Here is a 72,089-nt window from a genome sequence, read left to right as displayed (position 1 = left end):
AAAGAACTCCCCCTCTTGGACTGATTGAATGAACATGAATTGGGTAACATATCCCAGTTCCCTTCTTGCGCCTCTGTGATTGCTCTTATGCTCTGTACTTTATACCATGTGACCTGCCTTTATTATTTTTTCCACCATGGGTTATGTTGCCCTGAAGCAAGATGGAAGCCGTGAATTTAACTGTTAACTGTAATCTGGTTTGCTCAAGCACGCATTGATTGTGTACAGAAACCATGTGTCTTCAATACTAGGATATGGAGCTTAGGTTCTTCAGTCTGCACATGCGTGCACATCTACAGTGCCCTCCGGAGCTCTACACTGAATGGCATTGATTATGTCACTTCCTGACTTGCGCAGTTGCAATATTTACAAACCGCCCAGCATGGTGTGCATCTGGCAGCAGTGAACAGTGGCTCTCATCCATATGGACTGTCCTTTTTTGGATCTACCAGTTATATATGAAGAAAGAGAAATCGTTTTTTAAATGTATGCTTAGCACATCACTTTGCACAAAATGATGGAATATTTTGTGACGGGAGAAATAACGGAAGAAATAGTGCATGCACTATTTCTTCCGTTCATTCTCCCGTCACAAAATAACGTCTATTATTAATAGCGGGCTATGATGGGTTAAAACAGATAATGTAAAAATCCCAAAGACTATAATTGGATTTTGTAATGGCCGTATGGGATTTTGTAATTGTTACGCCGAGCGCTCCGGGTCCCTGCTCCTCCCCAGAGCGTTCGCGGCGTTCTCCTCTCTGCAGCGCCCCGGTCAGACCCGCTGACCAGGAGCGCTGCACTGTCACTGCCGGCGGGGATGCGATCCGCGTAGCGGGACGCGCCCGCCCGCGGGTCGCATCCCAATCCACTCACCTGTCCCGTTCCCCGACTGTCACGTCTCGGCGCACGCGGCCCCGCTCTCTAGGGCGCGCGCGCGCCGTCTCTCTGAGATTTAAAGGGCCAGTGCACCATTAATTGGTGCCTGGCCCAATCAGTGTCAATTAGCTTCCATCTGCTCCATGCATATAAAAACCCACTTCCCCTTCCTGTCCTTGCCGGATCTTGTTGCCTTAGTGCCCTGAGAAAGTGTTTAGTGTGTTCCCAAGCCTGTGTTCCCAGAACTCCTGCTGTTGCCCCTGACTACGACTCTTGCTGCCTGCCCTGACCTTCTGCTACGTCCGACCTTGCTCTTGCCTTGTTCCTGTGTATCGCGCCAGTTTCAGCTGTCAGTGGGGTTGAGTCACTATTGGGTGGAACGACCTGGGGGTTACCTGCCGCTGCAAGTCCATCCCGTTTTGCGGAGGGCTCTGGTGAAAACCAGTAACCCCTTAGATTCCGTTCCCCTGGTACGGCCCACGCCATCACCCCACTGACACAGAGGATCCACCTCCAGTGTCCTCGCTGCATACCAGTCCGGATCCTGACAGTTATGGCCATTTAACGGACAATTTTAAGGGTTTCCATAACAGAATATTAAATGGATCTTTAAAACAGGTGAATTTTATAGTGTGAAAGGGGCCTTACCTGTTTTGTGTGGGTGAATAAACCACCACTTGTTTTCAAAAAATATTCGGAGTGCTGTCTTCCACCATTTTTTTCATATATATATATATATATATATATATATATATATATATATATATGTTAGCTGAGTACCCGGCGATGCCCAGTTTTTCCTACCCAATCCTTGTGGGGTAGGAAAAGAAGCAACAAAGGATATGACCCTATGTCCCCTTCTCATATCCTGACCCCAAATGCACTCCTCATATTCCGACCTCATATCCCGACCTCATAACCCAACCCCATATCCCATCTTCATATCCCGTCCCCATATCCTGTCCACATGTCCCGACCTCATATCACAACCTCATATCCCATCCTTATATCCCCAGCTTATATCCCATCCTCATATCCCATACCTATATCCTGTACCCATATCACAACTTCATATCCTGTCCAAATATTTCATCCCCATATCCCATCCTCATATCCTATCCCCATATCCCATCCCCATATCCTGTCCCCATTTCCGACCTCATATCCTGACTTCATATGCAGTCCCCATATCCTGTCCCAAAATGATATCCTCATATCCTGTCCACATATCCCAACCTCATATCCCGACCTCATATCCCGACCTCATATCCTGACCTCATATCCCATCCTCATATCCCGTCCCAATATCCTGTCCTCACATCTAGAGATGGGTAAATTTTAAAAAAATGAGATTCGGACGATTTGCAGAATTTTCCCAAAAAATTTGGTTCGATCTGAATATATTTGCGGGGAATAGTGTTGCTCGCGAATATTCGCAATTCGAATTTTAATTGTGATTATCGCATATTCGTGTATTTGCGAATATTGCGAATATAGCACATACATTCGTAATTACGAATATACATTTTTTTTCTGCATATGCGAAAATTTATGCGCATGTGTGCATATTCGCAAATATTGAGCCCTCCCTTCTTTAATGGTATAGGGAACTATGACTAGTGCATTAACTCTGTGTGTCTTTGCCCATTGAAACCAATAGGCCCATTGTGGTCTTTGGGAATCTCACAGCATGTAAAACAGTAAGATAAGCAGGACTGTCTCAGCAGCACAGTGGAATGGGAGACCACTACTGGTTCAAGTCCCGGGGTGGGACACAGTGTTGTGGTTAAACTTTACTTTCCTGGAAAAGCTGCTGAGTTGCCCATAGCAATCAATCAGATTGCTTCTTTCATTTTTCAGAGGCCTTTTCAAAAATGAAAGAAGCATAGTTCCCTATACCATTAAAGAAGGGAGGACTCAATATTCGCCCATAAATATTATGCACATACATTTTCGCATATATGCAAAAGAAAAGAGCGAATATAACGAATATATTAATTTTGCGAATATATGACGAATATTCGTCCATATATTCACGAAATATCGCAAATTCAAATATGGCCTTTGCCGCTCATCACTAGCGGTGAATCGCTATTAAAACAGCTATTTCTGGGCTACAGAGAGCCTCAATAGGGGTGTAGAACACTTTGCCTTGCCGTAACACGCATAGGGAGTGTGCTGGGGTAGTGAAATAATAGTGTTATTTAGTATGATATGCAGATTACAGGCGTCACTATTAGGTTATGTTCACACTGAGGCATTCCGCAAGTAGAATTCCGCACTTTGAACATAACCATCAGTTTGAATAGGTCTTCCATGAGACCCGTTCACACAGAGGAATTCCACCACTGAAATTTTTCCATGCAAAGAAAGAACATGTTTTTTCTTTGCACAGAATGCTGCATGGTCCTACCGGCAAAGTATTTTCAGCGGCGGCCGCCAGACGGAATCTCCACTCGCGGAATTCCTCGAACGGAGATTCCGCAGTCTGAACATACCCTTAGAATCACTGCTGCAGAGCAGCAGAATTACAGAGTCTGGATGTGGCAGCAGAGTTGGGAGACCATATGGCGTCACAATTGAAGAGATTAAAGAGATTTTTGAGATGTCAATTGAAGAGTTTAAAGAGATTAACGAGTTTAATGTGCCACCAGCATGCATGAGATCATATGGCGGCAAAATAGCACAGGTGGCGGCAATCTATATAGGCCGCAGAGGGGCAAAATGACAGAGCAGTGTGCCAGTTTGTCCTCCCTCTCAATGGTGCAGGTCTGACCCGGGCTACTGGGTAGATCCAGCCAGTATCATATGCTTATCTAAAATATTAAGCCATACACGTGTATGTAAACACGGCTGGTACTGTGAAACTGCGTGTGAAACTGCGAATGTGTCATTTATTCAGTTGTGGCTTATTTTTTTCGCTCCAACCTGTTTCCTTGGATTCTTGTGGTATTTCCAGAGCTAATATATGATGACGAGCAGTTTAAAGGGGTACTCCGGTGCCAGAAAGTTAAACAGATTTGTAAATTACTTCTATTAAAAAAAGCTTAATCCTTCCAGTACTTATTAGCGGCTGAATACTACAGATAAAATTATTTCTTTTTGGAACACAGAGCTCTCTGCTGAATCACAAGCACAGTGCTCTCTGCTGACATCTCTGTCCATTTTAAGAACTGTCCAGAGTAGGAGAATATCCCCATAGCAAACAAATGCTGCTCTGGACAGTTCTTAAAATGGACAGATATGTCAGCAGAGAGCACTGTGTTCCAAAAAGAAAATAATTTCCTCTGTAGTATTCAGCAGCTAATAAGTACTGGTTGGATTGAGATTTTTTAATCAAAGTAATTTTTAAATCTGTTTAACTTTCTGGCACCAATGGATTTAAAAAAAAAAGTTTTCCACCGGAGTACCCCTTTAAGGAGGGTGTGATTTGCGGTGTACCAGTGGCTGAAGTGCATGCAAAGTTTCCTGGCCATTTTTAGGATGTCTTGCAGATGGGTGGAAGACTTAAGGAAGACTTGACAACCAGATTGAACATGTGTGCCATGTCATGGTTTATTTTTATCGCTCCAACCCATTTCCTTTGAGCCTGGATTTGGCAGCAGCCTAACGAGACGATAGGGCCTCACAATTAAAGAGATTAAAGAGATTTTTAAATTTCAATTGAAGATTTTATAGAGATCAACAAATTAATTGTGCCAGCAGCACAATATAGGCTGCAGAGCGTGACAATGAGCCTGGAGGTGGCAGCAGCATAACGAGACCATAGGGCGCCACAATGACAGAGCCTGGAGGTGGCAGCAGCATGATGAGACCATAGGGTGGCACAATTACAGAGCCTGGAGGTGGCAGCAGCATGAGGAAACCATCTGGTGGCACAATGACAGAGCGTGGAGGTGGCAGCAGCAGCATGAGGGGATCATATGGCGGCACAATGACAGAGCCTGGAGGTGGCAGCAGCAGCATCAAGAGTCCTGGAAGTGACCAGGTGACAGAGTGGGGTGGTGGGTGGCAATACCAGTACCAGCTGACAAAGGTTGGTGAAAGAAGGAGCACTTGGCATCAGATGTCTGGCATCAGGCGGGTGGCAGGATCAGAATAGTAGCTGTCAGGCAGGTAGGCAGAAGAAACCGGTCTCCTTTGTCAAAGTGTTGGTGTGGCACCATGGATAATCTAGTCTGATGCATAGGGCATTGGTGGATGGAAATCCTGGCTGATCCAAGCCTGATTCATCTTGACAAAGGTCAGTCTCTCCACATTTTTGGTGGGCAGGTGAGTTCTCCTTTGGGTTAATATGGCCCCCGCCACACTAAACACCCACTCTGATGCCACACTTCTGGCTGGGCAGGACAGCTTTTCCAGGGCAAAATCTGTTAGTTGTGGCCATAAATCCAGTTTGGCTGCCCAGAAGTCCAGCGGATCTTCAATGTGGGTTGGCAGGGTTATGTCCAAGTACGCCACAACCTGATGGTTCAGGTCCTGCTCAAGGTCTACCTGCTGCTGCTCATTAGTTGCTTCACTATGAGGGGGAAGAAAGCTACTCATCAGTGACTGTAGACTCAGGCTGCTGCTGATGGGGCTTGTACTGCTCCTGACACCCCACTCTTCCCCAACAGCCATGGCAGTGGAACGTGAGCACAGAGGGCCCCCCCAGTAAGACCTGCGAGAGGATGGACGATGACAATTGAACTTTCTTATATACGGACATTCACAATTTTTTTTCTATAAATTCGGACATTTTCAGGCCTTTTTTTATATACTCATCTTTTAGGTGGTTGTTGTATTCATATATTCTTACATTCATATGTTTTTATATGCTAACATCTGGTGCAAGGGCCCTGCCCAGATGTGAGCTGTGATATTTATTAATACTATTAAACATTTTTCATATTATTCCTAACCTTGATTCAGGTATTCTACTGTCTACATTTACTACATTATATTGAGTAAGCATATTTTTTCTATCTTTCCCCCTTTTTCCCTTCCTTTTTTCTTTTTCTTCTATTTCTCTCCATCTCGCCTCTTCTCTTTACTATCCTTTGAGGATTGGTCATATAATATCTATTATATATGTATTTTCCATGTTACAAGGTCTTTCTGGGATTTAGACCAATCCAGTTAACCTCAGGATAGCTTACCTGAGTGAGCTACACATACCCCCATAGATTTCTTCATACGTGACACCTGCCATTTGCTCAGGCCCTTTGAGGAAGCCACATTATTTGAGAGATGAACAACGTCATTCCACTGCTTCATTTCCTACAACACATGTTGGAAACGATGGCTGGTCAGGGCACTGGAGACATGGCGCCTACATCTCACGGCCACATGAGCCCCCTGGGGGCTGAACTGGAAGAGGAGAGGGAGGGGGCAGTGGAGAACAGGCAATGTGTAGCAAAATGGGCGGTTTTTGTACTCAGCTGACAGGAGAGGAGGAACAGGAGCAGCCAGATGAGCTACAGGGTGATGAGGAAGAGGAGACAGAGGACCTACACACACCGTGGCAGTATGCAGTGGAGATGGAGGCAGGGAGTTCCTCCGAGTCACTTGCACAAATGGCACAATGCATGCTCACATGCTTGCGAAGTGACTGACGAATTGTCACCATTCTATCAGCGGGATGACTTCTGGTTCTCCCCCTTGTTGGACCCTCGCTAACTGCACAAAATGGGGGCCTTTTTTACAACTACTGAGAGGGAGGACAGACTGACCTATTACAGAGACATCCCACTTGAGGTAGATGTAGCAAGGTGATAGGTAAACCGCAGTCCCTGGTGTCCTTGTGTTTTGGAGGAAAGAGGATCGCGCATGTGATCAGCAGTGGTCTGATAAATGGGGTACTGCAGCGCTGCCCAGAACACTGAAAAGAAAAACAAACAAAAGAAACGGCTGTTAAAGTCATATAATGTGTACACATTTTATGGCTACTGAGGAATCAGACAGCAGTCTTGAAACACGTATAGCCTTATATTTTAACCAACTATTTATAGCAACCACCTTTATATGACTTTTACAGCCCGTTTTTTTTTACTTTATTTTTATTTAATTAAAATTATTATTTTTTTGTGCTCTGGACAGCTGCAATACCCCATTTATTGGACTACTGCTGATCACATCTCTTTCCTCCAAAACACAAGGACACCAGGGACTTCGGTTTACCTATCACCTTGCTACATCTACCTCAATTGGCTTGACACTCTCCTTGCACATTGCCGGGATCATCTACCTCACCGAGACTGCTTACCTGTACGGAGGCCAGACGCCACTCTGTGCCAGCGTCGATACCTGCCCTCACTCTGAGACTGCCACTTTCGAGAATACCGGCCGCATATTGTCAGTTAGTGAACTATATCCCGGCTTACAGGTACTATTGAATACCATCGAATATACCAAGTATATTGTAAACTACCGCTCCCTGAACTTATCACACTGCAATTTACTGTGATATCATATCATTGAACTTTCTTATATACGGACATTTTCAGGCCATTTTTATATACTTATCTTTTAGGTGGTTGTTGTATTCATATATTCTTACATTCATATGTTTGATATGCTAACATCTGGTGAAAGGGCCCTGCCTAGATGTGAGGTGTGATATTTATTAATACTATTAAACATTGTTCATATTATTCCTAACCTTGATTCAGGTTTTCTATAATTCTACTGTCTACATTTACTACATTATATTGAGTAAGTTTATTCTTTCTATCTTTCCCCCCTTCCCTTTTTCTTTTTCTTCTATTTCTCTCCATCTCACCTCTTCTCTTTACCATCCTTTGAGGACTGGTCATATAATATCTATTATATACTTATTTTCCAGGTGTCACGTATGAGCTGCCAGTGGTTGACATCGAAGTTACACAGGGGAGTCCCCCTATCTGCTTGGATAATCAAGTAATCATTGATGGCTTTTCTCTGTTTATATAGTCGGTCCAACATATGGAGGGTGGAATTCCAACAGATGGAAACATTGCCTATCAGACTATGATGGGGGATGCAGTTCTGACGCTGCAGCTCAAGGAGGGTGTGCTTTGCAGTGTACGAGTGGCTGAAGTGCAAAGTTTCCTGGCCATTGTTAGGATGTCTTGCAGGTGGGTGGAACACTTTAGGAACCGCTTGACAACCAGATTGAACACATGTGCCATGCAGGGCCCATAGCTCAGGCTTCTTTGTCGGCCATTGTCGGTCAACATGGTTCCCATTTTCAGTTGTCATGGAGAAAACCATGATTTGATTTCTTGACGAATCACTTTCAGCAGATCCTCCCCTGTGTGACTCAGTTCGCCAAGGCAAACCATGTGAAGAACAGCGTGACACCGCTGTGCCCTGCACACTTGGTATGTTGGAGGGCCACTGTGACTTGTCTGCTCATTGAAGGCTGAGGACATGGATGAGGATAAGGAGGTAGAGTCAGATATTGTCGCAGGACCAACGGTGTGAGAGCGTGGAGGCGGAAGCAGCATGACCTGGCCAAGTTGCTGGTGTGGCTGTGCAAAAACCACATTCACCAAGTGGGCTGTAAAGGACATGTATTGTCCTTGACCGTAGTTAAAGCTCCACACGTTGGGACCAGTGGCGTTGTGACCGGGGTGCGGGGGGTGCGGACCGCACCGGGTGACACCAGGCTGATGGGGTGACACCACTCCGCCAGCACCGATCCGCCCCCCCCCCCCCCGGTCCTCAGGGCTGACAGCTCCCCAAGCCCCCCCGGTCCTCAGCGGTAACAGCTAACCCAACCCCCCCGTCCCCCGGTTCTCAGCGCTGACAGCTCCCCCACCCCCCCCGGTCCTCAGCGCTTACAGCTCCGACTGCCATCCCCACCCCCCGGTCCTCAGCGCTGACAGCTCCGACTGCCATCCCCCCCCGGTCCTCAGCGCTGACAGCACCCACGTCTGACAGCACCAAACTCCTCCCCCATCCTAGCTCCGGCACACGTCCCGGCTTGTGACGGGACGTCAGCGGGCGGAGCTAGATGGACGGCGCTAACATGACGCGCCGCCGCCCACACTAGTGAGCCCGGGAACAGTTGGAGCAGCCGAGCCAGCAACCAGTCAGCCAGGTACAGAGAAAAAGGGGTGCTGTGGGAGTTCTGGGGAGGGGGGGGTTGTTGCTAGTGAATTATGAGGCTGCACCCCATCATCCACCAGCACCCCCCAGCAGTAGCACTACCATCATCCAGCTGGGTGGGGGGGGTGCTGGTGGATGATGGGGGTGCTATTTCTGGGGGGGGGAGGTGTTGCTGGTGGATGATGAGGCTGCACCCCATCATACACCAGCACCCTCCCCCCAGCAGTAGCACCACCATCATCCAGAAGGGGGGGTGCTGGTGGATGATGGGGGTGCTATTGCTGGTGGATGATGAGGCTGCACCCCATCATCCACCAGCACCCCCCAGCAGTAGCACCACCATCATCCAGCAGGGGGGGGTGCTGGTGGATGATGGGGGTGCTATTTCTGGGGGGAGGTGTTGCTGGTCACGGTGGATGATGGGGGTGCTATTTCTGGGGGGAGGTGTTGCTGGTGGATGATGAGGCTGCACCCCATCATCCACCAGCACCCCCCCCATCAGTAGCACCACCATCATGCACCAGCACCCGCCCCCCCCAGCAGTAGCACTCCTATCATCAACCAGCACTCCCCAGCAGTAACACCCCCATCATCCACCAGCACCCTCCCCCAGCAGTAGTGCCCCCATAATCCAGCAGCTGACTCTATTACCATAGGGGGAATGGGGGGGTGTTGGTGGATGATGGGGTGCTACTGCTGGGGGGTGTTGCCAGGGCACCCCCCATTCCCCGTACCCCCCTGTTCTGTGGTAATAGCATCAGCTGGTGGATGATGGGGGTGCTACTGCTGGGGGCACAGTGTGTGAGGTTTATTTTCATAGAGTGTAGTGTATACTAGGGCTGCACAAGATGGGAAAAATGTGCGATTATGGGCCTAAATAATGTGATTTCGATATGTGATGCAATGTAATAAATAAATAGTGGAACCCCCTTATTTCATGTCCAATCTCCTCAATATTACAACTATTCACCCATTTTATGCCCACCGCCCATTTCACATCTCACATCTCCCCCCCCTCTTGTCACATTCTGCCCCTCCCCCTCTTGTCATATTCCCCCCACTTGTCACATTCTGCTCCCCCTTGTTACATATTCCCCCTCCCCCCCTTGTCACCTATTCCCACTCCCCCCTTGTCACATATTCCCCCTCCCCCTTTTCACATATTCCCCCTCCCCCTTGACACATATTCCCCCTCCCCCCCTTGTCACATATTCCTCCTCCCCCCCTTGTCACATATTCCCCCTCCCCCTTGTCACATTCTGCCCCCCCTTGTCACATTCTGCCCCCCCTTGTCACATATTCCCCCCTTGTTACATATTCCCTCCCCCTTGTCACATTCTTCTCCCCCGTCACATATTCCCCCCTCTTGTCACATTCTGCCCCCCCCCCGTCACAATCTGCCCCCTTGTCACATTCCCCCTTTCCCCCCCTTTAACATTCTGCCCCCTCCACCCCTTGTCACATATTCCCATCACATTCCTCCTCCCGGCAGCACACACTCTAGGTTTGTGTGTGTTTGCAGACCTTTGAGGACTTTTACCTTTCAGCCAATCACTGGCTTGACATGTGACACCGCTGCGGCCAGTGATTGGCTGAAGGTAAAGGTCCTACAGCTTGTATAGAGACACCGGGACCACACGGAGGTGTACAGATGCAGGGGCCGGTAAGAGGTGAGCATAATGTTTTTATTATTTTTTATCCCTGCGCCCTTTACTTAGATCAGTGTTTCTCTACCAGGGTGCCTCCAGCTGTTGTGAAACTACAACTCCCAGCATGCCCGGACAGCTTTTGGCTGTCCGGGCATGCTGGGAGTTGTAGTTTCATAACAGCTGGAGGCACCCTGGTTGGGAAACACAGACTTTTAATATTTAAATTTGTTTTTATCTGCCCTGGCCGGCCCGCGCTGCAGCCTCACACGGGATCCGCCCGGGCAGATAATCGCAAATTTTCACGGAGGCCATATCGATATATGGCAAAAAAGCAAAAATTGCGATTCGATTGTTTTTGCGATATATCGTGCAGCCCTAGTGTATACTAGTTTATTATATTTAGAGGATACAGTGTCTGTCAGGTTTATAATAATACTTGTTTTCATATAGAGGATCAGAATGCACAGACATAGTGAGGAGCCATCTGGGCATCACGTTCTGCAGAGAGAACATTTAGATGGACCCGGTGGTATGTTCCATCTGAATTATATAAGGAAAGACTATAGAAAAGACGTCACCTGTAGTCACTTATATCATTGTACATTCTCCTCACTATAGAGAAGATGTCACCTGTAGTCACTGATATCATTGTGTATTCTCCTCACTATAGAGAAGACGTCACCTGTAATCACTGATATCATTGTGTATTCTCCTCACTATAGAGAAGACGTCACCTGTAGTCACTGATCTCATTCTGTATTCTCCTCACTATAGAGAAGAAGTCACCTGTAATCACTGATATCATCGTGTATTCTCCTCACTATAGAGAAGACGTCACCTGTAGTCACCGATATTATTGTGTATTGTCCTCATTATGTCCTGTCAGAGCTATAGTCACTTGTAAGTTCTGCAGTTAAGATGAGTGAAACTTAACTCCCAGCATAACCTTACCACTGCTTAAAGGGGTACTAAGCTGCAAAACATTTTCTTTTGAATCAACTGGTGCCAGAAAGTTAAACAGGTTTGTAAATTACTTACTTGAAGGATTCAGATTTTAATCTCCTGGCACCAGTTGATTCAAAAGAAAATAATTTCCAGTGGAGTACCCATTTAAGTAATTCTGGGAGTTGTAGTTTTAAATGGTGAAAACCTCTTTAGCGCTTTTCCATTCTGTGGCAATTGGTATATTTAATTATTATACTGGAATTTTTCACAATGCGCTACACCAGTGGTATCCGTCACAACAGGCTAAAAACTTTATTATGTGGAAGGGGGGTAAGTATGGGGTGACACCATTTTCTACCGCACCGGGTGACACCAACCCTAGCAACACCACTGGTTGGGACTGCTGTGCACTTTGGTAAACACTGACAGACTCAAGGACTGGCCCACCTTCTGTTCTACATATTTGTGCAGGGCTGATACTTTTTTCAAAAATAAATTACGACTTGGGACTCTCTACCTCAGCTCGGCACAATCCATCAGTTCTCTGAATGGTGCAGAGTTCACCACTTGAAAAGGGAGGGACTGCAGCACCAGCAACTTGGACAGGAGCACATTCTTGGAAATTGCTTTGGGGAAGGATTGCTACCAGAATGACTGATGAGAAGTAGTAGGAGCAAGAGCATCTGGACCAACAGAAGATGGGAATGAAAGACAGCTCCCTTCGGCTGAGGTGGTGGAGCCTTGGCTGGCTGAAACAGGGAGCAGCATGCCACTGGGTGATGCAGCGGTTGCTGCAGCAGGCTGGACCACCATATCAGAGTCACAGTTCTCCCAGGCCGCTTTATGGTGATGCTGCATATGTTGACGCAGGACTGTGGTGCCAACATTGGGACCCTGGCCAGGCTTTACCTTATGCCAACATATCTTACAAGTGGCCAGGTTAACCTCCTCCAGATGCTTGACAAAAAAACTCCCACACCGCCGAGTAGCTGATTTTCCTGCCAACAGTCCACACTGACTGACTGCTACTGCCGCGGACTCTGGGAATCCCTGCTCCACTACGTACCGGGCAGGTAGGCTGCCGTAAAGCAGGTGGTCTACCCCGGGCACGTTTGGCTCCAAACTTCCCAATGCTGCCACCCTGCTGACTACCAACTATGCTACCACCTTGTGGCTTAGCTGCTCCCTCATGGGCAACCTGCCACCCTCTTCTCCTGATGATGATGAAGCCCCTTCTACACCCGGCTCCCCAGTGCGATCAGCTTCATCATCATCATCGAGTTGTGTCTGCACGTCACTGAGGTCATCCTCAAGTTCCTCAACGGAGTCTGTTTCAGGAGCCTGAACACTTGCAATACTACCTCCCACGCCACTCTTTTCATCACTACTTGCCCACCTAGTGGAGGAAGCAGCGGATGGGCAGTAGCTGATAACCGTCCTCTAGTTGATCACCCTCGCTGTATAGTGGAGCTAAGTCCACAGCATACAATACTTCTCTGCATGAGGCATAGGACAGAGGCAGTTGGAGGACAGGGACTGCTCCTGGGCCATGTCAACTAAGTGTTAAGTCTGAAGAACCCACTGACTTGGCATGAAGTAGATGGCCAAGTTAGCCAATCATTGACAACTGCTGGTTTGCTGTCAAGACACAATTGCTAGCTGATACTGGGAGCTCAGACCTCTTACTGTGACTCCTGCTGCCATGCGTCCCTACTCTGCTGCGACCTCTGCCCCTATTACCTTTAACCAGAAAGAAACATAGAACTGCAGAGTGTGTACATTTTACACTTTTTTTTACAGTAATACACCAAAGTTGCAACAGAAAGCATACTCTCTCTCTCTTTCTGAACTGTCCTTGCCTGCACTATGGTTGCTTGCAGTCTTTGAATAGGGATTGCTACCAGTTTTGAACTCAATTGGAAGATTCTGAAACAACTTCTAAACTGTTCCTGCCTGCACCACTTTGAATGGGGAGTGCTTCCTGTGATGATCTCAATTGGCAGACTATGAAACAACTTCTAAACTCTCCCTGCTTGCAGTGATGCAGGCTTGAGGTCAATGGATTTCCCCTGTGCTGATCTGTATTGTAAGTAACGCTGATTAGTGAGCACACAGTGTCTGACCTCTCTCTAGCCAGAATGAATGCGTCCTTGAGGTGAGTGGATTCGCTGCTTTAAAGATCTGTATTTTCAGTAACAGTGATTAATGCGCACACACAGTCTCTGCTCTCTCAGCAAAATGTCCGGGAAATGCCCGTCTTCGGCAATGGCTGCGGAATATATAGGGCTGTGACATCACAGGGCTGGCTGGCTGCTGATAGGCTGCATGCTGCCATAGATTCAAGGTGATCCCACCTTCCCAGACTTCCTTGCCCCATGTCCTCTGACGTGTAGCTGCCATTTTAGCAAGGAAATTTGGATTCGTTATTTTTCATGAAATTCAGAATTAATTTGACTTCATCAACTTTGATTTGCCCATCTTTAATCCCCATTTCTAATAATTTCCTGTCCTCAGGTGGGGCTGAGTTGTGAGGAAGACATTGCAAGCTGAAAATAAAAGGGTTGGGGCTTAAAGGGTGGGCGTGTAATTGCAAGATGGGGCATGGAATGTGGGGAGGGTGGATTGCCAGTCGGACTGATGCACTCACCAGGAGATGCGGAGCTTGTGGAGTATGGTAACAGAAGTCCCATATACTTACATGGGTCCTGAAACAAAAACCTCACCCTTCACATACAGTGTAGGTTAGGGTTAATTTAACTATCAAATATTTTTATTTTACATATAAGTAATTTGACCAAATGTTAGCGAAATATTTCCAGCAGTATGGAAGTTATGCTGGAACATACATTTCCCATAGATTTGAATTGGATGTTAAACAACAACCCCAACCCTCGCAAATGGGGGTAGGTTAGTGTTTAATTAACTATTCTATATTTTTTGTGGACTACATGTGACCAAGTATTATCGAAATATCTCCAGCTGTTTGGAAGCTATGCCGTAACATATATTTCCCATAGACTTGTGTGGGACTTTAAACAAAAATCCAGACCCTTGCAAATAGGGGTGGGTAAGGGTTAAATTTCCTATCCTATATTTGTAGTTGACATATTAGTAACACGTGTGCCAAGTTTCATGTTAATATCTAATTTATTTATTGATGTATAAACACTTCTATATTGATGAATAATCACTTGAGGTGAGAAAACTTTAAAAAGTTTGCTTTGGCAGGTCGGCCGCATTTCAGCAAAAAGTTTGATTTGGACTGATCCAGTTCACCAATAAACCTAAACATTGTCATCTTGAACTATAATTAGGTACTTTTGAAGTGTTTTTAAAGGCAAAGTGTTGATCGAGGCTGGAAAAAGCACCTACCAGTGTGAAAAAGCCATCACCTCACTTTACTGCACCCCCGAATTAATCATCACCCTCTTCCATGCTTCCCTAACCCAAACATGATCTAAGATAATAAAGAAGTAACAAAGGAATGGATCTGGTGAGTGCCAATGTTTTATCTTTATTATTGTTGTATTACAGATGGACTTTGCCTCTATGTGTTGCACTGTGAGTGTTACAGAGCTGATTGATGGCTGGTTTTGTTTGTTAGTGGAAATGGTACAAATCAGTAAAGAACTGTGGGCAGATTCCTTCCGTCTGAAAATGTTAAAAATAACATAGAATAAAAGCAACTTGAACACTTTATGATGTACTCTATGGAATGTAGCAAAGGGATTACCTTTAGTCTAGGTTTTTTTCTGGTGTTTTTTTTTTTTTTTTTTTTTATGCCACTGTAACTTTTCAGCCAAAGAAAGAAGTGTATTCAAAAGGAACAGGGAACATAGTGAAATTATATAGTGAAATTCCTACTGACTTTGGCTCAAAAACTGCAGTGGCAGGACTCCAAAAAACCCCAGAAAAAAACTGTGTTAATGTTACCTAAAAAAGAAACAACTATTAAATATAAATGTAATGGAGTGCTGTAATCCTAAACTTATGGAACTGCATTTTATGCAATAGCATGTCATCTCCTGGGATATTAGAAAAGTGTATTTCTGTGCGCTGGATAATTAATTATCATGAAACTGTGTGAACAGTATTACAGCTAGAAATATTTCCTACTCCTCAAGTAGAACAATTACAGCAACTTCTGGTGTAATGAAGCAGATAGAAGCATGAGGCAGAATATACTGTATAAGAATTTCAATCACTGTACTTGCAATGCCATCTAAAATGTTTAATGTTAGAATATACATGTTTGCACAGTTTTTTGTATAATTTGCTCATTTAATAATTGTTCTTATAAAAGTACTAGCTGAGTACCCGGCGTTGCCCGGTTTTTCCTTCTTAATCCTTGTTGGGGCGGAAAATCAAAAAAGCAGGAAGCTTTTCACTTCATACCCCTTCTTCATACATTGTTGTCATATCCCAACCCCATATCCTGACCTCCTATCCCAACCTCCTATCCTGACCTCTTATCCCATCCTCCTATCCGGTCCTATCCCAACCTCCTATGCCGTCCTCATATCCCGTCCTCATATCCCGTCCTCCTATCTCGACCTCCTATCCCAAACTCCTATCCCAACCTCCTATCCCGACCTCCTATCCCAACCTCCTATCCCGACCTCCTATCCCGTCCTCCTATCCTGACCTCCTATCCCGTCCTCCTATGCCGTCCTCCTATCTCGACCTCCTATCTCGACCTTCTATCTCGACCTCCTATCTCGACCTCCTATCCCATCCTCCTATCCCATCCTCCTTTCCCGTTCTCCTCTTTTGACCTTCAGTCCTGTCCTCCTATCCCGTCCTCCTATCTCGACCTCCTATCCTGACCTCCTATCCCGTCCTCCTATCCCGTCCTCCTATCTTGACCTCCTATCCCGTCCTCCTATCTTGACCTCCTATCCCGTCCTCCTATCTCAACCTCCTATGCCATCATCCTATCCCGTCCTCCTATCTTGACCTCCTATCTCGACCTCCTATCTCGACCTCCAATCCCGTCCTCATATCTGACCTCCTATCTCGCCCTCCTATCTCGACCTCCTATCCCGACCACGTATCCTGACCTCCTATCCCGTCCTGATATCCCGTTTTCCTATCCCGTCCTCCTATCTTGACCTTCTAACTTAACCTCCTATCACTAGCACTTTACATCCATTAATGGGGTATTTCCATACTGAGAAGAAATGGGGTTACAAATTTGTGGGGGCTTTTTCTCCTTTTACCCCTTGTGAAAATGAAAAATTTGGGGTAACACCAGCCTTTTATTGAAAAAAAAATTATTTTCATTTTTATGTTCCATTTTAATGAAAGTTTGTCAATCACCTGTGGGGTGTTAAGGCTCACTTTACCCCTTGTTACCTTATTTGAGGGGTGTAGTTTCCATAATAGTGTGCCATGTGTTTTTTTTTTTTTTTTTTTTTGCTGTTCATGCACCATAGGGGCTTCCTAAATGCAACATACCCCCAAAAACCATTTCAGCTAAATTTGCTCTTCAAAAGCCAAATGTTGCTCCTTCCCTTCTGAGCACTCTAGTGCACCCACAGAGCACTTTACATCCACATATGAAGTATTTCCTTACTCAAGAGAAATGGGGTTACAAATTTTGGGGGGCATTTTCTCCTATCACTCCTTGTGAACATGAAAAGTTTGGGGTAACACCAGCAATTTAGTGTTAAAAATTTACATTTTCATTTTCATGTTCCACTTTAACAAAAGTTTGTCAATCACCTGTGGGGTATAATGACTCAATTTACCACTTGTTACATTCCTTGAGGGGTTTAGTTTCCAAAATAGTAGGACATTTGGTTGTTATTTTACTGTTCCGGCATCATGGGGGCTTCCTAAATGCAACATGCCCCCCAAAAACCATTAAAGCAAAATTCGCTCTCCAAGATCCCATTGTCGCTCTTTCCCTTCTGAGCCCTCTATTTCACCCACAGAGCACTTTACATCCAAATATGAGGTATTTCCTTACTCAACAGAAAATTAATTACAAGTTTTGGTGGCCTTTTTACCTTTTACCCCTTGTAAAAATGAAAAGAATGGGCCTACAATAACATGTTAGTGTAAAAAATGGAGATTTAGATTTTTCTTCTCCATTTTGCTGCTATTCCTGTGAAACACCTAAAGGGTAAACAGACTTTTTGTATGTCATTTTGAATACTTTGAGGGGTGCAGTTTTCATAATGGTGTCCATCATAGGGGATTTCCAACATTAAGATCCTCAAATTCACTTCTAAACTTAACTGGTCCCTGAAAAATTCTTATTTTGAAATTTTTGTGGAAAATTGCTGCTATACTTTGAAGACCTCTGAAGTCTTCAAAAAGTACAAAACATGTCAACTTTATGATGCAAACATAAAGTTAACATATTGTATATGTGAATCAATATGTAATTTATTTGGCATGCTCCTTTTCCTTTCAAGCAGAGAGCTTCAAAGTTAGAAAAATGCTAAATTTTAAATTTTTTCCTGAAATTTGGGAATTTTTCACCAAGAAATGATGCAAGTATCGACGAAAATTTACTACTAACATAAAGTAGAATATGTCACGAAAAAACAATCTCTGAATCAAATTTATAAGTAAAAGCACCCCAGAGTTACTAATGCATAAAGTGATAGAGGTCAGATTTGAAAAAAAAATGCTCCTGTCCTTAGGGTCATAATGGGCTCTGTCCCCAAGGGGTTAACAACACTTATCTCCAAGTGTGGGAGCTGGAGCACTCCGAGAAGGGGTGAGTTGCTGGGCCCCATATAGAAGATCGCAGGGGGTCTGAGTGATCTTCCCCCCGACGATCAGACACATATCCCTGTGCTGTGGATAGGGTCTTAGTTGACTTCCCTGTACTACCCCTAAGGATATGAAAATTTGGGGGGGGTTGCCTCTGTATTTCAGCTGTATTTCAATATTCAACATTTTTGTACATAATTGTATGTATTAATGGTCCAAAGCTGGAAAAACCCTGGTTGGGCAACATGTATTCATGCAATCAGCATGATGTATAAGCAGTATCTAGCTATGAGGTATATGAGGTATACATTCCTTCTAGCTTTTAAGATTTTTTTTTCTTTTGTTGCTATTAAAAAATGGGAATTTTAATTTTCATCCAGCTGATAAAAAAAACAGTCCTGGTCATTTGATGACTACTCAGGCGCTTGGCCTTATTAATAAAAGAGCATGAATAAACTGTAATAAGAGAAGCGTCATGGTTTCACTCATATCACCAGGAAAGATTATCCTCTTTTTACCATATGCTATAATTGCACATATAGTGCAATATAGTAAAGGGGTATGCCGCCCCTAGACATCTTATCCCCTATGCAAAGGATAGGAGATAACATGTCTGATCAAGGGGGTATCTGATCAAGGAGGTCCAGCCGATAGGATCCCCCAATGAGCCGGCCGAAGTGAAACGCTGACTCCGATCAGCAAATTTTTGCCCCGTTTGCGGTTTTGCTACCTGACCTGAAATCGTAGCCCCACTCGGCCGTATGCAGTCGCGTATTGCCCAAAACGTGATGTGAACCCAGCCTTAGTAACTTTATAAATGGTTCAATAAACATAAAAAAAAAGTTTCCTATAAATTTTCAACTATTATCATTGTGAAATGTTAATCCCAAAAGATATGAAATGATCCCATAAAGTTTTTATTTTGTGTGATTATGAATCTCTCCATACAAACATTATATTATTACAAACACGACTGAGAGAGACTGGAACCATTACTGCAAATGTCTCTGATCTTTAAACGATTTGTTTGATGATTCACGTATCAAGTTATTATTCTAGTCCTAGGCGGCAAATGAGGTCAATAAATAACACGGATCCTGCTCTGCTTTTCTTTTCTACAGATTTGCTCAGTGAAAAATTAACACCTCTCATAAAAAAGGTGGAGAAAATCATATTCTAGAAGGTCCAATATATTATTAGTCAGTTATATTAATTATAGATTGCATGAAATGTAGCAAATTAAATGATATTCCCCATTTTACCAAAGAAATCTATACCGCAGAAAGCCCAAGTTGCCTGCAGCATTTCTGTGCATTTTCCACATGCTGCTTTGTTTGCATAGTTCTGTCTTAAAAAATGTCACTTTTAATTGCTTCTGTTACATTAATGTGTTTCTGGCAGAAAAACAATTAATCTTGTGGCATGGATTTTTTTTTTCTACATTTTTCTTTTTGAAAGTTAGCGAGAGCAGTTCATGACATTTCACAAAGGCTTTAGGAACTTGGTGGAACTGAAATTGTTAGAAAATGTTTGTGATTAACTCCTTTAGGACCAGGCAAATTTTCATTTTTGCACTTTTTAACTCTCCTTGCCTTTTAATTGCCGGAACTCTTTGAGTTTTCTTTCCATTAACACTTATGAGTGCTTGTTATTTGCAGGACAAATTGTAATTTGCAATGACTTCCTTCAAATTTAAATAACACATACTCCAAAACTGAAAATAAATATTTGTAAGGTGAAACTGAAAAAAAAAAAAAAGAATTTAGTGAATTGGGAGGGGGTCTTTTTTTGCAAAGCCAGTAACCATGCGGTCAAACTGAAATGTTATCTAGATTCTTTAGGTCAGTGCAATTACAACAATACCTAATTTGTATAATTTTCATTATTTGTTTTTACTACTTTAAAGGAGTACTCTTTTAGCATTTTGTTCACAACGCTTGGAGCGGGCTGTCATGATCGTGATATCAAGACCACGCCCCCTCATGACATCACACCACACCCCCTCCATTCAGGTCAATGGAAGGGGGCGTGTCAGCTATCACAAGAGGCATGAGGGGGCGAAGCTGTGAAATCACGACCACTGCTGAAGGAACCCGACATTTGTTTAGAATGCAGGGTGCTGCGGAAGATCATGGGGGTCCCGCCGTTGGATAGGGGATAAGATGTCTAGCAGCAGAGTACCCCTTTAACATTTTTTTATTTGTTCTTTTTTTTTTCATTTGAAATTGGCATTTTCTGACCCCTATAACATTTTTATGTTTTCATATAACAGGCATTTGAAGTATTTATTTATTTATTTTTTTTTTTCTCACTGTGATCTCTATTCCTTACAGGTACCATTTTGCTATTGATACTTACTTTTTGATTGTTTTTTTATTCTATTTTTTTCTGTGATAAAAAAAATCGCAATTCTAGTGTTTGGTATTTTTTATTTAGGATGACTCGTCAAAGTTTATACCATTAACATTTCATTAAAAAACATATTTAACCCCTTAACCCCTTAAGGACTCAGCCCATTTTGGCCTTAAGGACTCAGACAATTTAATTTTTACGTTTTCATTTTTTCCTCCTCGCCTTCTAAAAATCATAACTCTTTTATATTTTCATCCACAGACGAGTGTGAGGGCTTATTTTTTGCGTGACCAGTTGTCCTTTGTAATGACATCACTCATTATATCATAAAATGTATGGCGCAACCAAAAAACACTATTTTTGTGGGGAAATTAAAACGAAAAACGCAATTTTGCCAATTTTGGAAGGTTTTGTTTTCACGCCGTACAATTTATGGTAAAAATGACATGTGTTCTTTATTCTTAGGGTCAATACGATTAAAATGATACCAATTATTATATACTTTTATATTATTGTTGCGCTTAAAAAAAAATCACAAACTTTTTAACCAAATTAGTACGTTTATAATCCCTTTATTTTGATGACCTCTAACTTTTTTATTTTTCCTTATAAGCGGTAATATGGGGGCTCATTTTTTGCGCCATGATCTGTACTTTTTTTTGATACCACATTTGCATATAAAAAACTTTTAATACACTTTTTATAATATTTTTTTTTAATAAAATGTATAAAAAAAGTAGGAATTTTGGACTTTTTATTTTTTTTCGTTCACGCCGTTCACCGTACGGGATCATTAACATTTTATTTTAATTGTTCGGACATTTACGCACGCGGCGATACCAAATATGTCTATAAAAAATGTTTTTTACGCTTTTTGGGGGTAAAATAGGAAAAAACGGACGTTTTACTTTTTTATTGGGGGAGGGGATTTTTCACTTTTTTTTTTACTTTTACTTTTACATTTTTTTACATTTTTTTTTACACTTGAATAGCCCCCATAGGGGACTATTCATAGCAATACCATGATTGCTAATACTGATCTGTTCTATGTATAGGACATAGAACAGATCAGTATTATCGGTCATCTCCTGCTCTGGTCTGCTCGATCACAGACCAGAGCAGGAGATGCCGGGAGCCGCACGGAGGAAGGAGAGGGGACCTCCGTGCGGCGTTATGAATGATCGGATCCCCGCTGCAGCGCTGCGGGCGATCCGATCGTTCATTTAAATCGCGAACTCCCGCAGATGCCGGGATCTGTATTGATCCCGGCACCTGAGGGGTTAATGGCGGACGCCCGCGAGATCGCGGGCGTCGGCCATTGCCGGCGGGTCCCTGGCTGCGATCAGCAGCCGGGATCAGCCGCGCATGACACGGGCATCGCTCCAATGCCCGCGGTTATGCTTAGGACGTAAATGTACGTCCTGATGCGTTAAGTACCACCTCACCAGGACGTACATTTACGTCCTGCGTCCTTAAGGGGTTAAGGACAGAGCCCATTTTAACCTTAAGGACCAGGCCAATTTTATTTTTGTGTTTTCGGTTTTTCTTCCTCGCCTTCTAAAATCCATAACTCTTTTATGTTTCCATCTACAGACCCATATAAGGGCTTGTTTTTTGCGTGACCAATTGTACTTTGTAATGACACCTCTCATTTTTTTTAGGGAGGAAATTTAAATGAAAACCACAATTTTGCACATTTTGGAGGGTTTTATTCTCACACTGTACACTTTACGGTAAAAAAGACATGTGTTCTTTATTCTGTAGGTCAATATTATTAAAATTATACCCATGGCTAGATACTTTTATATTTTTGTACTGCTTAAAACAAATCTAATACTTTTTGAACAAAATCAGTAATCTAACATCGCCCTATTTTGACCACTTATAACTTTTTCTACTCATTTTCTGCACTGTCATCTGTACTTTTTATTGATACCACATTTGCATATATAAAACTTTTAGATCATTTTTTATATATTTTTTTAAATATTTTTTTAAAATAAAATGTGCAGCATTTTTTACTTTTTTTTATTTTTTACGTTTACGCCATTCACCGTACGGCCAGGCTGTCACTGAAAAAAATAACTGAAAAAGTCAAATTCAGTGAACCCAGCCGTGTCAATCCAGATTCCGGAGTCGCCAACAAACTCCGGAACCCGTGGCTGATAACCCTCTGGGGGTCTCCAGACAGGTTCACCGGAAGGGGGCTCCGGTAAAATTGCCTGGGGGTCTGACTCCTAGTATGAGCGGCATTGTTGCTCGTACTAGTGCCGGCCACTGGGCCACTTTCATGGGGGGTGCGTGGCCTCGCCTGGCGGCGTCTCTGCCGCCGTGCAGGGGCTCATCATCACTACTAGACGATGAGGAGGACAATGAACAACACATGAATGTTGGATCTTCATTGTCCTCACTGACAGATTCAGAGTCGGAGGCAAGAAAAGCGTATGCCTCCGCTGCCGAAAATGCCTGGCGAGCCATCGCCTTTTTCTACGGTGGCGGGGGGGGGGGGCTCGGTGGCGGGGGGGGGGAGGGAGTGTGTGGGGGGCGGGGATGTATGTAGTGAGTGCTTGGTGTAACTATTAGATATAACGGTGCGTGATTAGAAATCACACACCGTTATATAAGGGAGGAAAAAAATTGATTACAAAAAAAAGGGGGGGCAAATGCAGCGCCCTGAACCCCTAATAGGGCCTGGGTCACACTGAAAAATTTGTGTTGGACCCTTGGGGACCTATTAGGGGTTCAGGGGGGGGATTTTTTTTTTTTTTTTTACTTTTTTACACTCACTCCTACCTTCCCTGGAGTGTATTCTTTCCCTGCTCTGTCTCTGCAGATCTTCTTCCCTGAGGGGGCTCTGATCGCACAGAGGGGGGGTCCCGGCACCTTTGAGCAGCTTTGCCCGCTGACTGAACTCAGTTAACGGGCAGAGCTGCAAGAAGATGCAGTTAACCCCTCCCCTGCCAGCTGCTATTGGCTGGACGATCGTCCAGCCAATAGCAGCGCTCCTGGGGGAGTGAAGAAATTGCCACCTCCCCATAGATACAGTGGGTGATAGGGGGTGTATTGTACACCCCCAATCACCTTGTATCTCCAGGTCATCGGGTCACACGTGACCCGTATGACCCGAATCCCGGCAGATCGTTAGTGTGAATTCACTAACGATCTGCCGCGATCGCCGACACGGGGGGGTCTGATGACCCCCCTCGGCATTTGCACAGGATGCCTGCTGAACGATGTCAGCAGGCATCCCGGTCCGGTCCCCGCCCGGCACGCGGCAGGGACCAAAATTCCCACGGGTGTATGGATACGTCCTGGGTCCTTAAGTACTAGAAAGCCGGAGCGTATCCATACGCCCTAGGTCCTTAAGGGGTTAAAGGGGTATTCTGGGAATTTTTTTTATTTGACTATGCTACAGGGGCTGCAAAGTGTAGTTCATAATATAGTGTCTTTACCAGTGTGTGACAGTTTTCTCACAATTCTTATGTGATTTTCACCCCACTATTTATTTTTAACAGCATACAAAATGACTGCTGTCTAAGATTTTTCCCAGCTTGCAATGCGGTCAAGACCTGTCTCACTAGTCAGCTGATGACAGGGAACCTTTCTGCTTCAATGGGTGGATGGATCAATCTGCAACTAATGCAACAGCTGGAGGCACCCTGATTTAAAACCACGGGTCTGCAGCTCATTTATGTTCCAATGGGTGGGGTAGCTGATGTGTGGGAAGGAGGAAAATGGTATCATGGGATTTGTAGGCAAACAAGAAAACTGAAAACAGGAAATACAAGTTCACAGAAAGCTAGCCACAGTGTTAAGGTAATCTCACAGCATAGCCATTTAGCCCAAGACAAGCACAGATCCTTCCTAAGCATGTCCATTACTGTCTGCAAGGTATGTACTAAAATCACCTTATGCTGGATAACCCCTTTAAATCCAGCACTATTAGCCCTGAGAGAGACACAGAATATACTGCATAGGACATTGTTTACATTGAAAATACAGGAAAAACATGTCACCCTTTGCAGTATATGCTGTGTCTCTTAGTGTTGTGTATAAGACATTGTTCACATTGGGCCATGTGAGTTTATATTGGAATTTTTTTCCTAGCTGTCTATTTATATTTATTTATCCTCTTAGTTCTTTTTATGAACAGTTGTGGATTTGTGGATATATACACGTTGTGAAAGACTTATTTTATTAACCCCTTAACGACCACTGACGTAAATGTACGTCCTGGTTTGGCGGGACTTCGCGCACCAGGACGCACATTTACGTCCTGTGTATGACCGCGAGCATCGGAACGGTGCTCGCGTCATACACGGCAGGTTCCGCCGGTAATAGCCGACATCCGCTATCGCACGGATGTCTGCCATTAACCCCTCAGATGCCATGATCAATACAGATCACGGCATCTGCGGCAGTGCGGCACTTTGAATGAGCAGCGCTGCGAGCGATCCGATCATCCAGCATGGCGGCCGGAGGTCCCCTCACCTCGCTCCAGCCATCTCCCGGGGTCTTCTGCTCTGGTCTGAGATCGAGCAGACCAGAGCAGAAGATCACCGATAATACTGATCAGTGCTATGTCCTATGCATAGCACTGAACAGTATTAGCAATCAAATGATTGCTATAGATAGTCCCCTATGGGGACATAAAAAGTGTAAAAAAAAAAGTTGAAAATGTAAAAATAAAAAGTAAAAAGAAGTGAAAAATCCCCTTCCTCAATAAAAATTAAAATTGTCAGTTTTTCCCATTTTATCCCCAGAAAGCGTAATAATTTTTTTAATAAACATATTTGGTATCGACACATGTGTAAATGTCCGAAATATCAAAATATAATGTTAATGATTCCGTACGGTGAATGGCGTAAACGTAAAAAATAAAAAAAGTAAAAAATGCTGCACATTTTATTTAAAAAAAATATTTAAAAAAAACTATAAAAAAAGATCTAAAAGTTTTAGATATGCAAATGTGGTATCAATAAAAAGTACAGATGACAATTCATAAAATGAGTAGAAAAAGTTATAGTACCGATTGTAGTCCAGAATACAATCAGGCTTGAGGACCATTGTTGTGGTACCTCGCACAGGGACAGGTGAGCTGCTGTTGCCATGAATAGTGGTCAGCATAAGGACTTCCCTCTTATCCTTAACCTGACCAGCAACAGGTTTTCATGGGCAAGGGCACGGGACTCACCCTTGGGCATAGGTGTCTGCAGAAAATTTAGAGAAAGGCCTCTCTGATTCTTCCGCACGGTCCCACAAGCGGACGTGGATCTGGCGGCAAGGGATGTGAAGAGAGGGATGATGGTATAAAAGTTGTCCACGTACACATGGAAACCCTTATCCAGCAATGGGTACATAAGGTCCCAAACGATTTTCTTGCTAACACCCAGAGTGGGGGAACAATCTGGGGGTTCAATACGGGAATCTTGTCCCTCATACACCCTAAACTTGTAAGTGTACCGGAGGTACTCTCACAAAGTTTATAAAGCTTCACGCCATATCGCGCCCGCTTCGAGGGAATATACTGGCGGAAAATGAGTCTCTCCTTAAAACTGAGGAGAGACTCATCTAGAGAGAGGTCCCTGAGCGGTACGTAGGCCTCCAAAAATTTGGCCCCAAAGTGATCGATGACCGGCCTCAATTTGTAAAGCCGGTCATAGGCAGGATCACCTCCGGGTGGACATGCCTCATTATCTGCATAATGAAGACATTTCCGAATGACCTCGAACTGCTTCCGTGCCATGGCCATACTGTACAGCGGGGTCTGGTATAGGATGTCCCCACTCCAGTACTGCCTGACACTTGGCTTTTTGACCAGGCCCATGTGCAGCACGAGGCCCCAAAATGTCCTCATTTCGGCTGCACTGACGGCGTACCATTCATTGGACCTAGCATAAGGTGATTTTAGTACATACCTGGCAGACAGTAATGGACATGCTTAGGAAGGATCTGTGCTTGTCTTGGGCTAAATGGCTATGCTGTGAGATTACCTTAACACTGTGGCTAGCTTTCTGTGAACTTGTATTTCCTGTTTTCAGTTTTCTTGTTTGCCTACAAATCCCATGATACCATTTTCCTCCTTCCCACACATCAGCTACCCCACCCATTGGAACATAAATGAGCTGCAGACCCGTGGTTTTAAATCAGGGTGCCTCCAGCTGTTGCATTAGTTGCAGATTGATCCCTCCACCCATTGAAGCAGAAAGGTTCCCTGTCATCAGCTGACTAGTGAGTCAGGTCTTGACCGCATTGCAAGCTGGGAAAAATCTGAGACAGCAGTCATTTTGTATGCTGTTAAAAATAAATAGTGGGGTGAAAATCACATAAGAATTGTGAGAAAACTGTCACACACAGGTAAAGACACTATATTATGAACTACACTTTGCAGCCCCTGTAGCATAGTCAAATAAAAAAAATTCCCAGAATACCCCTTTAACCCCTTAAGGACCTAGGGCATATGGATACGCTCCGGCTTTCTGGTACTTAAGGACCCAGGACGTATCCATACGCCCGTGGGAATTTTGGTCCCTGCCGCGTGCCGGGCGGGGACCGGACCGGGATGCCTGATGATATCGTTCAGCAGGCATCCTGTGCAAATGCCGAGGGGGGTCATCAGACCCCCCCGTGTCGGCGATCGCGGCAGATCGTTAGATAATTCACACTAACGATCTGCCGGGATTCAGGTCATACGGGTCACGTGTGACCCGATGACCTGGAGATACAAGGTGATCGGGGGTGTACAATACACCCCCTATCACCCACTGTATCTATGGGGAGGTGGCGATTTCTTCACTACCCCCAGGAGCGCTGCTATTGGCTGGACGATCGTCCAGCCAATAGCAGCTGGCAGGGGAGGGGTTAACTGCATCTTCTTGCAGCTCTGCCCGTTAACTGAGTTCAGTCAGCGGGCAAAGCTGCTCAAAGGTGCCGATCTGTGCGATCAGAGCCCCCTCAGGGAAGAAGATCTGCAGGGACAGAGCAGGGAAAGAATACACTCCAGGGAAGGTAGGAGTGAGTGTAAAAAAGTAAAAAATAAAAAATAAAATCCCCCCCCCTGAACCCCTAATAGGTCCCCAAGGGTCCAATACAAATTTTTCAGTGTGACCCAGGCCCTATTAGGGGTTCAGGGCGCTGCATTTGCCCCCCCTTTTTTTTTGTAATCAATTTTTTTCCTCCCTTATATAACAGTGTGTGATTTCTAATCACACACCGTTATATCTAATAGTTACACCAAGCACTCACTACATACATCCCCGCCCCCCACACGACTCCGAATCTGTCAGTGAGGACAATGAAGATTCAACATTCCTGTGTTCTTCATTGTCCTCCTCATCATCTAGTAGTGATGATGAGCCCCTGCACGGCGGCAGAGACGCCGCCAGGCGAGGCCACGCACCCCCCATGAAAGTGGCCCAGTGGCCGGCACTAGTACGAGCAACAATGCCGCTCATACTAGGAGTCAGACCACCCAGGCAATTTTACCGGAGCCCCCTTCCGGTGAACCTGTCTGGAGACCCCCAGAGGTTTATCAGCCACGGGTTCCGGAGTTTGTTGGCGACTCCGGAATCTGGATTGACACGGCTGGGTTCACTGAATTTGACTTTTTCAGTTATTTTTTTCAGTGACAGCCTGGTCGCCCACCACCCTAATTCTTTTTTGGCTAGGTCCAATGAATGGTACGCCGTCAGTGCAGCCGAAATGAGGACATTTTGGGGCCTCGTGCTGCACATGGGCCTGGTCAAAAAGCCAAGTGTCAGGCAGTACTGGAGTGGGGATATCCTATACCAGACCCCGCTGTACAGTATGGCCATGGCACGGAAGCAGTTCGAGGTCATTCGGAAATGTCTTCATTATGCAGATAATGAGGCATGTCCACCCGGAGGTGATCCTGCCTATGACCGGCTTTACAAATTGAGGCCGGTCATCGATCACTTTGGGGCCAAATTTTTGGAGGCCTACGCACCGCTCAGGGACCTCTCTCTAGATGAGTCTCTCCTCAGTTTTAAGGGGAGACTCATTTTCCGCCAGTATATTCCCTCGAAGCGGGCGCGATATGGCGTGAAGATTTATAAACTTTGTGAGAGTACCTCCTGGTACACTTACAAGTTTAGGTGTATGAGGGACAAAATTCCCGTATTGAACCCCCAGATTGTTCCCCCACTCTGGGTGTTAGCAGGAAAATCGTTTGGGACCTTAGGTACCCATTGCTGGATAAGGGTTTCCATGTGTACGTGGACAACTTTTATACCATCATCCCTCTCTTCACATCCCTTGCCGCCAGATCCACGTCTGCTTGTGGGACCGTGCGGAAGAATCAGAGAGGCCTTTCTCTAAATTTTCTGCAGACACCTATGCCCAAGGGTGAGTCCCGTGCCCTTGCCCATGAAAACCTGTTGCTGGTCAGGTTAAGGATAAGAGGGAAGTCCATATGCTGACCACTATTCATGGCAACAGCAGCTCACCTGTCCCTGTGCGAGGTACCACAACAATGGTCATCAAGCCTGATTGTATTCTGGACTACAATCGGTATATGGGGGGAGTTGATCTTTCTGATCAAATGCTGAAGCCATATAACGCCATGCGGAAAACACGTGTATGGTATAAGAAAGTTGCGGTCTACTTGGTACAGGTTGCCATGTACAACTCTTTTGTACTGTACCAGAACGCTGGCAGCACAGGGACATTCCTCCAGTTCCAAGAAGAAGTCCTAAAGGCCCTGATCTTTGCTGACAGGGAAAGAGCAGGCCGGAGTTCAGAAGGAACTGAAGTAATAGGTGCCAGGATCGTCTCAGGCCAACACTTTCCAGGTGAGATCCCCCACACCGGAAAGAAGGGACAAACCCAGAAAAAATGCAGAGTGTGTCACAGGAGGGGGGATACGGAAAGATACCACCTATCAATGTGACACTTGCCCCGATCATCCGGGCCTCTGCATTAAAAACTGCTTCAGGGAGTATCACACTTCCATGCGGTACTACATTTTCCCTTTTCATTTTAATTTTCCATAATTTGAACCCAATGTACATTCCAAATTTTAACCCCATAAAACCACTAAATTGCCCCAAAAAAATTTTCTGCAAAAAATTAAGAAATAAATAAACTGATAAGACCTCTGGGGGTATTTTTTCAAAAAAAAGGGGTCATGGGTTACTGAGTCACTATCATCGGGGACTTTTTATTTTGCCTCAAATGAGCAGCGCTCTCTCTCCACCTGAGCGGGGTGGAGAGAGAGCGCCGTAATGCCCCTTGAGGGGGGGGGGGGGTCACACTGCTCTGGCTCCACAGGCAGCGATTTCGAAGCTCAAGGCCCCTGACTGACACTCCTGTTCTTCTGTGACTGGTCCAGATATGAAGTATGTCCTTATTCCAAAGAAATGTATTTACAAATGTAATTTTTTTTTTTTTTGCGGTTCTGGCACTAAATGCGAAATGTGACTCCTCTTCTGAGCATTGTAGTGCACCTGCAGTGCACTTGACGTCCACACATGGGGTATTACTACACTCAGAAGAGATGGGGTTACACATTTTGGGGGGCATTTTCTCCTATTACCCCTTCTAAAAATCTAAATTTTGGGGAAAAAACTGCATTTTAGTAAAAAATAAAAATAAAAAATAAAATTACACATCCAAAGTAGTCAAACACCTGTGGGGTGGTAAGGCTCACTGGACACCTTGTTGCGTTCCTTGAGGGGTGTAGTTTCCAAAACAGTATGCCATGTGTTTTTTTTTTTTTTTTTGCTGTCCTGGCACCATAGGGGCTCCCTGAATGCGACATGCCCCCCAAAAACCATTTCTGCAAAATGTGCTTTCCAAAAGCCAAATGTGACTCCTTCCCTTCTGAGCATTGTAGTGCGCCCGCAGTGCACTTGATATCCACACATGGGGTATTACCATACTCAGAAGAGATGGGGTTACAAATTTTGTTGGGCATTTTCTTCTATTACCCCTTGTAAAAATGTAAAATTTGGGGGAAAACCAGCATTTTAGTGAAATTTTATTTTTATTTTTTATTTACACATCCAACTTTAACGAAAAGTCGTCAAACACCTGTGGGGTGTTAAGGCTCACTGTATCCATTGTTAAGTTCCTTGATGGGTGTAGTTTCCGAAATAGTATGCCATGTGTTTTTTTGTTTTTTTTACTGTTCTGACACCATTGGGGCTTCCTAAATGCGACATGCCCCCCAAAAACCATTTCAGCAAAATGTGCTTTCCAAAAGCCAAATGTGACTCCTTCTCTTCTGAGCATTGTAGTGCGCCCACAGTGCACTTGACGTCCACACATGGGGTATTACCATACTCAGAAGAGATGGGGTTACACATTTTGGGGGGCATTTTCTCCTATTACCCCTTCTAAAAATCTAAAATTTGGGGAAAAAACAGCATTTTAGTAAAAAAAAAAAAAAAATAAAATTACACATCCAAAGTAGTCAAGCACCTGTGGGGTGGTAAGGCTCACTGGACCCCTTGTTACGTTCCTTGAGGGGTGTAGTTTCCAAAATAGTATGCCATGTGTTTTTTTTTACTGTTCTGGCACCATAGAGGCTTCCTAAATGCGACATGCCCCCCAAAAACCATTTCTGCAGAATGTGCTTTCCAAAAGCCAAATGTGACTCCTTCTCTTCTGAGCATTGTAGTGCGCCCGCAGTGCACTTGATGTACACACATGGGGTATCACCATACTCAGAAGATTTTCTTCTATTACCCCTTGTAAAAATGTAACACTTGGGGGAAAACCAGCATTTTAGTGAAAAATTTTTTTTTTTCATTTACACATCCAACTTTAACGAAAAGTCGTCAAACACCTGTGGGGTGTTAAGGCTCACTGTACCACTTGTTACATTCCTTGAGGGGTGTAGTTTCCAAAATAGTATGCTATGTGGGGTTTTTAACTGTTCTGGCACTATAGGGGCTTCCTAAATGCGACATGCCCTAGAAAAAAAATTTCAGCAAAATGTGCTTTCCAAAAGCCATATGTGACTCCTCTTCTGAGCATCATAGTGCGCCTGCAGTGCACTTGACGTCCACATATGGGGTATTAACATACTCAGAAGAGATGGGGTTACAAATTTTGGGGGCATTTTCTCCTATTATTCCTTGTAAAAATTTTAAATTTGGGGGAAAACTAGCATTTTAGTGAAAAAAAAAATAACACATCCAACTTTGACATAAAGTCGTGAAACACCTGTGGGGTGTGAAGGCTCACTGTACCCCTTGTTACATTCCTTGAGGGGTGTAGTTTCCAAAATAGTACGACATGTTTTTTTTTATTTTCTTTTTTGCTGTTCTGGCACCATAGGGGCTTCTTAAATGTGCCATGCCCCCAAAAACCATTTCAGAAAAACTCACTCTTCAAAATCCCATTGTCGCTCCTTCCCTTCTGAGCCCTCTACTGCGCCCGCCGAACACTTGACATACACATATAAGATATTTCCTTACTCGAGAGAAATTGGGTTACACATTTTAGGAAGATTTCTCTCCTTTTACCCCTTGTAAAAATTCAAAAACTGGGTTTCCAAGAACATGTGAATGTAAAAAATGAAGATTTTGAATTTTCTTGTTCACTTTGCTGCTATTCCTGTGAAACACCTAAAGGGTTAACACACTTACTGAATGTCATTTTGGATGCTTTGAGGGGTTCAGTTTTTATAATTGGGACATTTGTGGGGTATTTCTAATATGAAGGCCCTTTAAATCCACTTCAAAACTGAACTGGTCCCTGAAAAATTCAGATTTTGAAAATTTTGTGAAAAATTTGAAAATTGCTGCTGAACTTTGAAGCCCTCTGATGTCTTCCAAAAGAAAAAACTTGTCAACTTTATGATGCAAACATAAAGTGGACATATTGTGTATGTGGATCAATGTATAATTTATTTGGAATGTCTATTTTCCTTATACGCAGAGAGCTTCAAAGTAAAAAAAAATGCAACATTTTCAATTTTTTCATCAAATTTTGGAATTTTTCACCAAGAAATGAAACAAGTATCGACAAAATTTTACCACTAACATAAAGTAGAATATGTTACGAAAAAACGTTCTCTGAATCAAAATGAAAGGTAAAAGCATCCCAGAGTTATTAATGCTTGAAGTGACAGTGGTCAGATGTTAAAAAAATGGCCGGGTCCTTAAGGTATATTTGGGCTGGGTCCTTAAGGGGTTAAGCACACTCCATTCACCTTAGTGGCACCATGATGGATAAGAACCATCATAGGTCACTAGGGGTTAATGATGGGAGCAAGAAATCAACAGATAAAGATGTAGAATGCTTCAAATTGTCTTTTAACACCATGAGATTCAGTAAAATTTGATAGAACATAACCATATAAATAGCAGTGAACAAAATAGATACGGATTATGATGTGAAGGACATAAAGAAAACCCATATGGCTATTAAAAGAACACTGGGAAGAAACCTTCTGCTTATACTTCCCCAACAGTGGCATTGCTAGGGTTGGTGTCACCTGGCACGGTAAAACATGGTGTCACCCCAAACTCATACCCCCCCAAGAATTTATTTTAGCCTGTTGTGATAGACACCAGTGGTGTGGCTCCTTGTGGAAAATTATTTCCAGTATAGTAATCAAATATATTAATTGCCACAGAATGGGACAGTGCTAGAGAAGTTTTAACCATTTAAAACAAAAGCTCCCAGTATGACCTAAGGCAGCAGTGGTGAGGTTATCATAACTGCAGAACTTACAAGTGACTACAGCTCTGATAGGACAGTCAGGCAGCATACACATTGATATCAGTGACTTCAGTTGACATCTTCTCTATAGTCTTCCCTTATCCAATTCAGATGTTACATACCGCCAGGACTTCATCCAGCTAAATCTTCTCTCTGCAGAACGTGACACCCAAATGGCTCCTCACTATTTCAACGCATTCTGATCCTCTATATGAAAACAATAATAATTATAACCCTGCTACACCGTGCGCTCTCTGATTATAATACTGCTGTACACTGTACCCTCTGATTATAATACTGCCATACACTGTACCCTTTGAGTAAAATACTACCACACACTGTACCCTCTAAATATAATACTGGCACACACTATAAGCTCTGAATATAATACCACCACACACTGTACCCTGTCCTGTGCCCTCATCATATTAATGCCCCCTGTCCTGTGCCCCCGACATAATAATGCTCCCTGTCCTGTGCCCCACAATAATTATGCCCGTCCTTTTCCCCCCACACAGTAATGTCTCTTCCTGTCCCCCCACATAATAATTCCCTCTGTCCTGTGCCCCCACATATAATACTAATGCCCTTGTCCGCCCCCGCACGTAACCTTGTGTCCCTCACATATAATTCCCCTGTCATGTGCCACATATAATGCCTCCTGTCCTGTGTCCCTCACATATTATGCCCCATCACATGTGCTCCTCTCATATAATGTCCCCTGTGATTTGCGCCTCATTTATAATGCCCCCTGTCATGTGCCCCTCTCAAATAATACTCTGTCATGTGCCTCTCACTTATAATGCACCCTGTCCTGTGCCCCTCACATATTATGCCCCTCACATATTATGCCCCTTTTCTGTGCCACTGACATAAAATGCCCCCTTTTCTATGCCCCTTACATAAATGCCCCCTGTCCTGTGCTCCTCAGATAAAATGCCCCCTGTAATGTGCCCCTCAGATATAATGCCCCCGGTAATGTGCCCCTCAGATATAATGCCCCCTGTATAATGCCCCTTTAGTGCCCCAAACATAGTAAAAAAAACAAAAACAAAAAAACAATTATACTCACCTAATCCACGTTCCCACAAGCAGGTCTCTCCGTTGCCTCTGGCTTGCAGTGTGTGAGCCGCGGAGACGGCACACATCATCGTTCCAGCCTGCCAGGGATCTTGTCCCTGCGGCTCACATGCTGCAAGCAAGAAGTGTCTGCAGTGTGTGAGTGAATGGAGGAGCAGGAGCCTCTGTGTTCCCAGAGCCAGTACACTTGCTTTCGTTGCTGGGTGACACCATCGCGGGATTACTTCTCGCTTGATTGTGTCACCCCACTTGGGTTGTGTCACCCAATGTGCCCCCCCCCCCCATAGCAATGCTACTGTTCCCCAATGGGTGATGGAAACTTTTGCAGTTTTGCCGAATGCTATGTGATGTAAATAAACATGGTAGGGGGAGGAAAAAGGCTTCTACCATATCTGTTCTACAAAGAAGTAGTCAAGTGAGTGCAGTAAACAAGACTACAGGAATCTGAACACCTACCGTTCAGTTCCTTGTTCTCCTACCTTTATGTCTATGCAGAGTATTTAGAGAACAACAGTGCTCAGATAAAGACATTAGATGCAAACGAAAGGTATGAAGGAATGTTCATTGTAAAATTTTCTATAATGCTTTATGTACTAGATGCTCCCTAATACATTGTACCAACTAGAGGTAGAAATATTGTGCTATCAGTATAAAAAACGTAGAACTTGAGATCATTAATAGAAAAACACAGAGAAAATTAAGTCATCACAAAAGTATAGTGCAAAAGGTAATGAGTAATTTTTATTAAATTATAATAAAAATGGAGGAACTCTTCCCCAGAGGGAGGAAAAAAGAGACAGTGTCACTAATTGCCTATACACAAATATATAAAAAGCACCCATAGGAACCAGCATTAGTTATTCAAAGTGCAAATGCATACCAACAATGCAATGTAAAGAAATCACAGCATACTATAATAAGGTGCTGAATTTTTATCATAATTCAGTAAAGATTATTCATTACTTTTTGCACTATTATTTTGTGATTACTCCATTTTCTCTGTGTGTTTCTGTTTATCTTTTTGGAGGTCAAATAGCATTGTGATTTATGGGGGGTTTCTGACACAGATACCTGCTTTATTGGTTTAGCCTTTAGTCTGAGATTCTTTGTTTGAGGATCATTAGTAGCCTTGAGTGCTCTGATTTTAATGTAGCTTTTATTTTATTGCTATGCCCCCACCATTCCCAAGAGATAATGATTGTACTATTTGGTTGAATATCTGCACCTTTCCTAAAAAGTGTGTGAACTTTTTTTTAACAAAAAGGGGTATGAATTCAAGGCCCAGTGGAATTCAGAAACCTAAGTTCCACATTCATACTCAAGCTTAACATTCACAAACCTTTTTTGAAATGAAGTCCATGACCATTTTACTATTCTGAGACAAGTACAGGTAGTCAATCAAATAGTGAAATAGCATGTCTTAGAAAGTAAGGGGGGGGGGGGTAGTGACAACATAAAAATCCTGACCACAGCTCCTCTTCTGTTCTTTAAAACATAATTCACACAATGTTACATTCTATATCATTGAGCATTATCACATCAACTACGGCCAGATACACATGATGTTTTTTATGTGTGCTTTGGAGCACATTACACTTGTCTTCTGACTTAAATGCATGTGTAATGTGTTTACAGACTACGTCCCATTGATTTAAATTGGAAATACATAATTGTTTGCATGGTATGTTTTTTTTCAGTGTGTTTTCAGCAAGTAAAAAATTACATTAAACATATACACTCCGACCCCCGGGACGTCCAATCGTCTTGGGTGTTGACTCAGTCCTATATCCACTGGCTGTCTATGTAGACAGAAAATCGTTAAAAATTTACCAAACTGTCTATGGGACACGAATGATTTCTTGGACCGTATACAGGAGTGCAGAGTCACTAAAGACATGTGGCTATGCACGATGGACATCAAAAGCCTATATACAAACATACCAACAGAAGAAGGTATACAGGCCATAAAAGAGGAATTGATAAAAGAAAGTACACTTGATAACAGAAAAATCAGTTTCTTGATGGACTTGCTGGAATTGGTTTTGGATAAAAATTATTTTCGTTTTGGAGATGAGTTCTTTTTACAGCAACAAGAAACTTCGATGGGGTCCCCAGTGCCCCCCAGTTTAGCAAATATTTTTATGAATAAATTTGAAAGTCAGTTTGTTCCAGCAAGTCCATTGAGCAAGTATGTAAATGTATGGCTCCGATTTGTGGACGATGTGTTCATGCTATGGGCACACGTCCCGAATTGTAGGAATACGTGAAATACTTGAATGGGTGTCATCATCTTATAGAATTCACATGTGAAAGTAGCACACAAGAGATACATTACTTAGATGTTTGTGTCACCAAAAATGAGGATAAAATTGAAACCTCTCTTTTCTCTAAGGAGACAGATCGAAATAATTTGCTCCATAGAAATAGTGGACATGCACCACAAGTTTTTGGGGGGGATCCCCACGGGTCAGATAATAAGGGCTAAACGAATCTGTAGTACAGAAGAGGATTACGTAAAAAATAAAGAAAAGTTGATTAAAAAAAATTAGAACGTGGATATGATAAGAAATCACTGGAAGAAGCGGAGAAAAAAGTAAATGAAATACCTAGGTAAGAACTTAGGAAGAAGAATAAAAAGAAAGAAAAAAGGAGAGGGGAAAATGTATTTTTTTCAGTGAATGATGGACATTCAAAAATGATCAAAAAGACTATTAATAAATATTGGGGTATGTTGAGAGCGGACCCTAAATGTGGTATGTTGTTCAAAGAAAACCCCAAATTTGTGTATAGGAGAGGAAAATCTATTGGGGATATGTTGATAAGATCGGACATAAAAAGAAACGGGTACCCAAGCAAACATTTTTAAGAACCAGAAAAAATGGAACATTCCCCTCTGGATCATGTCAAAACTGCAGCGGAATTATTAAGGGTGACACAATATTCCATCCTATGAGGGGTACTGAGATTCCCATACATGGATGGTATACATGTGACACAAAACAGGTTATATATCTCATTAAATGCCCATGTGGCAAGATTTATATAGGCCAAACATCTAGGTCAATTAAAATATGTATAAATGAGCATAAAAGTACTATTCGAAATATGATTAAAAAAGGAACACAAAAAGAACAAGAGAAAGAAAAAGGTAATACTAAACATTGGGAAACCAGTTTAGCAAAACACTTTGCAGAAAATAAGCATCAAGTATGTGATGTAAGATGGATGGTGCTAGAGGAGGTTAGTGGAACTCTGAATAGTGAAATTAAGAAGAGATTACTGAAATGGGAGGTATTTTGGATTACTAGGCTGAATGCTATGTCCCCAAATGGGATTAATGAAAATTGTAATTTTAATGTATTTTTGTAATATTCTCTATTTTGCAATATTTTCTGTGCTGTTCCGATGTATATATGTGAGTAACACCTGTAGATGTGAAATCTCGCGGGACTTGTTGGTCCATAAATTGTGGTGGTGGGTGTAATCACGTTAGGCTTGAGAAAGGGAGAGATCCTGAAACGTCGCCAATCAAGCTCACCTGCCGGTGAGCTACCAGACGCTGTTCCAGAGTCAAGCAAGGTTGCAGCTATAATGGACACTCCAAGATAAAGCTCCGGCTGGGGCATGGAACCAACAGCTGCATATCTGTATCAGCGACTGAAAGCACTGCGTAAATATTCATTGTGCTCATGTATACTGTATTCATGTACAAAAGAGTTGTTCTTATGAAGACTAACATGTGAAGTAAAAAGTATTGAATTGGAACACAATTCGGTTGTTGGAGTGCAATTTTTACTGAAAGCTGTTATACTGAGGCGTGGACACTCAGCTGCTTGGTTACTTTTAATTTTTTTTTTTTTTTTTATCAATTCTTTATTGAAATTTTCCTAAACAGGGTACATAACTGTACAAATGGAGGAGTACAATTTGATCCAGGACCTTCCAAGGCCTCAAAGCTTCTACACCTGGGTGCGGATGTAGGGAAAAGGAACTTGGGAAGCATATAGATATACAAACTAACACAACAAAGGAGACAAGATGAGGGCAAGGGTAAGAAATTAAGGATTAAGAGAATTAGGGAGCAAGAACTCAAGAAAAGAAAGAAAGAAGGGGGGAGGTGAGAAGGAAGGAGGAGGGGAGAGGGTAGTAGTTAGAGTGCAGAGTGTAGGGTGTAGAAGATAGATAGACGTGGAAAGAGGATAGAGGATAGAGGGTCTGGTCCAAGAACATATAGAAGGCCAGGACGAAGAAAAATAAAGAGAAATCAAGGTGGGTGGAGGGGGTGGGGCCAGGGAAGAAGAAGAAGTAGAGGGGTACAGCGTTAGGCTGGTTGTATAAGTCAACCATGGCTGCCAAATTTTTAGAAAGCTATAATGGGAATAGGTACTCCAGCTGACTAATTCTTCCATTCTACAGAGTTTGGACACTTTCTGATGCCAATAGAGTGAGGTGGGGGGAAGCACTTGCAGCCAGTAAAGAGGTATCAAAGCTTTAATTACGGAGAGCAAATGTGCGACTAATGACTTTTTATGTAAACTGCAGTCTGCATTAGATAGTCCTAAGAGTACTTATGGGGTGTCAATGTAATCTGTTTGCCAGGGGACAAATCCTGGGAAAAAAAGTGAGGGAATTCACCCAAGCTGTCCACTCAAGGGCTGGTCCCACTAATAGGAACGGTGTCCCTGTTGTGGAAAAAGTGCAGTAACCCAAATCCCACGCGTTCCTGTAGGACTTGAGCCCTGCTGTTTGTCCATTGTGAGAGACATGAGCTTGCCAATTCCCGTCAAAAATGGAACAATGTCTTGGCAGAACCACCATATTTGCAAGAAGGTACCTTTACCGAAATAGCACCTCCAACATATCTCTGTAGGAGCAAGGCCCAGTGATGTAATAGTTCCAGCGTGCGATACCACCTAGTGAGGAGTTTATAGTTGCCCTACTGCAGTTTGACATACTTGTAAAAACCATGAGAATGTCTCAGTACCTCTCTGCGTTCCTCCACAGTGAGAGACACGTCTAACTCCTTCTCCCATGAAAGTAGAAACAGCGGGACCGTGGACTGTACCATACCAGAACGCACTGAGTACAATGTGAGCCCAGTCCGGGGAGCAATCAATGCCACCCGCTCCAACCAATTGAGATCAGGCTCAAGGACACATACCCTCAGCATAGCAGCGCACGCCCTCCTAATTAAGTAGTAGTGATAAAAGTTAAATTTGGCCCCAGGCTGCAGCGACTGGATGTGTCCAGGCGTTGGAGGTTTGTTAGTAGGGCACAGGTCCTTGAGCGGGATACAGTCCAGTTTTGACCAAATATCATCAATGTCTAACAATTGAGGGTGTGAGATAAAGGGTATAAGAGAACTAGACATCGCTGGAGAAAGTCCCTTAGGACCAGAGTCCCTATCCATATGATGTCTGTCAGGAGTCTTTTTAAGCAGTAGTGTAGCCTTCAACAGGGGGTTAGTCACTGTCCTAAGAGAGTGTGTCAAAGGTAGCTAAAGAGCTCGGGAGATAAGTCCTACCGTCTGAGTCAAGTAGTGATATTCTAGGGAATGATCAGAAGAGGACTTCACCTCTGATACTAGCTCTGCCCATCTCTGTAAATGTACTGCCCTGTGGAGTTTTCTACATCTGGGACCCTCATTCCTCCTGACTGAGGTATATAGTTAACGGTAAAAAGATTGTCAAGCAAACTCAGCAAAATGACACCTGAGCGAACTTAGTATAATGCCTTTCGTAGGCCAGCAGTATGGAGAGGAGGATTTTGAGGATGTAGCCAGATTTGGGGGAAGTGTGACATTTAAGATTTCATATTTGGTGTAATTTACCTTAAAATTGGACAAGGTGCTATATTGCTCTATGAGGGACTGAATTTTAGGGAGAGATTACTGAGGATTAGTGGTCCTGATCAGCAAGTCATCTGCAAATGCCGCCATTAAATGCGTGCGCGCACCTACTGTAAGCCCCTGAATGCCATCACCCTGGCGTGAGGCTTGTAATAATGTTTCCATAACTAAGATATAAAGAGTTGGGGACAGGGGGCAACCCCGTCTTGTCCCGTTACGGATTGAGCAGGAAGGAGACAGGATGCCATTGATCCTAATTCGGGCCTTTGGGTCTGTATAAAGGGACATTATGGCCCACACGAAGGGGAGAGGGAAGTAAAATTAAAGCATTGTGTGAAGGAGGTAGTCCTAGGCTACCCTATCAAATGCCTTCCCGGCATCCGTCCCCAGAAGGAGAAAAGGCTTGTTGGTGTGCTTGACATGATGGATTAAATGCAGTACTCTGTGTGAATTTTCTCTACCCTCCCTGCTCCTTACAAATCCCGTCTGGTCTATATGGATGACACTTGTCAGGAGCCGCCCAATGCGGAGTGAGAGGAGCTTGACCCAAATCTTTACGTCCAAATTGAGCAAATGAATGGGCCTGTAGTTAGAACAAAGCATATGGTTTTTGTCCTCTTTAGGGAGGATTGTGATGTGTGCTTCTAGCACCTGGGGTGGTAAAGGCACTCCTGAGAGGAGTGCGTTGCACCACACTGATAAGCGTGGAAGTACAGTGTGTTTGAATGTTTTATAATATTGGAGACTATATTGGAGACTAAAGCCATCTGGCCCCGTACTCTTCTCCACCGGGAAAGAGGAAAGGACCTTCCCAAGCTCCTCTTCTGTGCAAGGGCTAAGTAGGGAGGGTCCCTCATCTGCCGAAAGTCCAGGAAGGTGCAACTTGTCCAGAAAAGACTTGATAGCTCATGTCCTATCTAGGGGCACAGTAGTAGCGGGTGTTAAATTATACAGGGAGGTGTAATAAGCAGAGAAGGCTGACGTAATAGAGGCAGCATCCAAACACTGGCGACCTTCCCCGGTCTTTATTTCAGGTATGAACGTTTGAGCTCTTCACTTCTTAATCATTGCTGACATAAGCCTACCTCCTTTGTCCCCATGAAGGAAAAGTTTTTGTTTAGGAGGTTTCCCAGATCCTCTGGCAACTTAGCTATTTCCCTTATGACCTCAGAGTCACTTGGTGAATGGTCACCATGTTCCAAGGAGGCTATCTTGGTTAAAATTAAATTAATGGCCTGAGACCTATCTTTTTGAGTATAGTACCTAACACTATCAGTAAACCCCTCATATAACATTTATGAGTCTCCCATATAGTAGTAGCGGAGACATCAGGCATAGTGTTAATGTCTAAGAATGTCTGTAGCTGTTCGTCTAGCTTAGTGATGTCTAGTGTGATCTAAGAGCAAATCGTTCAGTCTCCAAGCCCAGTCTTTTAGAGGTAAGTGTGAGAAGGAGAGAGTTGCATGAACAGGTGCATCATCACATAATGTGCGAGGGCCTATGTCCGTTGTGATGACTGACTAGAGTAAACTGTCGTGACAAAGGAGATAATCCAGATGCTGTGCTGGTTGGTGCAGAGAAAAATGTGTATGTGCGATCACCAGGATGCATGCTACGCCAAATGTCTACTAAGCCCAGAGAGTGAAGATTATTTCTCAAAGTGCATAGGGCCACTGAGGAGATAGCGGAGCGTCCCATTGACGTGTCCCATTTGGGTTCAAGCACTACATTGATGTCCAAGTAAAGAAGGATGAGCCCCTCGGCAAAAGCCCGCTACTCCTCAATGGTCCGGAGAAACCAGCGTATTTGACGTTTGTTAGGAGGATATAATGAAGCTTGGGTATATGTCCTGGAGCCAATCTTACCTTTTATAAACAGAGCTCTGCCATCCCCTGAGTCATGTTGATCCTCGAGTTGAAAAGGCACATCTCAATGTAGTGCAATAGTGACACCTCTGGAAGAGGAGTTTGTGCTTCCACTGTGGTACCAAAGAGAGAAGTGGTAAGTAGGTAATTCTGGTACACATCCCTGTTTAAAATGCATCTCCTGCAGGAAGGCCACCGATATCCCATCCTTTTTTAATAAAGAGAAGATACTATGTCTCTTAGCAGGTGAATTAAAGCCTTTCACATTCAAATTTTAAGGGAGGCGATAAGGCAAGTAAAGGGGTAAGCTGTAGAAGTTAAGAACAGGCAGCCCAGGTATCACCGTATGCCACCTGCCCCGAACAGGTAGGGTAATGGAGAGAGGGGAGGGGGTAAGTGAAAGTCTGGGTCAAAGTGAGCGAGGGGGCAGGAAGAGAAGATCGGACTAAGGAAAAGAGAGAGAGAGGGGGTGTAAAGTAGGGAAAAGATCGGAAACAAAAGGAGAAACGCAGAAAAAAACTAGTAGGGAGGAGGTCAGTGGCAAGAAAAGCCAAATGAGGGGAGGGGGGCACAGTACAGAAATACCAGAAAGTGCAGATGAAACCAAATGCACTCAAATGGGGCGCGGCAGTATTCCCAAACCAACAGGCAGCAGAAACCTGCATATGAAGGAGATGCCACTGGAGCATCTAGTATTAGCAATAACACTGATCATAGTGAGCCCTCAACACCAGTACTGACAGCTTTGGTCGTATGGTAGGGTAGGAACAAGAGGTGGGGGGGACTCTCTCAATTAAAATGGTCATCGTCCGTTGCTCTCCCAGGAGTGAGGCTAAGATCTGTCAAGACACCGAGAGCAGTGTTTTGGCAGTGTATGATTCAGATAGGCTTTTATTTTCACGTTTTTTCCTCTGACTTTGGTTTTCTTGGTCCTCCAGAAACAGGAAGCCTCTATTAAGTTGCTCCCCTTGGTGCCTCAGCTGGTGCGCCGCGGTATCGCAGAACAACACCATCAGTGTAATGCGTCTTCTAAGAACTCAGTGCGGTGGCCTATGTGTCTGACATTTGCCTTTATTTGTGTCAGCTCCTGAAGCACCGGGGTCAACAAACCTTACAGTGCCTTCCCTTCCTCACCTCCCGAGACCACCCGGTTGCTGGGTGTGCTGTCCACATCACTCACTGGCGACGACGCCATCTTAGGAACTCGTGCAAAACTCTGAGCAAGCTTTTTACCGAAGCATTTTGTCACGTCAGATTGTTTTTTTTTTTGCTATTTAACAGAGCCAGGGGTGTCCCCCATCTGATTCTTTTCCTTATTGCCCATGAAAGTGGGGTGAAAAGGGCTCTTCAAGCAGGTTTATGGTTCAGCTGTGCAGAGCTGCTTTCTCAAACAGTCATCCAGCTCCGCGGTCAGGCTCCAACCCCATGTTTTTGTTACTTTTAAATACTGGTGGTGCTTTCACTCTAATGGTAGCATGAGATGAAGTCTACAACCCACACAAGTGCAAAACCTACACAGACATAGTATAATGTAAGCAAATTTTATTAGTTAAAAATACAACATTTAAAATAGGGAAGGCGTCTGAAAAAAGGACATCTCGTGAATCACATTGGTATAATTTTATAAAAATAAAGGCCATCACCACAGTGTGGTACTGGTAAATATGTGGCAGCATAAGAGTTCACAAAAAGTGCTACATCTGAATAAAGTGCATATACAACAGTTAAATGGCAAAGTGCCCAAGCATATAAAAAGTATTACAGCAGCAAACACTTATACCCACATGTATGAGCAAAGAGCGTGATACAGAGACGTCCACCCCTACGTCCATTTCGGAACTACGTCCTTCTTCTGAGTGTGGTTAGTATATGGGGTGGTGGGTATTTATGTCCTAGAGTGCCCAATCACAACACTAATTCACATATGCTGCAGCTGAATACCTGGTTGATCCTGCCGTGGAGAATGTGGTGAGCTTCTGCGCTACGTCATGTCTGGCGATGCGAACACACGACCGCCGCTGCTAGTGGCTCAGGTAGTGCAGCTCATCCAGGATGGCACATCAATGCGAGCTGTGGCAAGGTTTGCTGTGTCTGTCAGGGTAGTGTCCAGAGCATGGAGGCGCTATCAGGAGATGTGGTGGAGGCCGCAGGAGGGCAAAAATCCTGCAGCAGGACCACTACTTCCGCTTTTGTGCTAGGAGGAGCAGGAGGAGCACTGCCAGAGCCCTGCAAAATGACCTCCAGCAGGCCACAAATGTGCATGAGTCCACTCAAAAGGTCAGAAACAGACTGCTTGAGGGTGGTATGAGGGCCTGACGTCCACAGGTGGGGGTTGTGCTTACAGCCCAACACCGTGCAGGACATTCAGCATTTGCCAAAGAACACCAAGATTGGCAAATTCGCCACTTGCGCCCTGTGCTCTTCAGAGATGAAATCAGGTTCACACTGAGCACGTGTGACAGTCTGGAGATGCCGTGGAGAACGTTCCACTGCCTGCAACATCCTCCAGCATGACCGATTTGCCGGTGGGTCAGTAATGGTGTGGGGTGGCATTTTTTGGGGGGGCAGCACAGCCCTCCATGTGCTTGCTAGAGGCAGCCTGACTGCCATTAGGTACCAAGATGAGATCCTCCGACCCCTTGTGAGACCATATGCTGGTGGGGTTGGCCCTGGGTTCCTCCTAATGCAAGACAATGCTAGACCTCATGTAGCTGGAGTGTGTCAGCAGTTCCTGCAAGAGGATGGCATTGATGCTATGGCCTGGCCCCCCCATTTCGCAGACCTGAATCCGATTGAGCACATCTGGGACATCATAACTCGCTCCATCCACCAACACCACGTTGCACCACAAACTGTACAGTAGTTGGCGGATGCTTTAGTCCAGATCTGGGAGGATCTGGACTAATCAGGAGCATGCCTATGCATTGTAGGGAAGTCATGTGGAGGCCACACACACTATTGAACCTCATTTTGACTTGCTTTAACCCCTTAAGGACCAAGCGTTTTTCTGTTTTTGCACTTTTTTTCCTCCTTACCCTTTAAAAATCATAACCCTTTCAATGTTGCACCTAAAAAACATGTGAGGGCTTTTTTTTCGTGCCACCAATTCTACTTAGTAATGACATCAGTCATTTCACCCAAAAATCTACAGTGAAATGGAAAAAAAATCATTGTACGACAAAATTGAAGAAAAAACATCATTTTGTAAATTTTGGGGGCTTCCGTTTCTACGCAGTACATTTTTCGGTAAAAATTACACTTTATCTTTATTCTGTAGGTCCATACGATTAAACTGATACCCTATGGTATAAAAAGTGACCAAAAATAAGCTATTTTGGATTTTTTTTCCGCATACGCCATTGACCAAGCGGTTTAATCAATGATATATTTTTTATCGTTTGGACATTTACACATGCGGCGATACCACATGTTTATGATGTTTATATATTTTTTATATGGAATTTGGGAAAAGGGGGGTTATTTAAACTTTTAATAACGAACGGGTTAAAGTGTGTGTTGTTAAACTTTTTAAAACTTTTTTTTTACACTTTTAGTCTCCTTGGGGGGACTTTTAGGAGGAATCGTTTGATTCCTCATACAGATCAATGTGGTTCCATAAAACCATATTGATCTGTGTGCCCTGCGCTCGATTGATAAAGCCTTGTCCTGCTCGAGTTGGGAGCCCACGCCATACCCCATTAACGGCATATGGACAACTATACACATTCATGGTCGTTAACAGGTTAAGGACATTACATCAAAGTTGAATCAGCCTGTAGTGTGGTTTTCCACTTTGATTTTGAGTGTGACTCCATATCTATACTTCAATGGGGTGATTTCCGTTGATAATTTTTGTGTGATTGTGTTGTCAGTACATTCAACTATGTAAAGACAAAAGTATTTCATATGATTAGTTCATTCATTCATCTAGGATGTGTTATCTTAGTGTTCCCTATATTTTTTTGAGCAATATATTTATTTTTGGATTTTACTTTAACCCCTTAACCACCACGGACGTAAATGTACGTCCTGATTTGGCGGTACTTCCCGCACCAGGACGTACATTTACATCCTGTTTATGACCGCGAACATCGGAATGGTGCTCGCGTCATACACGGCAGGTTCCAGCTGCTAGCAGCAGCCGGGGACCCGCCCGTAATCCGCGATCCGCGATCGCGCGGATGTCCACCATTAACCCCTCAGATGCCGTGATCAATACAGATCACGGCATCTACGGCAGTGCAGTACTTTGAATAGATGATCGGATCGCCCGCAGCGCTGCCTTGGCGATCCGATCATCCAGCATGGTGGCCGGAGGTCCCCTCACCTGGCTCCGGCCATCTCCCGGGGTCTTCTGCTCTGGTCTGAGATCAAGCAGACCAGAGCAGAAGATGACTGATAATACTGAGCGGTGTTATGTCCTATGCATAACACTGAACAGTATTAGCAAACAAATGATTGCTATAGATAGTCCCCTATGGGGACATAAAAAGTGTGGAAAAAAAAGTTGAAAAATGTAAAAATAAAAAGTAAAAAAAATGAAAAATCTCCTCCCCCAATAAAAATAAAAATTGTCCATTTTTCCCATTTTACCCCCAAAAAGCGTAAAATTTATTTTTTTATAAACATATTTGGTATCGCTGCGTGCATAAATGTCCAAATTATCAAAATATAATGTTACTGATCCCGTGTGGTGAATGGCGTAAATGTAAAAAATAAAAAAGTCCAAAAATGCTGCTTTTTTGTCACATTTTATTAAAAAAATTATAAAAAATGATCTAAAAGTTTTATAGATGCAAATGTATCAATAAAAAGTACAGATGATGGCACAACAAATGAGCCCTCATACCGCCCTATATACGGAAAAATGAAAAAGTTATAGGTGTTCAAAATAGGGCAATTTTAGATTACTAATTTTGTACAAAAAGATTTCGATTTTTTTTAAGCGGTACAAAAATATAAAAGTATCTAGCCATGGATCTCATTTTAATCGTATTGATCCACAGAATAAAGAACACATGTCATTTTTACCAAGTGTACAGTGTGAAAACAAAACCCTCCAAAATGTGCAAAATTGTGGTTTCCATTTAAATTTCCTCCCTAAAATTTTATGGTAAAATGCGAGGTTTCATTACAAAGTTTCATTACAAAGTACAATTGGTCACACAAAAAACAAGCCCTTTTATGGGTCTGAAGATGGAAATATAAAAGAGTTATGGTTTTTAGAAGGCGAGGAGGAAAAAACGAAAATGCAAAAATAAAATTGTCCTGGTCCCTGACGGGCAATACAGGGGCTGGAGCATCTTTACATCATGGCTCCGCCCCTTGTGATGTCACAGCCCGTCCCCTCAATACAAGTCTATGGGAGGGGGTGTGGCGGTCGTCACGCCCCCTGCCATAGACTTGCATTAAAGGGGCGGGCCGTGTTGTCCCGAGGGGCAAAGCCATGACATCATGCAGCTCTGTCCCCTGTATCACCCGTAATTATGCACAGAGCGAACTCGCTCTGTGCAGTAATGATAGCGCGGTGCCGCAAGAGCGCACCCCGGGGTCCCCAGCGGCGAGACCCCTGCGATCTGACATCTTATCCCCTATCCTTTGGATAAGGGATAAGATGTCTAGGGGCGGAGTACCCCTTTAAGGTGAACATTGACTTGGTCCTTAAGGGGTTAAATATTCTAGAGAAATCAATGGAAGCACTAAAGACACGTCTAATACATGTTGAAATATGCTCTACATAAGCTAAAAAAAATGCTTGCAAATAAAAAAAATGCATCCAAAATGCATATACAAAAAAAAAAAAGAATTTCTGTAAATTTCTGCCTTGAAATGTATTTTTTTTCCCATTTTACACTGTGTGAATCCAGCTTAAGGCATACTAGCACAACCTATAATTATTAACAGTATTATTCATGATATACCTGTAGGTATTCAAATGCATCTAAATTTAACAGTAGAATACCATTAAGTTTAACTGCTTGCATATAAATCAACTTTTATCATATGAACTTTCTAACTTCAGCTAAAAACGTATAAAAGACCCTCTAACTATTACAAAAATTTTGCTGAAAACATTGCATCGTCTCGGTCTATGATATTACCCTGCCCTGTTGGCTGGATTATCACAAGAAAAACAAAATAATTATTTTTTATGTTGGGCCAAAGAGCCTACTGTTTATATAGAAACAGTTAAATTGTTTGTGAATTATTTATTGTGATATTTTTATCTGCAGTTACAAGTTTGCGGTAAGTAAACATCTATACAGTTTTAATATTGATCATGTGGAATTATTGAAGCCTTTTCAAATGCATGTGGTTCAAAGAAATGAACTGATTTAAGCTCAAATAAAAGTTTATTTTATATAACAGTAATTTAACAGAAACACAGTTGCTCAGGTTTTCAATTTAGAACAGTTACCATGGAAACTAAGAATGAGCATATTCAAAAATAAATTCGGTCAAGAAAGGTAAAAAAAATATAAGAACCTTTTTTAATCTGTCCTCCATTCAGGTCCAAAAAGATCATGCTACTCTTTTATTAAAATATGGTTCTATTATCTTGCCACAACCCTATCATAGCCAAAATATAGCTTCTCTATACTATCTTTCTTTCTTTCTTTCTTTCTTTCTTCTTAAAGGGTTTCTCCATTTTCCAGATTCTAAAAATCTCTTCTTGAGAAAGTATACAAATAGAAGAATGCAGCAGCAATATTGGTAAAAAAAAAAAAATGGAATAATACAATACAAGAATTTAGGTGCACTATTGTGGGAGATGTGAACAACGACATTGGCTAACCATCAACACTGATGTTAAAATTGAGACATTAGCCAGTATATCCTTATATGAAGGACACACAAGAGCCCGCACACCAACGCCAAGGTTTCTCAAGTGGCACGGGACCTAACACTAACCTACCTGTGCCATATGGGCAATACCAGGGGCCAATGGGCAATTACAGCAGCATTAGGCCGACTCACAGCCTGCTCCCAGTTACCTCCAGTGTGGCTGAGCACACATACAATGGGAGGAGGGAGGCAGACTATAAGCCCCACCTAAGTTGGCTGATGTGGTTGCCGGCCTCACAGGTGGACCTTAATGCTGCCTACAATAGTAATAAAGGCACATTAAATGTGGAGTTTTTGCATCTCCAAGTATAACATTTTGACAAAAAAAGAGCAACTGGCAGGCAGGAGGTGCTCAACCCCAAATGCAGTTGTTCATATATACTGGGGGAGCAGATCCTGCCCTTGTGGTCTGTTGCTAAGGGTGATCCCCAGCATAAAATGCATACCATGAGGGATGCCTACAGCAGACTTCAATAGCCACAATGGCATCCTACACCAGAGGAAAAAACTGGAAACTCTTAGCACACTTTGAGGATCAAAACATGTCCCCCATCCACCACGCGGAGGTGGCCTCACTTTGCATGAGACCCTAGCATGCTCACTCTACTCACCTCTGCTGGACCTATAGCCTCTCACTGGGTAACTTATAGGATCCACTATCAGTTAAACCCCTTAATGACCAAGGACATATATTTACGTCCTTGGCCGGCTCCCGCGATATAACGCGTCATATCGGGTCGGCCCCCGGCATGTATCTGAAGCCGGGACCCGGGGCTAATAGCGTGCAGCAGCGATCGCGGTGCCGTGCACTATTAACCCTTTAGATGTGGCGTTCAAAGTTGAACGCCACGTCTGAAACGAAAGTGAAAGCTGCACAGTGGAGCTGATCGGGACCACTGCAGTGAAAATGCGGTGCCCCGATCAGCTGGGACACGAGCGGAGGTCCTCTTACCTTCCTCCAGCATGTCTCATCGGCGATTGATAGCTCCAAGCCTGAGATGCAGGCTTGAGCAATCGACCGCCTATAACACTGATCAATGCAAAGCTATGGCTTTGCAGTGAACAGGGTATGAGATCAGTATGTGCAGTGTTATTGCCCCCTATGGGGGCTATAACACTGCAAAAAAGTGTAAATTTTTTTTCAAATGTCATTTAACCCTTTCCATAATAAAAGTTTGAATCAGCCCCCTTTTCCCATATAAAAAACCCAAGTAAATAAAAATAAATATAAACATATGTGTTATCGACGCGTGCGTAAATGTCTGAACTATAAAAATATATTATTAATTAAACCACATGGTCAATAGTGTATGCGGAAAAAAAAATCCCAATTCCAAAATAACGTATTTTAGGTCACTTTTTGTATCATGAAAAAATGAATAAAAAGCTATCAAAAAGTCTGATCAATATAAAAATGGTACCGCTAAAAACTTCAGATCATGGCACAAAAAAATGAGCCCTCATACCGCCCCATAAGCGGTAAAATAAAAAAAAAGTTATAGGGGTCAGAAGATGACAATTTTAAAAGTAGAAATTTTTCTGCATGTAGTTATGATTTTTTACAGAAGTACAATAAAATCAAACCTATATAAGTATGGTATTATTTTAATTGTATGGACCTACAGAATAGATATAAGGTGTCATTTTTACCAAAAAATGTACTGCGTAGAAATGGAAGCCCCCAAAATTAACAAAATGGAATTTTTTCTTCAATTTCGTTGCACAATGTTTTTATTTCCGTTTCGCCGTAGATTTTTGGGTAAAATGACGGATTACACTGCAAAGTAGAATTGGTGGTGCAAAAAATAAGCCATCATATGGATTTTTAGGTGCAAAATTGAAAGGGTTATGATTTTTAAAAGGTGAGGAGGAAAAAACAAAAGTGCAAAAATGGAAAAACCCGTGGTCCTTAAGGGATTAAAAACCTCCTGTTAACAGGGAGGGGTGCACAGCTAATGAGGGTGCCACTCCCCTTATCTCACATTGCATTTTTCTTGAGAAAGCTGTACAAGTGTTCTGTGGAGCAGTACCACAGAGCAAATTAACATTATACAATATCTATTGAAATCATATCAACTATTTAACAGATGCTCCAGAAGAAGTCATGCTCCTGGTAGCTGCTCTTCATTCAGACTAAGGTTGGTTCATATCTGTGTTGGAGCTCCATTCGGGGGCAAGCAATATTTTTTTGACTGGTAAAACAAGAGTAAATGGATATTGGAAGCTAGATTGACCCATTAAAGTAATGAGTTAACCAGGATCCATTGCTGTCCATTGTACAATGGACCACTTGGCTAAATGTTTCTGCATTGAATGAAATATGTGGCCAGAAATGGAGCCTCCAAAGCAGATGTGAACAGATAAGGGTCCTGTTGTGGGGAACATTCTGGTTCTATTCTAATTCCCCTAATAGGTTATTTGAAAATTCATATTTTAAATCAGACTGCACATTGCAAACGGGGTGGGTTAGGGTTAATTTAACTATCCTGTATTTTTATTAAACATATGTGAAGCTTGTGTACTCACTTACATTAAAATATCTCCAGGCATTTAGAAGTGATGCTAAAACACACACATACACAGATATACACACTATTTATAAAAGGTTTTACGTCACACTCTATGATTTTGCTTAGGAAAGGATGCATTGGGCAGCAGAAATGTTGCAAAGACACCAGGGAATAAACTTTACATGTTCTTCACCAAAGTGCATCCAATGTGCTATTTGCTATCATCTAGAGTCTGTGACTATCATGCACTCTATCATCTGCTATATCTTCGGGTTGTGCTGCAACAAAACATATATAGAAAAAAGACTGATAACCTGTGCACAATATCCAAACCTGCCAACAGACACATGCATGAAGCCTGAAAGTCACATGTGACAAGGATGAAAGTAAGCAATAGTAATATATATATATATATATACATATATATATATATATATATATATATATATATATATATATATATATATATATATATATATAGTAAATTTGAGTAACTGTATTAGTCCAGTGATGCAGATGCAAAATCAAAAAAATTTGCAGTATCTTGTAATACCTTTTAACGGAATTCTATTGTCTTAACCCCTGCATATTTGTGAGATGTAACCTGTGTCTTCTGCTTGTGAGCTTAGATTTGCTTTTGACTTAATAAAGGGAGGAAGCCGAAAGCTTGTCTCTACAAAATTCTGTTAGTCCAATAAAAAAGGGTAAAGGGGTATACATAAGGAAGCGTGGGTGCAGCAAGCATGTGAGAGGATGTACTTGATGGAGATTCTGCACAGAATACGCTACATTTATCCTTTGCCACTTGAGAATTTGCTCTTAAAGAAAAAAAAAAAAAAAAGGCACAAACATCTCCATATTGACTTTCTCCCCATACTGTATCAGTGGCAGCGAGTGTGCCATGATATGGTAAAAAAAAAGAAGCAGAAACACATGGTATGGCAGCTAGCAAAGAGTACTGAAGTTGGGCAAGTTCACCTCTTAGCAGCAGCAACAGGCTCTACTTAAGAGCTGGGTTTGCCCCTAGATATTGCATTGAAAACCATCTTCCAGCTCCACACTCCAACCTTCAGTTCTAAAAGTGTCTACAACAAAGCAGATAGAGAGTACATTATTAGGCACGAGAGGGGAAGAGGTGGAAATGGCAGGTAACACCGAAGTGGCTGGTCATGTAGTGTCTGATGCAGTTCACAGATACGTGGTACCTACGTTAAAAGATGTGTTGGCTTAGGGGGAGGAGAAGAAGGGAGGGGGAGGAGAAGGAGGGAGGTGGGGGGTGAGGTTGGGGGGGGGGGGGTGTTGGTATAGTAAAGGTGACAATGGTGATTTACTTAGAAAATGCTAAGATGATAGTCAGTATGGTGGAAAAGGAGCCAGGGGAAATTGTGAATATAGTGATATGAGTAATTAAACAGCATGAGGATGTATGTGATTAAGTACAGAGATATGGCGAATGGGTATAGATGGGTGGCCAATTCGATAGTAGGAAATTTAGACATTACATAATCACAATTCCCACGATGGGGGTTGCATTGGGTTGTCATGATATGTGTCTAGGCACATTATTAAGGTATATGGGTGCAGATAGGTGGGTGGCCAAGTTTGGAAAATAGATAATACACAGTCATATTAAGAGGGTTGGGTGAGGCTGTAGGGGAGGTGGTTAGGATAGGAGAGGGGGGAGAGAGGGGGAGGGGAGGGTTTCTCTCATACGAAGGGCATGGTAAAAATGGCACTGTCAGTTGTGTTATAAGGAGAAGGAGTGTGTCCTAATATGGGAGGCCCAAACCAAAAGAGGATAAAGTTATACCCGAAATGGGGATAGGAAGAATAAGAAGTAAAAAGATAGTCGCTTATTGAAATGGCTGGTAGAGGAACATACGTTCGAGGATTAAGAGTTATATGATTATATGAAGCTGGTGAAATTCAAATTTTCATTTAGACCATGTGGTTGGACTGTATCCAGAAGAAAGATCCAGCGGGTTTCTTTTTGTGTTAGTATTTTATCAAGGTTACCTCTTCTTTGGGAGGGTGAAATAATTTCCAAAGCTTGGAATTGGAGGACTGTTGGGTTGCCATTGTGTTTGTTGTTGACATGTTTGGCAATAGGTTTATCCCGATTGTTGTTCACATCCCCAATATGTTCCAAAATCCTGCATTTGAATTCCCGGGTGGTTTTACCCACGTATCTAAGCCCACATATACAGGTGGCGATATACACCACCCCTGTGGTTTTGCAGTTTGCAAAGGTTCTGCTAGGGAAGGACCGGTGAAGTTCTTTGTCAAAATAATGGTTGTCAACCTTTATAAACTGACAAGCTCTACACTTTCCGCATCTGAAAGTGCCCGGTTTTCGTTGGGAGAGCCAGTTGGTATGTGGTTTCTGTGATGCGAAGTGGCTGGACACAAGTCTGTCCCTCACATTACGGCCCCTCCTGAAAGAAATTAGTGGGTATGGGCTTACCTTTAAGGTCCCTATCCATTGTCAGGATATCCCAGTGTTTCTGGATGATATTACGTATTTCCTGGGACGCTGTATCAAAGGTGGCTATTATTCGTGTAAATCCTCCATCTTCATTTTTTGATATTGTTCTCGGGTTAAGTAAATCCTGTCGTGAGGTCGACTTAACTGATCGAAGGGCTGTGTCCAGATGTTTGTTAGGGTAGCCTCGTTCCTGGAACCTGGAATAGAGTTTGGATGCTTCTTCTCGGAAGGTGTCTTCCGATAAGCAGTTGCTGCGTACCCTCAGGAATTGACCTTTTGGGATACCTTTACACAGAGGAAAGGGGTGGAAGCTCTGCCATCTCAGGAGATTGTTTCCTGCCGTCGGTTTACGGTAAAGCGTTGTGTCCAGTTGCCCTCGGCCGTTTTTAAAAATCAGAACATCTAAAAATGGAAGTTGTGTCAACTGGATATCTGATGTAAAGAAAAGGCCAATTGAATTGTGGTTGGGTGTAGTGATGAAGTCCTTAAATAGAGATTGTGACCCAGACCAGATGATGAATACATCGTCAATGTATCGTGTCCAGAAGACGATGTGTTGGGTAAAATGAGAGGTGGAATCTGTAAATACGGTGGTATCTTCCCACCAGCCCAGGGTAAGGTTGGCATAACTGGGGGCGCAGGGGCTCCCCATGGCCGTGCCCCTGAGCTGGTGATAGTAGGCGGAGTCAAACAGAAAATAGTTGTGCGTGAGTATAAACTGTAGCAAATCCAGGATGAACTTATTGTGAGTAAGCAGATGATTACTCCTTGTGTCTAGGTAGAAGGATACAGCTTTAAGTCCAATCTCGTGAATGATGGAACTATAGAGAGCCTCTACATCAATGGAGGCTAAGTACCACGAATCTTCTATCTGCATCCCTTCTAGCTTCCCCAGCAGGTCAGAGGTATCCCTGGTATAGGAGGGTAGAGCCATGACAAAATGTCGTAGCATTTTGTCCACATAGATGCCTATGTTTTGGCAAAGACTGTCCACTCTCGATACTATGGGTCTGCATTTTAGCGGTGATAGTCCTTTGTGGACTTTGGGAAGTCCATAGAAAGTCGCTATTTTAGGGGTGTTAGGAAACAGGAAATCAAATTCCTTTTTATCTATGACTTGGTCATGTAGTGCTGCAGTCAGCAAGTTATGTAGCTCCCTTTGGAATACGGTTGTGGGGTCCCGTCTTAATTTAGTATAGTTTGTCTCGTCTTGAATGATCGAGAGACACATAGATTTGTATTGTTCAGTGGGTATAATCACAATGTTGCCTCCTTTGTCTGAGGGTTTAATAACTATGTTGTGATTCTTCTCTAGGTTAAGGAGAGCTTGCATTTCGCCGTGAGTATAGTTCCGGTATTTTGTTTGATGTGTCCTTTCGAGATCCAAGAGGTCTCTGAGAACTAGTTGATAGAAAATATCAATGTTGGTGTCATCATTAAGAGGGGGAGATCTGGTACTGGGAAGTCTAAGGTCACTGAAGGGACCTCTAGATCTATCTCTGTCATGATCCCCCAAGAGGGTGTTCAGGGTGCGAACATTCTCTAAGTCAGAGGGTTCGATACCCAGAGCCTGACATGTGTTAATGTCGGCTAAATGGAAAAACTTCCGCCATTTCAATTTGCGACAGAAGAGGTTAAGATCCTTAACCCAAAGAAATCTATCAAAACGAGTGGTAGGAACGAAATTGAGGCCCTTATTGATAATGGACAACTCATTTGGATTCAGTATGTAGTTAGAGAGGTTGATGATAGTGTGTGACTGACCTGTAAGTAATGCTGGGGTCACGTCCTCCGAGGTGCTTGTAATCTCTCCCTCAGTCCGTATGATGGGGGTTGAGATGACGGATCTAAAAAAAGTGGATTGGAGGAGGCAGTAGAGGCTGGCAAAGACGAGGTAGGTGCTGGGGTGCCGGCCTGGGTCATAGTGGTGGAGGTCCCTGGGATTGTAATTGGATGTAGTTCCCTTGTTGGTTGTGCCGTGGGTACGTCTCTCATTCGGCCTCTTCCCATATTTTCTAAGCCCACTCTGATGTTGCCGGAGCGGGGTACGGTTGACGTGGGGGCTCCCCTTTGTTTGTAGTTGCCCCTGCCTCTTTGGCCGCGTCCCCGTCCTCTTGCTCGGTTCCATCCGCCCCGTTGGGGTGGACCTGTTTCTCTATTTTCTCGGTCTGAACTCTCAATGTCTGATGCAGATTGTTCAGTATCTGAGTTCCTAGTATTCTGGTCCAAGTGGCTATATGCGGTTTTCTCTCTGAATTCAGTAAGGTCCCTCAGGTATTGTTTATGTTTCCGTTCTTTTATGATTGTTTTGAATCTTTCGATGTTTTGTTGGAATTCCTGTTCTTTCTTGGTAAAATCCGGGTGTTCTTTAAAGTTAAGTACTGTCGTGGTTTACTGGAAAAAGTTGTAGTATCCTGTGTACAGCATGAGGTTAAGAAAAATGTGTTTGTTATTCGAATTTTGCAAGGCTGGCTGGATGGGTGATGGTGGTGGCATATTGGTTGACAACAGGGTGACTGGGACAATACTGTTGTCTGGAGGACATGAATTCCACAATGGATAATCTACGGGATCCCCTTGTAAAGTGCTGCTATGTCCCAAACAGACAGATGAAAACGGTGTTTGCTGAACCAATATAATAATTATGAATGGTGTATTAACAGGGCTATTCCTTGTGAAATGCACCCCCTTGTAAGGTGCTACTATGTCGCAAATGGACAGATGTAAATGGTGTTTGTGGAGTAAAGTGCTATGTTGTGTTTAGGGCACTTTGCATATGTATCGCTATTACATGTCTGCCTCAGCACAACTTTGCTCAGTTCACTGCTTCTTGGGTTTTGTCTTTTGTATCAGCCTTTAAATAGGCTTGTTGAGCTTTGTGGTACACAATGAGGCTTGTGTATGAATGGACAAGAGGTCTCCCCTATGAACAGCCCACACACACCCAGGCTAGAGATGAGCACTTATTTGCTGTGGATCCTTGTATAGCCCCTATAGGATTTGTGCACTTAGGATGTTATAAATCAGGAATGAATTCTGGCTCCTAGATTAGACTTGTGGCTCCAGTTCTCTCTTTCTCACACAGACACACACAAGCACACACGCACACTCTGTCTGTTTTTCTTTATTCCCTATTCTGTCCTATTTCTATCCCTATCTCTCTCTTTCTCTCTGTCTGCCTGTTTGTCCCCCTTTTTTCCTTCAGACTGAGTGCAGGGACCAGCGTGTGAGGCTCTTATTGTTCCTATCTCGTATTGGCCTTTGGCTTGATTGACACATAAAGCCAGCAAATCATATGATAACCTATGTTATGTTGGTCACCTGACGTGCTTCCACCACACCCTGATCCTCCCGCTTCCTTAAGGTGCCAAAATGCCATGCTTTTCAAATATTTTCTGCGCAAACTGAACCGGTAAAAGTTTGGGAGTTCCACAAGCCGAGCAAAACCCAAAGGTTGGGTTTAATCAGGGTTCGCCAAAGCCAGCTCTCTAATCAAAATGTGTCATCAATATGCATGCTGCCATGTATGTTTTGTGGTATTAATGTGTTATTCCCATTTTGTAGTGTAATGGCATATTATTAGGATATGACATGATTTTTTGATCTATACAAGTCTGACTTCTTGGGACTTCTACCAATTCTTTGATGATTCTGGCCACCAGGCTGTACAGGGAATTGTAGATGGACCCATTCTTTTCAATCTGGCTACATTGCTTTTCCTTGTTCAACAAGTGTCAGGGACATTACTGTGCAGGGTAAAGCCAGGGTAGACAAGGCACCACTACACTAACGCTGTAGCCCCTTTACTCTCAAATTCGGTGGAGAAATCCAAGAGGTCAGGCCCCCTCCCATCATGAAAGTTATATACAAACTAAAGTAGAATCTCCCAATAACGGACACTCATGGGTAGTGTTGGGCGCAAATATTCGCAATGCGAAAATTTATCGTGAATATTGCAGGTTTGCAAATTTGCGTATATATATATATATATATATATATATATATATATATTCACAGTTTTTTTCACAGTACACATCACAGTGATCGTCCCTTCCTGCTTGCAGCTTGTGGTGTAAACAAGGCTCCAATACTAGTTACTGTGTCAGACTGGCATTTGTGAATTTTCGCACATATTGATCCCTCCCTTCTTTTAGCTCTTTTATCATGCACATGCAAATTTTATGGCGCATAGTAAAAAAAATTGCGATTATATGACAAATATTCATCTAAATATTCACGAAATATCACAAATTCGAATATGGCCTATGCCGCTGAACACTACTCGGGATAAAAAAGTGTCTGCTATTGAAAGTTGTTCCCTATTGAGAGAAAAGGCTCAAAAATCTTTCTAAATGACCAAATACTGTACTGTACTGTCTCCAGAGTGTAATTACCTATAAAACATTATAAAAAGCAATTTTACAGTAGAATCTCCCAGTGACGTTTAATTCCCCCTCTTGATCCCTCCAATGCCACTTCATTCTTCCCCCTTTCAACCCTTGTGTGCCATTTCATTCCCCTTTATACTCTGTGCTCTGTGATCTGTTCCAAATCATCCCCCCTTACCCCCTGTGCCACATAATTTCCCTTTGACCCCCCTATGTGCAAATTTGTCACCCCCTCTTTACCACCTCTTTGAAACAAGGCACAGGGCAATAAAGAGGCACAGGGGGATAAAGGGGGATGAAATGGCATGACGGGGTGGGTAAAGAGGGGGTGATGAATTTGCCTAGAGGGTAATTAAGGGGGAATGAAATAGCACAGGGGAGGATCAAGGGGAAATTATGTGGCACAGGGAGTTATAAGGGGGGGATTATTTGGCACGGGTGGATTGCGGGAGGTTGATGTGGTTGGCAGATGTGCAGAAGAAGGAGACCACTGTTTAAAAAGTGGTCTTCTGCTTCTGTGCTGGGAAGCCTGGGCCCCTTACTGGGGTATTGGTAGTACACCCCCCTGACGGCAGCCCTGTGTACAAGGTAGAGCCGATGCATAAGCCTGGTAGTCTCCTATTGGGAGTCCACACAGGAGAAGTGAGAACCGGCACTGCAGCAGCTAGTGGTAATCAAACGAACAGACACCTATAATTGACCGCGGGGAACCTCACCTAGTCCTGAAGCATGGGGTGCAGGTACAAATCCAAGCAATGGAATAAATGCAAGAGAAATAAAGGCAACTGCACTCACCATTCAGTGAAAAGGGTTTCTTTACTTTAGTCCGTTAGGCATTAACGGCAATGTGACAGTTACAACAAGGAGCGGAGGCAGAGGTGGTTACGGGACAGAACTGTTTCGCACAGTAATTGTGCTTCCACATGCCGACCAATTGTTGAAGCACAAAAGAAACCCTTTTCACTGAATGGTGAGTGCAGTTGCCTTTATTTCTCTTGCATTTACTCCTATTGGGAGTGTTTTGTCCCCTATTGGGAGTGTTTTGTCCCCTATTTGGAGTATTTGTCTCCCATTGGGTGTGTCCGCATCCGCTATTAGGAGATATTGGGAGCTATATTCGGAGGGTGCAAATACATTAAGTCTTATGGGACTCTGCCAGGGGGAAAAAAACTGTCCGCTATTGGGAGGTGTCCTCTATTGGGAGATCTCCTCTAAGGGAGATTTTACATTATATGAAATCACTTTATAAGATGGGGAAGAAACTTATGTACCTTATTACCATTTGTACAACCTTGACCCACTGAAACCTATCCTGCAGCCAAGTACTTTTAATCCAGCGCAGGAGTATTTTGTCATGACAGAATAACTACATTTCAGTAATAGAATTGCAATGTATTAATGTACAGTATAATAAGACTAAATGCGTGTAAAATTATATTTTTCACTTTTACAATCATGTTGTGTATGTACATTTGCTTTTAATCAACCTTTTCACAACCTTTGTATTTTAAAGTCAATTCTACTTTTCAGTTGTGCTTTGCTGGTGTTCTTTGCAAATATCATGTTTGAATTTGGAATATGTCTGTTTGTGAATGATGGTTTTTATCTATTTGACATATTTTTCAATGCATTCCAGAATACTTTCTGACAGATTGATTTTTCACAATGCAATTTTGGAATGCTCTCAGCCTCTCATATAATCCCTGAAAGCATAATTGAATGCCACGAAAAGTAGAAAGGTGCTTAAAGTTTACGATGGCATGTGTTGCTTACAATGATTTGTAAAGTAAAAATCTGCATACTTATTTTACACGAGCTTCTGCACTCAATTATTATTATTATTTTACAACAACGTTTTAATATATTGTACATTTTTGCATTTCCCTTTTAAGGTATCGCTGTTTAAAATAGATGTTAGTTGGTCATAACTCCTATTGTGATTTGGTCATAACTCCTATTGTGCTTCCTAAGTATATGTTACACAAAAAGTACATTATCAGCTACAGAGATTTCATATTGCTGTTATATTGTCACATACCGGCAGGACTGGTAGTGGATCCTCTTGACCAGAGAGGCGATGGAACGGGTTGTACCATAGGACCGGTTCTAAGTGGTTACTGGTTTTCACCAGAACCCGCCGCAAGGCGGGATGGACTTGCTGCAGTGGTAACCACCAGGTCGTATCCTCCAGTAGCAACTCGACCTCTCTGGCAGCTGATATGGCGTGGTACACAGGGAGCAGGCAGGAGCGTAGTCGGCGCGCTGCCCCGCCCTAGAGAGCAGGGCCGCGCGCGCCGAGAAGCAGAATGAGTCGGCGTATGGAGCGAGGTGCCGGGGGAGTTAGACAGGGACGCGGCGCTTGAGCGGGGACCAGCCACCACGGCAGCCGCGTCCCTGACACAAGGAGGCCCGTGCTCCCGGTCGGGAGGAGGAGAGGACGCAGGTGCTCCGGTCCAGAGGCGGGGACCGGAGCGCTCGCTGTGACAGTACCCCCCCCCCCCTTAGGTCTCCCCCTCTTTTTGGCACCCAGAAAACTAAGGATGAGGCTGCGATCCAAAATATTCTCCTCAGGCTCCCAAGACCTCTCCTTAGGGCCGCAACCCTCCCAATCAACCAAAAAAATCTTCAGAAGAGCGAGACAGGGCGTCTGCCCTAATGTTCTTAGAAGCCGGACGGAAATGGATCTCAAAATTAAAACGGGCGAAGAACAGAGACCAGCGAGCCTGACGAGGATTTAGTCTCTGAGCAGACTGGAGATAGGCCAGGTTCTTCTGGTCCGTAAAGATATTCACAGGATGGGTGGCTCCCTCAAGAAGATGTCTCCATTCCTCCAGAGCTAATTTAATAGCCAGCAGTTCTCTGTCCCCTATGGAATAATTTCTCTCAGCAGGAGAGAATGTTTTTGAAAAGAAGCCACAGGTTAAGGTCTTGCCCTTGGAAGATTTCTGTGTGAGCACAGCTCCGGCTCCCACCGAGGAGGCATCCACTTCGAGAGAGAAGGGCTTGGTGGAATCAGGTCTAGAGAGAACTGGAGCTGAGGCAAAGGCGACCTTCAGGGACTGGAAAGCTTCTTCGGCTTGGGAAGGCCAGGATTTAGGGTTAGCGCCCTTTTTAGTCAAGGCCACAATTGGGGACACCAGAGTGGAATAATGAGGTATGAATTGTATGTAATAATTGGCGAAGCCCAAAAACCTTTGTATGGCTCGGAGTCCAGTGGGGCGTGGCCAATCCAAAACCGCCGAGAGCTTGGCGGGGTCCATTTGAAGTCCTTGAGCAGAAATAATGTTATTGATAAGGTTTAGGCAGTCCCGGAGGCGGAGAAACTTGCGGAGGACTCTTGACTGGAGCAGGCTTGAGACACCGGTCCGAACAGCAGGGACCCCAATGCAGGATTTCACCGGAGGACCAGTTCAGAACAGGACTGTGACGTTGTAGCCATGGTAGACCCAGGAGGAGTTCGGAGGAGCAGAAGGGAAGGACTAGGAACTCTAGAGTCTCTGTATGAAAAATTCCAATATCCATCTGCAGTGGCAGGGTACGGAGCTGCACTGTGGCAGAGAGTCTCTCTCCGTTAACCGTAGAAATAAAAAGAGGCTTAGTTAGGCGGACTACCGGAATGCGGTACGACGAAGGAGGCGTGAATGAAGTTGCCGGCTGAACCGGAATCCAAGAAGACTGCAGCGGTGAAGAAGGACTTGGAAGAGAGGAACAACTGCACGGATATAATGAGACGTGGAGAGGAGGAATCCACACCTAGCAACGCCTCTCCCACGTTTACTAGATGCGAGCGTTTCCCGGACGCTGTGGACGGTGAGGACAGTCTCGCAGGAAGTGCTCAGTGCTGGCACAGTACAGACACAGGTTCTCGTCCCTGCGACGGCTTCGTTCTTGCGGAGTCAGGCGTGACCGATCCACCTGCATGGCTTCCACAGCGGGAGGCCCAGAGAGAGGTTGAGGTGGATGCTGAAAAACGGGAACCAGACGAGGGTAGCGTCTAGGTTGAGCGTTTCCTTTTTCTAGAAGGAGTTCCTCTCGTCTCTCGGCGAAACGCTTGTCGATTCTAGTGGCCAACAAGATGAGGTCACTAAGAGTAGATGGTAGTTCACGTGCAGCCAGGACGTCCTTTACTTCACTGTTAAGTCCCTTCTTAAATGTGGCACAAAGGGCATCATTGTTCCAGTTCAGTTCTGAGGCTAGGGTGCTAAACTGAATGGCGTAGTCACCCACGGTAGAGCCTCCCTGGGACAAATTTAGTAAGGCAGTCTCTGCGGAAGTAACCCGGGCAGGTTCCTCGAAAACATTCCGGAACTCTTGACAGAAACTCTGGACGGAGGAGGTGGCAGGATCAGCCCGGTTCCACAGCGGTGTAGCCCAGGCCAGGGCCTTCCTGGAGAGCAGACTGAGGATAAAGGCTACCTTGGCTCGCTCGGAAGGAAACTGGTCAGACAGTAGCTTGAGGTGGAGAGAGCACTGTGACAGGAACCCTCGGCACTGCTTGGGATCTCCGTCATACTTGTCCGGCAGGGATAGGCAGACTCTGGAACCAGTGGTAGCTGCAGGCGGAGGAGATACAGCAGATGCAAGCAGAGGAGCTGGCTGCTGCTGAGACGGCAGGCGCTGCTGCAGCATGGCGGTTAGCTGGGCTAGCTGCTGACCTTCCTGGGCCACAATGGAGGTGAGGTCCGCTAGGCTTGGCAGAGAAACATCAGCGGGATCCATGGCCGGATCTTACTGTCACGTACCGGCAGGACTGGTAGTGGATCCTCTTTACCAGAGAGGCGATGGCGCGGGTTGTACCATAGGACCAGTTCTAAGTGGTTACTGGTTTTCACCAGAACCCGCCGCAAGGCGGGATGGACTTGCTGCGGCGGTAACCACCAGGTCGTATCCTCCAGTAGCAACTTGACCTCTCTGGCAGCTGATATGGCGTGGTACACAGGGAGCAGGCAGGAGCGTAGTCGGACGTAGCAGAGGTCAGGGCAGGCGGCAAGGGTTCCAAGGCAAGTAGGCGGTAGCAACGGGTTCGGCAACAGGCAAGGCAATACACACAATATGGAACGCTTTCTCAGAGGCACTAGGGCACAAATATCCGTCAAGGGCAGGAAGGGGCAGGTAACTTTTATGGGGAAGGAGCAGGGAACAATTAGCCAGTGCACCAATCAATGGTGCGCTGGCCCTTTAAATTTACTGAAGGCGGCACGCGCGCGCCCTAGAGAGCGGGGCCGCACGCGCCGAGAAGCAGAATGAGATAGCGTATGGAGCGAGGTGCTGGGTGAGTTAGACAGGGACGCGGCTCGTGAGCGGGGACCAGCCGCCACGGCAGCCGCGTCCCTGACACAAGGAATCCCGTGCTCCCGGTTGGTATGTCCGGGGAGAGGAGGAGAGGACGCGGGCGCTCCGGTCCAGAGGCGGGGATCGGAGCGCTCGCTGTGACATATATATATATATATATATATATATATATATATATATATATATATATATTGCTAAATATTGATCTTTGTGTAAACAGTGATCTTTGTGACATTACATTGTGTTTCACTTCCTGACAGAAATCTGACATATTACATTGTACATGCCGTTTTATATTACCTTGGGTTTATCTAAGTGCTAGCTTTTAGCTACATCACTGGGGTTTAAATAAATCCTAGGTTTCTGCTGCATCCCTGGGTGACTGACTACATCATAAGCAGGGAGAAAAGGAATAATGCTGGACACATACTTGCAGTGTCCCACTGTGCGTGTGTTTCTAATGGCAATGTGGTTGTTGGACAAGTAACCTCTGTCACATTTTATTCTTAAATAGGCACTGTCATTAAACTTATTTTTTTACATGGTGTTCCTCTTGAATAATTGATAAACATGTAAAGTATGTTCTGTTAAAAAATAATTATATTTTTTCTTTGGTCATGAACTTCCTTTCTGTACCTCAGCTCTGCACTGTGCATAGACCTGACAAGCAAGGAGCTAGTAAGTCTAGAGGTTTTATGAGACCTTACAAAGTCAGTAAGTATTTTCTGAGCTGATATAAAAAAGGAGTTGGGTAGAGAGATGGGGAGGGAACGAAACATAAATAACAATATCGGGAGCAGAAACATCTTAAAGGTGGCAATGCGCCCTATCCACGACACTTCAGACTTAGAAAGGTGCAATACATCAGCTCTAAGATCCTGTAAAAGAGGTTCATAGTTGTGGTGAAAGAGTGGGGATAAGAGAGGCAGACGGCCAGATAGGTGATTTTATAGTTTCATAGTTGTGATTGTGTTTTCTCCACTCAAAGGCGTACGTCTGTTTAAGGAAATCTACCATTGATTGGGGTAAATTTACGGGCTGGGCCTGAGTCTTTGAGGCATTCAGAGAATAATAGGAGAGCTGGCCGAATACTGTGATGATATCCGATACCGCTTTAAGAGAGCCGAGGGGGTCTGTTAGTATCAGAATCACGTCATCTGAATACACGTCATCTGCATTGGTCACCCACCTTCACTCCTTGAACTTCATCACTTAATCTAATTGCCTGTGCCAACGGTTCAATTGACAATATGTATATAAGGGGAGACAGGTGGCATCCCTGATGGGGAACTCCTTTGACAGTGCACCATTAACTAGGACCCTTGCAGTCGGACAGGTATAAAAGGCTTTCATAGCTCATAAGATAGGACCAAAGAATCTCATGGTGTGTAGAACTGAGAAGGCATACGACCATCGAAGCCGGTCGAAGGCCTTCTCGGCATCCAGCGCAAGTATTAGTGCTGGGATGGAGGTACTCTCTCTATATGGTAGAGGAGTATATGGTTTGTCACCCAGCTACAAAGCCTGACTGATCCGAGCTAATCAGATCCGGAAGAACAGGGGCTAATCTGAGGGCTATCATTTTTTAGTATATTTTCAAATCTTGATTTAACAAAGAAATGGGGTGGAAATTTTGAGGTAGGTCTGTGGCTCTCCCTGGCTTAGGTATGGTCATGATTAGAGCTTGGAGATTCTCCCTGGGAAGAAAGCCTATGGCCATGGCCTCATTACAAAAAGCGGTCAAATGCTGGGATATTAAGGGGGACAGGGACTTATGATACACACTCGTGAACCCATTGGGTCCGGGGGCTTTGCTGGCCGGTAAGGAGTTAATGACTCTCTGGACTTCTGTCAAAGTGATGGGGTGTTGAGATCTGTGCGTTGTTGCTCGGTGAGTGTGGGTAGGTTAAGCCTCTCTAAGTAGTAATCAACTGAAGATATGTGATCTGGAGTGGAAACTATCATATCTTTCAAGTTGTATAGGGTAGCATAGAAGACATTAAAGCCGTTCGCAATATCTAGTGGAGTGACAAGTTTAGCTCCCGTGGTAGGGTGAATAAGAGATGGTATTCAGGATTTTTGTTGTCTAGTCTTAAGCCTATGTGCGAGCAATTTACCTGCTTTATTGTCTTGGGCATGGTAGCGAACCTGGGTCTTCTGATATGCCTTTTTGTATGAAGCAAGCATACAAGTCCATCACTAGAGCACTAAGATCTGTTGCAGACTTAAGTGAGGGATCATCTCTGTTGGTCCTCTCAGCAGTCTGCAATTGGGAAAGAAGGGTGGCTAATTTTTGGTCTCTGAGCTTCTTAAGTATTGATCCATATTTAATGCAGAGTCCACGAGTCATTGCTTTATGACAGTTCCTAAGTTAAGCGGCGCTCTCAACAGAACCTGCATTAATGGAAAAATTGTCAGAAACATCCGCTTTCAATTTCTGAGAGTATCCCCAGTGGGACAGCAAGAAAGGGCTAATACGCCATAAATAAGTGTTTGGCGAAGAAACTCTGTTGTGTAATGAAAGAGTAATGGGAGAGTGGCCAGACTACATGATGGTTTCTATGGTAGAATCCATAATATTAGACAGTAAAGTCCTGTCTATCAATAGCATGTCCAACCGAGAATACGTATTGGGAATTTGAGATAGAAAAGTGAAATCTTGTTCTGCACCATGGCCTATACGCCAAGCATCATGTACCTCATGTTTCCATGCCCAATCCGCCAGCGACATTGATTGCGAGCGGCAGAGGGCAGAGGAGTCTAAGGTAGGATCCATGACTAAATTTAAGTCGCCTCCCATAATGAGAGACCCCCAATTAAATTTTCGTGCAAGCTGTATTACTTTGTTTAGGAAATGGAGTTGACTGCGATTAGGAGCATACACAGACAATATAGTCAAAGGGATTGCATCAATAGTGCAACATAGCATCAAAAAGCGACAATTAGGATCTGAAATAACCTCCATCAGGTTGAAGGAAGCAGTGTTACCAACCACTATAAGAGTGCCTTTAGTTTTAGACATGTAATGGGAGTGATAAATATGTGAGAAAGAAGTGGAGTTTCATCCGGAATGCATCTTTCACCAACAAATTTGTCTCTTGTACACAAAGGATATCACATTTAAGGGAACAGACCTCTTTCCATAAGTGAGAACTTTTGTGAGGGGAGTTCAGTCCATTTGCCTTGATACAGGCTATTTTAACTACCATGACATAGAGAGAAAATGGAGCTAGAATAATTGTCGGGCATAAGTACTTAGTTACTTAGTGATGAAGCGTGCTTCCCAGCCAGCACACGCCACCTCTGTGTATGGCAGGAATGACACCACATAAGCACTGGTCAGATGGCAATAATGGCAGCACTGATGGGTATCAGGGAAAGAACAAAAGTAAACAATAACAAAAACAAATAGAACAACAAAGATCAAGGAGCTCCAGTATAAGGAGCTTGTATTATGGAGAGGGGTAATAGTCTACACCGTAACCAAAGGACATAGGCCAGTGACATGAGGCCAGAGTCACCAGGACAGCAACAGATCAAATAGCGCCTCGTCTTCAAGCTGTCGACCATTCCCTAGGAATTTTCAGGATAGATGCCTCCGATGTCTGTCGTCTCAGAGGCGCTGAAGGAATGTGGAGGTCTGATAGGAGAGTAAGTCCTTCATTCACAGTGCGTATCACATGCAGGTTGTTGTCCTTGCGAATCAGCAGTCGCATAGGGAATCCCCATCTATAAGGAATTTTTGCCAAACGCAATACTTGTGTAACTGGTTGTAGGGTCCTCCATGCTTGTTAGGTAGCAGCAGACAAATCAGCATAGATAGACACCATGTGGTATGGAGCAGGCCGGCCTCCATTCTTTCTCGAGTACTCCATCACTCTCTCCTTGATGGTGAAAAAGTGTATCCTCGCTAGGACATCTCTGGACGCCTCAGGCGGGGCGCTCTATGTGCTCTGTCTACTTCTAGTTCATGTGGGGAGCAGGAGGGGAGTACTGCTTGTAGCAGCTAGCGTACATATTGTGGGATGTCTCCTGTTGTACTGTTTCTGGAATACCTCGTAGCTTAGCATTGTTTCTCTTACTCCTGTCCTCCAAGTCAGCTATTTTGGTTCTAAGGGCATCCACTTCTTCCTCGTGGGTGGTGCGAGAGTCTATGAGAGTGTTGTGCGACTCAGAGAATTCTTCAAGTTTATTCTCTATGTGGTCCACCCTGCCACCTAGCTCATCCATCGCCACATTTACCGGAGCAATCATACTGTTAATGTCCCCCAGGAATGTACGGCACAGCACCACAAGCATAGCCTTCATGGTTACATCCGTCATCATTTGGCCCGACACAGTTATGTCGTCAAGAGATGTACTCACAGATGGTATAGGGGTAGTAAGATCTCCCCATGTAGGGTTGACCATGCCTGCAGAATCTGTAGAAAGGCTCAGTCTCTGCTTTGCCGGGCTGTTGGATGGAGAAGCCGATGGCGTGGAAGGTGAGTAGTCCGTAGAACAAGCAGAGGTGCTGGCCTGTGTCGCTGTGAGATCTTCGGTGCTGCGGGCTGAAGTTGATGATCTCTGATCCGAGGTACCAGGCTGCTGGAGGTGCGAGGCAATTGCAAACAGCGCCGGGTCTAAACTAGAGTGCCGAGGATGCGGGGAAGCAGGTGAGTGCGGTTTGCTGTGTGTTGGCGCGGCACCGTCTTGGATCCCGTGCTCTGCCCGGGTAAAACTGAATCTCTGCAGAGTCCCCTGCTTCATGACCCTTTTTCTGTGGCCAGCCATTGTCCAGGAGAGGGATAGCTATCATTTGGCACTGTAGTTCCCCACATTAGGTTGGCAGTATAGTTCCCCCACATTAGGTTGTAGTTCCTCCACATTAGTTTGTAGTTCCCCCACATTAGGTTGTAGTTCCCCCACATTAGGTGGGCAGTGTAGTTCCTCCACAATAGGTTGGCTGTATAGTTCCCCCACAGATATACAGCCTTCAGCCATATACAGTGTATGGTTGTAGGCTGTATGTCTGTCTACTGCCCCACTTCAGTGCTTTGTCCACTGCTCCTCCAGTCAGGGGTAACGATCTACTGCTATGGCCCATAGGCCATAGCAGTAGGTCCCGGGAACAGAGGAGCGGTGGTTGGAGCACAGAAGATTATGTGCAGCTAGTAACTTACCATGCGCGCTCGTCCTCCTCCTCGATGCTCCGCTCCTCTGTTCCTATGGACATCTCTGCGTGTGCTACCTCCCGGCGGCCCCTGCATTTTTAAAATTAACGCGGGGCCGCAGAAAGGTAACCGGGATATCCTTGTGTCACGAATGTGATGGGAGCCCCCTGGGGGCTGCTCAGCGGCAGATCCCCCCCCCCTGGATCTGCCACTGAGCAGCACGTAGGGGGCCCCCTGGGGGATGGGGGCCCTGGGCAATTGCCCGATTTGCCCCGCCTTAATACCAGCCCTGCCTTCCATGTAGCACCCCCTTCCAGAGAGCTGGAGTTCACAGACTGTGAGCAGAAGTCAGGGGGGAAATAACAGTAGAAGAGGCTGAAATAATAAAAAGTAAGACAGGGGAAGGGTTATCAGGATGGGGAAATTATTGGATGGGACATGACTTATTGACAGGTATTCTTTAATGCATTTTGTATACGCGTTAACACTTTATCTTCCATTTTCATTGCACAGGTATAATTGGAATACTGTGTATTTTTTTGCCATCCAATGGCCATTTTGAGTCACGGTCAGAGCAAGTGAAAAATGAACTATTTAGATACTCACACTGTAATGGAAAGCCATAGAAGGTAGGACATCCCTTCTCAGTATTCATTTTCCTCAGACAATCTAAGTGAGGTTATATCGTTTTTAGAGGGAGGAGTTAGTAGTGCAAAGGATCGGGTAAAGTTGATCACAGTAGAGAGAGGAGAAAGACTGACCCTGAGACAACACTCCAGCAAACACTGCTATTAATCCAGAAGGTCCTTATCCAAGGGAGTCTTGTTATTTTCCTCCCCAGGTAGTTCTAGTGATCAAGAAGGCCATATATTCTAGTGTCCTCCTTAGAGAATGCCAGTGGTTGAGAGAACCACATTGTCTTCAAGTAAGAAGCTGTATGCTGGTGCTTACAGTATTCCAGTACCTCTTGGGTGACAGGAAAGTTCTGGTAAACAGCGTAGATGAAGTGGTTTCATAAAGTTGCCTGCACTCCACAGCTGGACATTGCAGAGCATCAGAGGAATTACAACTCACAGGAGAACTTGCTTGAAACCAACTTGTGTTTTGGCATTAACAACAAATATACTGTGTATTTGACAGCCACTCTGCAGTTTGAAACACCCAAAAGGAGACACTGAAAATGTCTTATTATTCATTTTCCCCTGTCTTTGATTTCATCACCCCTTTGCATAGGAGAAACATGGGACTGTGAGTACCTCAATCTAATAAGAGACTAAGCAGGAAAAGGTCAGGGAACCCTATAACACACCAGCTTAAAGTTAGCTGGAACCTATGCTGTGTCAACATATTCCTTGTATTGCTTAACCAAGTGCGTTTTAGCAACTGTGAATTACCAACTGTGCCTATCCCCAGTAAAACATCTACTGTTTTAATTGGATCAAGTAAATAATGTGAGGCTGCCTTTATTTGTTATCCTGTGATCTGCTAATGAATTTCCTCCTACACTACCATGAAACTTTACAACAGGCCTGGTCCAGGAGACCTGTGGCTACTCCTTGAGCCTGTAGCTGTGTGACAAGGTTGTGGCGCTACAAGGCCCGGTCAGGGAGTAGGAGCCCTACACCATAACACGATGTTTCATCTGGGCTTTCAGGCACATTTTTACAACTCCCCTTTTTTGCATTTAAATAAACAAAGCCACATCCATGTCTGAAGGATATGACAAAACAGTATAGCATATAAAAGCAAAGATAATAACAATCTACTGAAAGGGCCATTAATTGAAAGAGAAAATCTCCCTTAATTTCATGCATACACCATATGGAATACCAGTTGGGTGGCAGAAACATTCTTGTTCTGCTCTGATACTCGTTATATATTCTTGAACTCATCTTTCCTCCAGTTGGCTAGGATTAGACTTAAGAACACCTAAGCTGCTCACAGCTGTTTGGTGTCTTTTAACTTTACTTTTGATAAACATTTTTCATTTTAACAGTGTATGAAGTAAATAGCAGACGCTAGATCTGAAGTGAAACACAGTGTTACCAGGGATAAAAAAAAAAGCTTAAAATACAAAACATTAAATAGATCTATCTGCATTTCACCTTGAGAATTTTCATTTTGACACAGAATGCAGGTACACGTTGTTTTATTTTTCTTTTTTTCTTTCTAGCTGTATACAATGTGCATGTCAACTTCTTAAAATGTCATATCATGTGTAATTGAGGAACAAAGTAGTTGCCTTGCACTTATGTTAGGGTAACCAATCCACGTATTTTAAAGTCATCAAAAGTCCATGCAGAGTGTTTACTTTCAATGTTTCAAGGTGTATTTATGTTAAGCTAAAGTAATAATACTATATGTTGGATTAAACTCAGAAAATACATGTAACTTGGCCTAAAATAACACAGTCACAATCCTTTTAATTAGTATTTATGTTGAAATACAGGTCAGCCCATTGCTTTGCTCAGCTTGCAAGGTATTGTAATAGCTTTTATGGGTTTATTCCGCAGTGACACTGCTGACTGAGATTTGTATTGCGGAAACTGGACACAGCAATGCAGGTGTCAGGAGGTCACTGCCTGAGGTCAGCCCACTGTTCAATACTGTGCACAGCTTGTAAGATGATAGTTTTTATGGGCTTATACTGCAATGACACTGCTGGCTTGGATTTTTAGTGCACCAACTGGACACAGTTATGCAGGTGACAGGAGGTCACTGTCTGAGGTCAGCTCACTGATCAATGCTTTGCTCAGTCTGCTTTAAAATTCAATTGGATTTGTGAAGGCTTTCTGGGATCAGTGGTTCCTGCTCTCACTCAGCTTTCTCTCTCCAAGATGGCGGCCTCAATGCAATGCATGAGGCTTTATCAGCCTTTTAAACCCACCCCAAGGCTGTCTCCTGATTGACCTGGTAGCTGTATGTCACATAAATGCAAGCAATGATTGGATAATCCATGGTCATGTGATCTTACTGCTTGCTGCAAGGTATACTGGGCTACCCTGACTTGTCATCCCAGTGTTCCCAGTACTTCCCCTATTTATTCAGGTGACAAATGCTATGTGTTCCTCATGCCTTCTGCTATTATGACTGCTATTGTCAGATTTGCGAAAGCCTACCCTGTCAAAATTTGAAAGTCATGCAAGCGATATATACCTTAAAGTTCTAATCGAGACTCAGTTTGACCGGGTTGGCTCTCTCATCTCTACTATTTATGTAGTTGGTGTGTGCAGTCTTTTTATGTAGTTGATGTGCACAATCTCTTTATGTGGTTGATGTGTACTATCTCTTTCTTTTAATGGGACAAAGTC

The sequence above is a fragment of the Hyla sarda genome, chromosome 2 (assembly GCF_029499605.1).
Source record: "Hyla sarda isolate aHylSar1 chromosome 2, aHylSar1.hap1, whole genome shotgun sequence".
Lineage (NCBI taxonomy): Eukaryota > Metazoa > Chordata > Amphibia > Anura > Hylidae > Hyla > Hyla sarda.
Note: the sequence above shows the minus strand (reverse complement) of the source record.